Genomic DNA, 72,089 nt, shown 5'->3' on the forward strand with positions numbered 1-72,089 from the left:
GGCACCTTGATTGGTCTTCCTGGATTACATTTTGCACAAATGACACAGGCCCTGCAGAAGCTGTTGATCAGGGTTGTGATTCCAGGTGCTTCATAATATTTTTGAATGAGGGCGGCCATTAGGTCTTTTGACAGATGTGCAGGCCCATGGGCCCATTGGACAACTGCTGGGTATAAGCTTCTTGGAAGGCAAAATTTAGAATTGTTGTAGTAAATTCCGTCCTTTAGGACAGCTCCTTTCTTCTTCCATTTCTGGATTTCTTCAGGGGTAATTATAGCTTGTTGTTCTCGTAGAATTCTTAGGTCAGTAGGAAGAGTTTGTAAGGCAAAGATAGGAACTTCTTCTTCTTGACCGGACACTTCTTCATCCACTTCCTGCAAATCTCTGGCTGCTTGCTTAGCAGCCTGATCGGCCAAATGGTTGCCCTTTGCTTCATCTGAATCCAATTTCCCATGTGCCTTTACTTTCAAAACGGCCACTTCTTCAGGGAGTAGGAGGGCATCCATTAGTTCCTTGATTGCAGAGCTGTGTTTGACTGGTGTACCGGCAGTGGTAAGAAATCCTCTTGTCTTCCAAATGAGGCCGAAGTCATGTGCCACACCCAGAGCATATCTTGAATCTGTATAGATGTTGGCACGCTTTCCCTTGGAAATCTTGCATGCTGAAGTCAGGGCTTGTAATTCAGCTTCTTGCGCAGACATTGCTGGCGGTAGAGGTGATGACTTGAGAACTTCCCCTGTTGTGGTTACGGCATATCCTGTATGGTATTTTCCTTCTTCATCAGCATACCTTGAACCGTCCACAAACAGAGTAAAATCCGGATCCGGTAATGGATTCTCATGCACAGTTGGTAAGTGTACTGTTTCCATTTTCATCTGTTCGAAACAGTCATGAGGAGTTTCTGGGTCATAGTCATTTGTTATAACTAGGTCTTTAAATTCTTTTTCTAGGAAGTGGCGTGGCCATGCTTCCAGAAGGTCAGTTGTTGGGTATTTGACAATACCATTTTCCTGTAGCTGTTCTTCATCCATGGTGGCCCATAACTTTGCCATGGGCCCAAGATCATTCCATGACTTTGTCTTCAATTTGGTAACAGGAATATGTGGGATAGCAGTATCCCAATGGCGGTAGAGGTAGTTAAGTTGTTGAGGTAGTTGGACCAAGACCATGCTATTGCCTTCAGAGTCACAATAGAAATCTTGAGCAGTGAGCTTAACATCAGTCCAATGGTAGAGCTCATCTTCATAGCAAGGCTCGGGAGTAATGTCTGGTTTGTACCACATGGTACAGAAGGCGTGATCTGGGCCTTCACAGAGAGGCTTTTCACCTTCATAAAATGTCAAATGTGGATGCATGACTTTCTTGATACATCCACAAAGCAGGTAAATGTAGGTTTCATCTGTGATAAATCCATAATAGATACCCCCCTCAGGGAGTGGAAGAAGAGTGGATGGGTTAAGAACTTGACATCTTTGGATGGAAATGTTGTCAGGTAGAAGAAGATGGCACTGGAGGCGTAGGTGTCTGGCTGGAGACACGTGCTTGAGCTGGACTTGGTTGATGATGGCAGAAATGTCATGAGGGGCCAAAACAACCAGGGGGTGGCCAAGGACCAGGTCTGAGGTTCTTTCTATGAGCTCTCTTGCAGCAAAAACAGCCCTGAGACAGGAAGGAGTCCCTCTGGCCACAATGTCCAGTTGACATGAGAAATATCCAATAGGCCTCTGGCGGCCTCTTAAGTCATTAGTTTGGGTGAGAACTCCTGTTGCGTGGCCTTGTCTTTCAGAGACAAATAATTTGAAAGGTTTGGAGTAATCAGGTAGGCCCAAGGCAGGAGCAGAAGCAATGGCACGCTTAAGAGATTTGAAATTGTCCAGAGCTTCGTTGGTCAGGCCGAATGGATCTGACTTGAGTGCATCGTAGAGAGGTTGCATAAGCAGAGAGGCCTCTGGGATCCATGCTCTGCAGTAGGAAATGAGGCCTAAGAAGGCATGAAGAGATTTTGAAGTCCTTGGGGGTTGAATGTCCAGAATTGTTCTGACTCGGTCCCGAGTGAGATGTCTGGTACCTTGAGATAGGCAATGTCCAAGGAAAATCACAGAGGGTTGACAGAATTGCAGCTTGAGAAGCGAAGCTTTACATCCTTGTTCTGCCAAATAGCAAAGCAGACTAATTGAACATTTTTCAGTAGTGGGTATATCATCTCCACAGAGCAACAAATCATCCACATACTGGAGTAAAACAACTTCTGGGTGTTCAGCTTGCCATGGGTCAAGAATAGTACACATGGCTTTGGCAAATTGACTTGGAGAATTTTGTGCCCCTTGGGGCATGACAGTCCATGTATATTGTTGCATTTCATGGGTGAAAGCGAACAGGTATTGACAGGATGGATCTAGTGGAACACTGAAAAAGGCATTAGCTAGATCAATGACTGTGAAATACTTTGCAGAAGGTGGGACGCCAGAGAGCAGGGTATGGGGGTTTGGTACAAGAGGGGTGTCCAGGACAGTGGCTTCATTGACCGCACGGAGATCCTGAACCATCCTGTACTTTACTGGCTCACCTTTTAGAGTCTTCTTCTTCACAGGAAATAATGGAGTATTACATTCTGATTTACACTCCACTAAAGCACCCTTTTCCAGGAGCGCTTTGATGTGAATAGAAATGGCTGCAGCCTGTGCTGGTTTTAGAGGATATTGTGGTTTCCTTGGTAACTTAGCTCCTGGGATAAGCTTAACCACCACAGGTGGGACATTTAGATGACCTATATCCTCTGGGCCTGAGGACCATAACTTAGCAGGCACCTGAGTTTTTAACTCATCTGGGAAATTGGACCTAGGTTCTGCTGCTTGCTCATTGGGTATATCTAATTGCAGCATCAAAGGTAAGGAGCACAGGGCTGAAGTGTCAGAAATAGATAGAGGTGTAGACATTTCTACTTGTCCATCTGGAGTGAAGGTTATAGACGCCTGCAGGCGTGAAAGGACATCAGCGCCTAACAGGTTAATTGGGCATGTGGAGGAAACTACAAAACGAGCAAGTAAGCTTGTGCCAACCCGCAGAGGGGTTGTTAGAGGACTGTGTCTCGGTTGGCCATCCACTCCAACACAGGAGACATCAATACTTGACAAGAAAGATGGGTCTGGCAGGTCTTGTTCTCTGAGAACACTTCGGGCTGCGCCTGTGTCGATAAGAAATGTGGTAGGTTGGCCTTCAATGGGTAAAGTCACTGTGGCAAGTGCCCCCCCCCCCTTATCCCCTGTAAACACTGCCATGACAGGGGTTAATGACACAGGTTTGCCAATTTCCTAATCATCATCTGGTTCCTCAACAATTGGAACCGTTTTCATGGTCTTAGGGGCCGGGGCAGGCTTGGGAAACTTTTTGGGCTCCCCTGTAGGAAACTTTTTGGGCTCCCCCGGCTCCCTTTTGGGTTCTGGACAGTCACTTCTGTAGTGTCCCTTAGCCCCACAATTAAAACATGTTACGTCCTCTAACTTGACACCCTTGGTGCCAGGGGTGATGGGGGTGGCACGGGCCACCATGAGAGGAGCTGAATTGGGTCTTCTGGGGGTTTGGGCAGATTCCAAACCTCTAGCAACTAGGAGTAACGTATCTAGGGGAACAACCTTGTATTCAGGGCGTGCAGCAATGATTCCCTTGCGTATGGAATCTTTAACACCTTGGACAAACGCACCTGATAGCATTTGTGAATGAATTTTGTCAGTGAGATCAAACCCCAAATCTGTAAACATTTGATATAATCTTGCATGAAACCTTTCCACTGATTCTCCTTTGTCTTGCACAACATCAGTAAGGCCAGCAGCTTGATCTGCAAGTTTATCCTTAGCCCAATCTCTCAATTGATTGCAAAAGGTTACTCCGGAGGGATAATCAACATCACTTGTAAGCAGATCTGTACTGAGGTGGCGGGCCATGCTGGGCCAATATGCATCCCCTGCTTTAATAGCACAAATGCTCAGTAGGTCACGCCAGGCGGCGGAATAAGTCTTTTGTATCTGAACTATCCCTCGGTAAAAAGGCATAGGCTGTTTCTCTGGGTCAGGGAGAGATTTCATTAAAGCACTAGCTTGTGTGGGGTTAAAAGCGACATATTTAGGAGGGGCCTGTTCTCCCCGACCCTGATGGCCGAAGGGATCTTCAATAGAACGGTGGGCTCTCGCAGCCTCCATTGAACCCTGGGACAGTCTGTCATCCTCTTCCTCATCTAGCTCTATTATCTGGGACCTTCTGCGTGAGGGGAGCACCTGAGGAGACAGGGCCGGGGGATAGGAGGGAGCTCCGGAGGCGGGAGTTGCCATTGGGTCATAACCTTGGGACCGGTAATCACCGGGAAGCACCGGCATCAGGGGTGCTGAATAGCTGGGGGCCGCCATATTGGAGGCGGGGAAGGAAGTTGCATTGGGGTTAAGGGAAGACGTGGCGGCCATGTTGGATGTGGGCACATCCGGGGCAGACTGAACCGGACTGGGCATGACCGGAACCTGGGGAGTGACTTGGGGAAAGGGGTATGGCCAGTGAGGATAGGGGTATGGGAAGGGGTATGGCCAGGCCATTTGGGTGGGAGTTGGGGCGGAACCTGGAGTGGGCAGTGAGGTTGGGGAGGGATTAGCAGAGGGGGTGGGAAACTGGGCTGTGGTCGGGGCGGGCGAGGGAGAGGGTGGGGAAGAGTCAGTAAAGGTGCCTGAAGGAGGAGGAGCCGGAGTGGGATCAGCAAGATTGACAGTGGCAGGAGAGGAGGGGTTAGTGAACTGGGCAGATGCAGATGGGAGGGTAGGATTATCTACGGAGACAAAGTGTGAGGAAGGAATGGCAGATGAGATGTTAGCATTAGACTCAGAAGGTGGCTTGGGGATGGATGAGGATGATGGGAATGTTAGGGAAGGAGAAGGGGAAAAGTAGGATCCATCAGAATTTAGGACCGGGCAAACGGGAGAGGTGACGGGATGGGGATTGGGAGGATTAATCAGCTGGCAATCTCCCATTACTGACTGGATCTTTGGGATAGACATCCCCCGGGCGCCATTTTGGGGCGCTGGCTGAGGAAGAGCCCCAGCAACACAATTATTATGGTACACAAACATTTTCACACCCTTGTGAATTATTTCTTCTTCAACCCAACCTTCTTGCTGAATAGCCTTTGCTACTCTGTACCATGCTTCAGCTGTTTTTAATAAATCATAATTTGCAAGCTTGCCTTTCTTTTCCATCAACAATCTACGCCAACTTTCTGGTTGTAATCTACCACATGTCGGCACAGCTATTTTACAAACTTTTGCAATCTTTTCAACACCTTTAACCATCTCCTCACCCTCTCTGTCATCAACTAAATCACATGCTAACCAGCCCTTACTGGGCTTACTTAAATCCTGCCCCATGATCCCTTCTCCCCTACACCAGCGTCCCAGATATAGGGAAAGATAAGGAAAATTGAACCGGAACGTCTACAATGCTCGACTGCCACCTGAGAATCGTGGGTCTTTCTCAAGTGCGTCTTCCCAAAACGTAGACTAGTCACTGAATCCGCCTACCCGGGGTGGTAGACACGGATTGGAGCGAGGTGAGAAGTGTGTGACCAATCACTTCTCTATTAAGAGGAATGGGAGTGGATAGTACAATAGTACAGGAAGTGTAGAAAAGGTAAAGAGTAAGGGAAGGAAAATCCTTAGAGACAGATACAGGAGTTTAAATGACTCCACATTAAACAAACAAGACAACAGTACAGTTGAAATACAGTGCATGCATCACAGTTCAAATGAAATCAACAGTAATCCCTTTCCTTCTACATGTGCTTACTCCAAAGTCACCTTTCTCAACCTCGTAGTGTCCCCGCTCGGAGAATGACTTCCTCAAGTCTCACTACCAGCGGCCAAGGATAACAGCTAACACCGGTCCGAAATCCTTTCTAGCCTCCCTCGTTACAGCAGTCCACTTAAAGTGGCCACGCCACCCTCACTCCCGTAGTGCCCTTATAAAACCCACTCTATAAGTCTCACTACCACGTGATGCGGAAAACAAGCAATGCCTGCCTGAATCCCCCCAGGAAACTGAGTCCCCTGCCACAAGGCTAAGTCTCCTACCACAGTTAAAAATAATCAGTGGACCTTCAACTCAACTAGAGCCGAAGGGTCCGGGTCAGGACGTCCCCAACTCAACTAGAGCTGGATGGTCCGGGTCAGGACGTCCCCAACTCAACTAGAGCTGGATGGTCCGAAAGCGCACAGTGAAGCTAGCTGGGCTATCAAAGTGACACAAAATTGGATCACAGGAAACTATGATTCTACACAGATCCCACAATTCCACAAACTTCTTTTTCCTTACAGCCACAGCCACGAGGCTCCTAAAAGAAGTAAACAGGCAAAGAAGACCCCCAGGAACACATCCACAGGTCAACCCCCCTTTTTCCCTACAGCCACAAACACGTGGCTCCTAAAAGGAGTAAAACAGGCAACAGGACTCCAGGCAAATCCCCCGGGTCCACCCCCCCCCTTTATCCCAAAAAGGGGAAACAAATAAACATTCAGCCCGGGCAACCAAACTAGACACACCCAGGCAACAGATAGACTAAATGCAGGTAACAAATGGGTAATAAGACTCCGGGCAAGATATTACCTGTCTTTGATGTCCTCCCGGGAAGCAGTCACAGACACGTGGACGGGTCAATCAAAGGGGCCGGAACGTACCGGTGGCTCTGCAGAAGTCTCTACCGTGTATCTGGAGGTGATCAGTCTCCCTTCCTTCCCCCTGGATTCCACCGTCCACCCTTGTCTTCCTTAGGACGGCTCACCGGCCAGACATAGCCCGGAGTCCCTGTTCGGGCGCCAAAGTTGTTATGGTACTTTTTCAGTAAACCAAAATGTTTAAGTGTCTATCTGTTCCTGTCCAAATTAAAGAGAATTGAATTGCGTATATACGCTGAAGTAATTCAGTCTGACACACGGAGTTCAGGTTAAAATAACTTCGAGGAAATTTATTGGCAAGTGCAGAATCAGCGGGCGCGCAGGCCCTTTTAAGAGACATTTTCGTCATCATTGATTATCAAGATATCAGTGAATAAACATCATTAATTGGATTAATTGTTAAGTGTCTGGGTTAGTGTCCACCTATCAATATAATTAATTGGATCAAAAGCTAAGTGGTTAGTTCCGTGTCCACCCACCAAGAGGTGGTACTTTTTCGGACACGGGTGGGGGACAAGGGGTCTTGAGCGTCATTTTACTCGGTCGGTGATGTCAAATCTCGTGGTTAGGTGCAAGGTCTCTTATGAATAGAACATTTCATTACTACTGTGTTCTCATGGCCTTTAAATTATACTATGTTGCGAGTTAGGGGAAATTCAACAGTTCCTGGGTTAGTCATATCCTTATGGAGAATACAGTCCTTGTCTATTGTATTAGATGTGCTGAGAAATACTGTCATGTAATGTAGTTTTCATATGAAGAAGTCAGGTTATGAGGACAAAATGGAGGATTTGTCACAGTATCAGGTTAATACAGAGTTAGAGCAGCAATTCAATATAAATACAATAAGATTTTTTAATAATTCTACATCACTACTACCTTTTTGGTTGACACAGGTGCAGCCCGAAGTGTTCTAAGAGAACAAGACCTGCCAGATGCATCATTTCTGTCAAATATTGATGTCTCTTGTGTTGGAGTGGATGGCCAACCAAGACACAATCCCTTAACAACTCCATTACGAGTTGGCAACTACCCCAGCTTGCTTGCTCGTTTTGTGGTATCCTCCACATGTCCAATTAACCTGTTAGGCGCTGATGTCCTCTCCCGCCTGCAGGCCTCTATTACATTCACTCCAGATGGACAAGTAGAACTGTCTACCCCTCTATCTGTATCAGACACCTCAGCCTTGTGCTCCCTGCCTCTGATGCTCCATCTAGAAGAACCCCATGGGGAGGCAAAGGAACTGAGGTCCAATTTCCCGGATTCACTAAAGACAAGGGTACCTGCAAAACTATGGTCCTCAGGCCCAGAAGACATAGGCCACCTAAAAGTTCCACCTGTGGTGGTAAAGCTCATTCCAGGAGCAAAGTTACCAAGAAAACCACAATATCCTTTAAAGCCAGCACAAGCTGCAGCCATTTCAATTCAAATCAAAGCACTCTTGGAGAAGGGTGCTCTCGTGAAATGTAAATCAAAGTGTAACACTCCATTATTTCCTGTGAAGAAGAAAACTCCAAAAGGTGAACCAGAGAAGTACAGAATGGTTCAGGATCTCCGTGCTGTCAATGAAGCAACTGTCCTGGACACCCCTATTGTGCCAAACCCTCACACTCTGCTCTCTGGAGTCCCACCATCTGCAAAATACTTCACAGTCATTGATCTGGCTAATGCCTTCTTCAGTGTTCCACTGGATCCAATTTGCCAATACCTGTTTGCCTTCACCCATGAAATGCAACAGTATACATGGACTGTCATGCCCCAAGGGGCACAAAACTCTCCAAGTCAATTTGCAAAAGCCATGTGCTCCATCCTTGACCCATGGCAAGCAGACCATCCAGAAGTTGTACTACTCCAGTATGTGGATGATTTACTACTCTGTGGAGATGACATACCCACAACTGAAGAATGTTCAATTAGTCTCCTTTGCTATCTAGCAGAACAAGGATGCAAAGCTTCACTTTTCAAGCTGCAATTCTGTCAACCTACAGTAATCTTCCTTGGTCATTGCCTATCTCAAGGTACCAGACATCTCACTCGGGACCGAGTCAGAGCAGTACTGGATATTCCACCTCCAAGGACTTCAAAATCTCTACATGCCTTCTTAGGCCTCATTTCCTACTTCAGAGCATGGATCCCAGAAGCCTCTCTGCTTATGCAACCACTCTATGATGCACTCAAGTCAGACCCATTCTGCCTGACCAATGAAGCACTGGACAATTTCCATACTCTAAAACGTGCCATTGCATCTGCTCCTGCTCTGGGCCTGCCAGACTATACCAAACCCTTCAAATTATTTGTCTCTGAAAGACAAGGCCATGCTACAGGAGTCCTTACCCAAACAAATGACTTAAGAGGCCGCCAGAGGCCTATTGGATTTTTCTCCTGCCAGCTGGATATCGTGGCCAGAGGGACCCCTTCTTGCCTCAGGGCCGTTTTTGCTGCAAGAGAACTTATTGAAAGAACTGCAGACCTGGTCCTCGGCCACCCTCTGGTTGTCTTGGCCCCTCATGACATTTCTGCCATCATCAACCAAGTCCAGCTCAAGCATGTGTTTCCTGCCAGACACCTGCGTCTACAGTGTCATCTCCTGCTACCTGACAACATTACCATTCAAAGATGTCAAGTTCTTAATCCATCCACTCTTCTTCCACTCCCTGAGGGGGGTATCTACTATGGGTTTATCATGGATGAAACCTACATCTACCTTCTCGCTGGTACCATCAAGAGAATGCATCCTGATTTAACCTTTTATAAAGAACAAACACCTCTCTGTGAGGGTCCAGACTATGCCTTCTGTACCATGTGGTACAAGCCAAACATCACTCCTGAACCTTGCTATGAAGATGAGCTCTATCATTGGGTGGAGGTGAAACTCACTGCTCAGGACTTCTACTGTGACTCTGACGGCAATAGCATGGTCCTGATCCAACTACCTCCAGAACTCAATTACTTGTATCGTCATTGGGATACTGCTATTCCACATGTCCCTGTTACCAAGTTGAAAACAAAATCATGGAATGATCTTGGGCCCATGGCAAAATTGTGGGCCACCATGGATGAATCACAGCTTCAGGAAAATGGCATTGCCAAGTACCCAACAACTGACCTTCTTAAAGCATGGCCACGCCATTTCCTGGAAAATGAATTTCAAGATCTGGTCATAGTGAATGAATATGACCCAGAAACACCTCATGACTGCTTTGAACAGATGAAAATGGAAACAATACACTTACCAACTGTACATGAGAATCCATTAACAGATCCTGATCTCACTCTGTTTGTGGACGGCTCAAGGTATGCTGATGAAGAAGGAAAATACCACACAGGATATGCCGTGACCACAACAGATGAAGTCATCAAATCATCATCTCTACCACCAGCAATGTCTGCACAAGAAGCTGAATTACAAGCCCTGACTTCAGCATGCAAAATCTCCGAAGGAAAACGTGCCAACATCTATACAGATTCAAGATATGCTCTGGGTGTGGCACATGACTTCGGCCTCATTTGGAAGACAAGAGGATTTCTTACCACTGCCGGTACACCAGTCAAACACAGCTCTGCAATCAAGGAACTAATGGATGCCCTCCTACTCCCTGAAGAAGTGGCCGTCTTGAAAGTTAAGGCACACAGGAAGTTGGATACAGATGAAGCAAAGGGCAACCATTTGGCTGATCAGGCTGCTAAGCAAGCAGCAAGAAATTTGCAGGAAGTGGATGAAGAAGTGTCCGGACAAGAAGAAGTTCCTATTTTTACCTTAAAGACCCTTCCTACTGATCTAAGAATTTTGCGGGAACAGCAAGCTGCAATTACCCCCGAAGAAATCCAGAAATGGAAGAAGAAAGGAGCTGTCCTAAAGGACGGAATATACTACAACAACTTTAGATTCTGCCTCCCTAAGAATTTATATCCAGCAGTTGTCCAATGGGCACATTGACCTGCACATCTGTCAAAAGACTTAATGGCTGCCCTCATTCAGAAGTATTATGAAGCACCTGGAATCACAACATTGATCAATAGCTTCTGTAGGGCCTGTGTCATTTGCGCAAAATGCAATCCAGGAAAGCCAACCAAAGTGCCTTTGAAACACCTGGCTAAGCCCATGTACCCATTCCAGAGAATTCAAATTGATCACATACAAATGCCCAAGAGTGGGCCTCACGAGTATGCACTGGTAATAGTGGACATGTTCTCAGGCTGGCCAGAAGCCTACCCAGTGGCCAATATCACTGCCAAGACAACAGCAAAACGTCTACTTGCAGATATTGTATGTAGATTTGAACTCCCAGAAGTCATTGAAAGCGACCAGGGCCCAGCCTTTACAGCAACAGTGACTAAGGAAATTTGGACTGCTCTGGGAGTGACCCTAGCCTTTCACACCCCTTACCACCCACAAAGTAGTGGCAAAGTGGAACGCATGAACGGCACCCTAAAAGCCAGAATGTTAAAAATGTCACAAGAAACAAAGATGCCCTGGCCAGAAAGTCTGTCAATAGCTTTATTCAGCGTTAGGCACACACCTAGAGGGAAGCACTCACTATCCCCATATGAGATTCTATTTGGGACTGCACCCAGACTAGGTTGTTATTACCCGCAATAGTTGCAGCTTCAAACTGATGTTTTAGTAGACTATGTAACTGAACTTGCTAGTGCCTTGAACAAAATACATGCCCAAGTTTTCTCTTCAATTCCAGATCCCGATTTGGATACAGGTACCCACAACCTGCTTCCCGGAGATTGGGTTCTGGTCAAGAAATTTGTGCGGAAACATACCCTGGAACCAAGATTTGACGGACCATTCCAAGTTCTCCTGATCACCGCAACCTCCGTCAAATTGGCCGGCAGGCCACACTGGATCCCTGCTTCCCATTGCAAGAAGACTCCTGCCCCAGAGGAAGCAGATACCGCACAACCATGTACTTCTGGTACATTATCTCCTTAATTAGCTTAATTAAGGCCCAGCAAGTAGCCATCACCAAAGATGCCAGTGGGTACACCTTCTGGTACAATTCATCATGTACCCGTGTGGCTACTTATACTTTTGATTACTGTGACATCGTAGAATGCCCATTCCCTACATCACAGATTCAGAATATCTATAGAGATATCCCTCATTCAAAGGACCCCTATGTTTGTGTAGTTGACAAACAATGGGGGCACAATTGTAACCATTGGGGGGCGGCGGGATGGAATGCCGGGCCTGCCTGGGGTTACAAACCAAAAAGTGCCTTATCTAAAGTAGATGATCATGGTAGATCCCTTCTCCAAAGAATGACTCTGAGAAAGCCTGGAGGAGGTATACCAATGAAATTAATCCTAAATATTGAGCATCCCAGTCCAACAGATGCAGACCAGTATGTAATGGGAATGTATTGGAAAAAAGGTTCCTATAACAAGCTAGGGCATTTCTACCTTAAAGATATGTGCAACTCTTCCGAGTGGCAAGGGACCACCCATATGGTCTCAAATCCATTAAAACCACACATCCAGTCCTTTAAAGACATGATGGCCATTGCAAACCCCACCTTTGAAGATACCATGGCCGCTGAAACAGGTTTTAATGATGTTAATCTATGGTTAGAATGGATGAAATATAATGCCAACAAGCATAACAGAACCGCATGCTATGTGTGTGGCGGTGCCCGGCCTCACCTGGGCACCGTACCTTTAACCTTGCCAGTAGATATAGAAGAATGTGTTTTGAGTCTTTTTGCCTATCACTACGATTTCAATAGGTCCATTTGTAAAGCATGGACAGTAGAGTATCCTCTTATAGCCAAGGATGTCAAACCCCCAGATGGTGTTACAGTCTATAAAGGTAATTACACCTGTTATGCTAATTATGATGGAATTGGCAAATTTTTGGGTAATTTCTCAAAAGGGTATTGTGCCACCTACAGAACTGTCTCCATGAACCTTCTGCAATTCCATACTAGGTCATTGGGGGATATTTACTGGTTGTGTGGGGATTTACAGCTAAGATCCAGGATGGACAAGGAATGGTGGGGGGGGGGGTGTACTCTGGCTAAGGCCATCATGCCTATACATATTATCTCTGACACACACCCCGACACCCATGAGTCCAAACACACACCAACCAAGGTAAAGCGTGAAGCCCCAGTAAAAGGCAGTTTTGACCCTCATATTTACATTGATGCCATTGGGGTGCCTAGGGGGGTACCCAATGAATTTAAAGCAAGAGATGAAGTTGCTGCAGGATTTGAATCACTTTTCACCATAGTTACTGCAAACAAGAATTTAAATTGGATAAATTACATTTATTACAACCAACAACGCTTTGTTAATTACACCAGGGATGCCCTCCAGGGTTTAGCCGAACAGCTGCAGGCTACATCCCAAATGTCCTTGCAGAATAGAATGGCCTTAGACATGATTCTAGCTGAAAAAGGAGGTGTATGTAAAATTTTGCCCGACACCATGACATGTTGTACTTACATCCCAGAAAACACAGGCCCTAATGGTAAAGTTACTTTAGCCATAGAGAAATTGAATGAGCTCTCTGAAGAGTTAAAAAGGAATTCTGGGATAAAAGATCCCTGGGAAAGATGGTTTGGTTGGATGACAGGATGGCAAAAGGCTTTAATGCATATTGGTATAGCAATACTAATTTTTCGTTTTATCTTTGCTCTTCTCGTTTGTTGTGTCCTCCCTTGTCTGAGAAAATTCCTCCTGAAGACTGTAGACCAAGCGGCACCCACTTTCGCACATCTCACTGTTGATGACCAAGATTTCCAAGATCTCAACTCACCCTGTATACCGCTGCAAACTATCCCTTTTATTGATAAAGTGCGAGAATTCTAGGTAGGGACCAGCTTAGGGACAGCATCTGTCTGTATGGGAAAAGACTACCGTGTGGAGAAGTGGTGGGTTAGCCATCGTGGGCCACACATGGTAGTGAAGCGTTCGAGTGCCCTGCAGACGGATGAGTTAGCCTACTAGGGTCAGATGAAGGGACAGAATTGCACTTTGCAATAACACCTAGCTAGCGGCCACGGGGTTTCTGTGCCTTTGGGCTAACACGTCTTCTGATACTAACTAATAAAGTTTATCTTTTAGAATCTAACATTTCATAGGGGGGACTGATGTAGAATTATTAAAAATCTTTATTGAACCTGTATTGAATTATTGTACTAACTCCATTTTAATCTCACATAACCTCACATTATGACAGACCCTCCATTTTGTCCACATTACATGACAGAATTTCCTAACAGCATTTAGTATAATGAATAGAGACTGTATTTTCTATAAAGACATGACTAACCCCGGAATTGCTGAATCTCCTGCAAATTGCAACATAGTATAATCTGAAGGCCATGAGAACGCCGGCCTAATGAAATGTTCTATTCATAAAAGAACCTTGCACCTGACCACGAGACTGACATCACTAACTACGCAAAATGACGCCCAAGCCCCCCTTTCCACCGAGTAAGCCTCGTGCTGGGAAAGATGGCGCTTGAGCCATCCGTCCACACCCGTGTCCAGAACAATACCACCTCTCGGTGGGAGGACACCTAGCTAACCACTTAGTTTTTGAACCAATTAATCATATTGATGGGTGGACATTGACACAGTCACTTAACAAGTAATCCAATTAATGATGTTTATTTACTGATATCTTGATAATCAATGATGATGCAAATTCACCCTTATAAGGGCCTGCGAGCCCGCTTTTTCTTCAGATGCTAATAAATTTCCTCGAAGTTATTTTAACCTGAACTCCGTGTGTCAGTCTGAATTTACTTCTGCGTATACGCAATTTATTAATCTCAGATTTGGACAGGAACAGATAGACATTTAAACATATTTGTTTATTTCTAAATTAATCTACATCACTATCGGTTGGATTAGTTTCTGTCCTTGCCAGGCTCCCTGGTATATACCTGGGACAGGGCCGTAGATTCACAAGGCAATGAATGAGCTTGAACTGTGGTCTGGTCATTGTGAAGCCTCTGGGTGGGTATCATTGCTGTGGATGGTGGGAGCAGTGGTTCCATACTCTACTCTCATTCCATACTCTACTCTCATGGAGGGGACAGCACCAGGACAGTGGACCCAGTGGTCAGAAAATACATTTCTAAGGAAAGAATACTGGCAAAGACTGAGAGATTGACAGGGGGTTAAACTGTACTATCATATTGGTCAAGGTATCATTATGAGGTAATTCTGTTAGCATAACTCATCATTTATGTCTAGACTACCAAAAGGACTATTCTGTATTTCCTGTTTTCTCCGAATTAATAAACAACAATTGAACACAAAGGGATACTCTAAGCACCAAAACAATTTTAGCTAATGAACCAGTTTTATTGTTTATCATGCCCCTGCAGTCTCAATGCTGAATTCTCGATTTAGGAGTGTTTATGCAGCCCTAACACACTTTCCCTGGCAGAAACTCACACAGCCTGCAAAAAACATTTTCAGTCTTAATAAGTTGTTAACTTGCTTTCGAAGCTTTTATCTGCTGCTCTGTAAATCGAACTTTAATATCGAACAGGGGCTTCTGCAGGATCTAGAAGGCTAATAACAGAGCAGGAGTTAAGACATACTAAATTAAACTGACTGTGCTATAAGTTATAAGCTAGGAAGTTTAAACATTATATCTCTCTTTGCAGGAAGTGTTTAGGACGGCTGTGTAGGTCACATGCAGGGAGGTGTGACTATGGCTGTATACACAAAGTGATTTAACTCCTAAATGGCAGTGAATTGAGCAGTGAGCTTGCAGGGGCATGATCTATACACCAAAACTGCTTCATTAACCTAAAGTTGTTTTGGTGGCTACTGAGACCCTAAAAGCAAATTTAAATTTTAGACATAATTAGATAAATTGGAAATATCCTTTTAAATCGGCTATATTGTGAGTCTGGCTCGTATGACATAACATATGAAGTTCACTTTAAATAGTTCACAGTTCACACTGTATCAAATAACCCTATCAGTCCCTTTGGGGTTACTGTAACACATCACAGGCCTGCATGGAAGGGAATGCTGAGTGCGCATGCGCGATATTGAACCCGCCCCTTGTGGTTTTCTGCGCATGTGCAACATGTTTACACTGCGCATGCACCATAGTGCGGGGTGGGTGGACCTTTTCTCTCGTGGCGCATGCGCACTTCGGCGGCCCCGGGCTCCAGCCGCATGCGCAGTGCGGCGGGCCCGGGCTCCAAGCGCATGCGCAGTGCGGCGGTCTCGGGCTCCAAGCGCATGCGCAGTGCCCGCTCCGTGTCTCCTCGGCCTGGCGCGCACTTTCCTCGTTTCTGTGTGTGTGGATTCAATGAACGGGCGGCGGTTAACCTGACACTGAGGCCCGGCTTCCACACCCTCCGCTAGAGACAGGTAAACCGAGCTCCTTAACGGAGGAGTCAGACCTCGAGTCCCGGCCTAGCTAATATATATCGCGACAAGGCTTATATACCGGCAATACACCGTGACAGAGGCAGGCCTACTCCCCTCCCTTATACAGCCAGGGGGAGAGATAGACCTCCAGTAATATACAGACAGAGACACAGACAGTCCCCTCCAGTATAAAGCCATGGGGGGAGAGAGATACAGACAGTCCCCTCCAGTATAAAGCCATGGGGGGAGAGAGATACAGACAGTCCCCTCCAGTATAAAGCCATGGGGGGAGAGAGATACAGACAGTCCCCTCCAGTATAAAGCCATGGGGAGAGAGATACAGACAGTCCCCTCCAGTATAAGGCCATGGGGAGAGAGATACAGACAGTCCCCTCCAGTATAAAGCCATGGGGAGAGAGAGACACAGACAGTCCCCTCCAGTATAAAGCCATGGGGGGAGAGAGATACAGACAGTCCCCTCCAGTATAAAGCCATGGGGAGAGAGAGACACAGACAGTCCCCTCCAGTATAAAGCCATGGGGAGAGAAACAGACAGTCCCCTCCAGTATAAAGCCATGGGGGGGAGAAACAGACAGTCCCCTCCAGTATAAAGCCATGGGGAGAGAAACAGACAGTCCCCTCCAGTATAAAGCCATGGGGGGAGAGAGATACAGACAGTCCCCTCCAGTATAAAGCCATGGGGAGAGAAACACAGTCCCCTCCAGTATAAAGCCATGGGGGGAGAGATCCAGACAGTCCCCTCCAGTATAAAGCCATGGGGGGAGAGATCCAGACAGTCCCCTCCAGTATAAAGCCATGGGGGGAGAGATCCAGACAGTCCCCTCCAGTATAAAGCCATGGGGGGAGAGATCCAGACAGTACCCTCCAGTATAAAGCCATGGGGGGAGAGATCCAGACAGTCCCCTCCAGTATAAAGCCATGGGGGAGAGATCCAGACAGTCCCCTCCAGTATAAAGCCATGGGGGGAGAGATCCAGACAGTCCCCTCCAGTATAAAGCCGTGGGGAGAGATACAGACAGTCCCCTCCAGTATAAAGCCATGGGGGGAGAGAGATACAGACAGTCCCCTCCAGTATAAAGCCATGGGGGGAGAGAGATACAGACAGTCCCCTCCAGTATAAAGCCATGCGGGGAGAGAGATACAGACAGTCCCCTCCAGTATAAAGCCATGCGGGGAGAGAGATACAGACAGTCCCCTCCAGTATAAAGCCATGAGGGGAGAGAGATACAGACAGGCCCCTCCAGTATAAAGCCATGGGGGGAGAGAGATACAGACAGTCCCCTCCAGTATAAAGCCATGAGGGGAGAGAGATACAGACAGTCCCCTCCAGTATAAAGCCATGAGGGGAGAGAGATACAGACAGTCCCCTCCAGTATAAAGGCATGGGGGGAGAGATACAGACAGCCCCCCCCCCAGTACAAAGCCATGGGGGGGAGAGATACAGACAGTCCCTTCCTGTATAAAGCCATGGGGAGAGAGATACAGACAGTCCCCTCCAGTATAAAGCCATGGGGAGAGAGATACAGACAGTCCCCTCTAGTATAAAGCCATGGGGAGAGAGATACAGACAGTCCCCTCCAGTATAAAGCCATGGGGAGAGAGATACAGACAGTCCCCTCCAGTATAAAGCCATGGGGAGAGAGATACAGACAGTCCCCTCCAGTATAAAGCCATGGGGAGAGAGATACAGACAGTCCCCTCCAGTATAAAGCCATGGGGAGAGAGATACAGACAGTCCCCTCCAGTATAAAGCCATGGGGAGAGAGATACAGACAGTCCCCTCCAGTATAAAGCCATGGGGAGAGAGATACAGACAGTCCCCTCCAGTATAAAGCCATGGGGAGAGAGATACAGACAGCCCCCTCCAGTATAAAGCCATGGGAGGGAGATACAGACAGCCCCCTCCAGTATAAAGCCATGGGGGGAGAGATACAGACAGTCCCCTCCAGTATAAAGCCATGGGGGGAGAGATACAGACAGTCCCCTCCAGTATAAAGCCATGGGGGGAGAGATACAGACAGTCCCCTCCAGTATAAAGCCATGGGGGGAGAGATACAGACAGTCCCCTCCAGTATAAAGCCATGGGGGGAGAGATACAGACAGTCCCCTCCAGTATAAAGCCATGGGGAGAGAGATACAGACAGCCCCCTCCAGTATAAAGCCATGGGGAGAGAGATACAGACAGTCCCATCCAGTATAAAGCCATGGTGAGAGAGATGCAGACAGTCCCCTCCAGTATAAAGCCATGGGGAGAGAGATACAGACAGCCCCCTCCAGTATAAAGCCATGGGGGGAGAGATACAGACAGTCCCCTCCAGTATAAAGCCATGGGGGGAGAGATACAGACAGTCCCCTCCAGTATAAAGCCATGGGGGGAGAGATACAGACAGTCCCCTCCAGTATAAAGCCATGGGGAGAGAGATACAGACAGCCCCCTCCAGTATAAAGCCATGGGGAGAGAGATACAGACAGTCCCATCCAGTATAAAGCCATGGTGAGAGAGATGCAGACAGTCCCCTCCAGTATAAAGCCATGGGGAGAGAGACACAGACAGTCCCCCTCCCCTCCCCCCTCCCCAGTATAAAGCCATTGCAAGAGAGATACAGACAGGCCCCTCCAGTATAAAGCCATGGGGAGAGAGATACAGACAGTCCCCTCCAGTATAAAGCCATGGGGAGAGCGATACAGACAGTCCCCTCCAGTATAAAGCCATGGGGAGAGAAACAGACAGTCCCCTCCAGTATAAAGCCATGGGGAGAGAGATACAGACAGTCCCTTCCCGTATAAAGCCATGGGGAGAGAGATACAAACAGTCCCCTCCCGTATAAAGCCATGGGGAGAGAGATACAAACAGTCCCCTCCCGTATAAAGCCATGGGGAGAGAGATATAGACAGTCCCCCCCCCCCCCCGTATAAAGCCATGGGGAGAGAGATACAGACAGTCCCCTCCAGTATAAAGCCATGGGGAGAGAGATACAGACAGTCCCCTCCAGTATAAAGCCATGGGGAGAGAGATACAGACAGTCCCCTCCAGTATAAAGCCATGGGGGGAGAGATACAGACAGTCCCCTCCAGTATAAAGCCATGGGGGGAGAGATACAGACAGTCCCCTCCAGTATAAAGCCATGGGGGGAGAGATACAGACAGTCCCCTCCAGTATAAAGCCATGGGGAGAGAGATACAGACAGCCCCCTCCAGTATAAAGCCATGGGGAGAGAGATACAGACAGTCCCATCCAGTATAAAGCCATGGGGAGAGAGACACAGACAGTCCCCCCCCCCCCCCCCAGTATAAAGCCATGGCAAGAGAGATACAGACAGGCCCCTCCAGTATAAAGCCATGGGGAGAGAGATACAGACAGTCCCCTCCAGTATAAAGCCATGGGGAGAGCGATACAGACAGTCCCCTCCAGTATAAAGCCATGGGGAGAGAAACAGACAGTCCCCTCCAGTATAAAGCCATGGGGAGAGAGATACAGACAGTCCCTTCCCGTATAAAGCCATGGGGAGAGAGATACAAACAGTCCCCTCCCGTATAAAGCCATGGGGAGAGAGATACAAACAGTCCCCTCCCATATAAAGCCATGGGGAGAGAGATACAGACAGTCCCCTCCCGTATAAAGCCATGGGGAGAGAGATACAGACAGTCCCCCCCCCCCCCGTATGAAGCCATGGGGAGAGAGATACAGACAGTCCCCTCCAGTATAAAGCCATGGGGAGAGAGATACAGACAGTCCCCTCTAGTATAAAGCCATGGGGAGAGAGATACAGACAGTCCCCTCCCGTATAAAGCCATGGGGAGAGAGATACAGACAGTCCCCTCCCGTATAAAGCCATGGGGAGAGAGATACAAACAGTCCCCTCCCGTATAAAGCCATGGGGAGAGAGATACAGACAGTCCCCCCCCCCCGTATGAAGCCATGGGGAGAGAGATACAGACAGTCCCCTCCAGTATAAAGCCATGGGGAGAGAGATACAGACAGTCCCCTCTAGTATAAAGCCATGGGGAGAGAGATACAGACAGTCCCCTCTAGTATAAAGCCATGGGGAGAGAGATACAGACAGTCCCCTCTAGTATAAAGCCATGGGGAGAGAGATACAGACAGTCCCCTCTAGTATAAAGCCATGGGGAGAGAGATGCAAACAGTCCCTTCCCGTATAAAGCCATGGGGAGAGAGATACAGACAGTCCCCTCTAGTATAAAGCCATGGGGAGAGAGATGCAAACAGTCCCCTCCCGTATAAAGCCATGGGGAGAGAGATACAGACAGTCCCCTCCAGTATAAAGCCATGAGGGGAGAGATACAGACAGTCCCCTCCAGTATAAAGCCATGGGGGGAAGAGATACAGACAGTCCCCTCCAGTATAAAGCCATGGGGAGAGAGATACAGACAGTCCCCTCCAGTATAAAGCCATGGGGAGAGAGATACAGACAGTCCCCTCCAGTATAAAGCCATGGGGAGAGAGATACAGACAGTCCCCTCCAGTATAAAGCCATGCGAAGAGAGATACAGACAGTCCCCTCCAGTATAAAGCCATGCGAAGAGAGATACAGACAGTCCCCTCCAGTATGAAGCCATGGGGAGAGAGAGACAGGCAGTCCCCTCCAATATAAAGCCATGGGGAGAGAGAGACACACAGTCCCCTCCAGTATAAAGCCATGCGAAGAGAGATACAGACAGTCCCCTCCAGTATAAAGCCATGGGGAGAGAGATACAGACAGTCCCCTCCAGTATAAAGCCATGGGGAGAGAGATACAGACAGTCCCCTCCAGTATAAAGCCATGGGGGGAAGAGACACAGACAGTCCCCTCCAGTATAAAGCCATGGGGGGAGAGACACAGACAGTCCCCTCCAGTTTAAAGCCATGCGAAGAGAGATACAGACAGTCCCCTCCAGTATAAAGCCATGCGAAGAGAGATACAGACAGTCCCCTCCAGTATAAAGCCATGGGGAGAGAGATACAGACAGTCCCCTCCAGTATAAAGCCATGGGGGGAGAGACACAGACAGTCCCCTCCAGTATAAAGCCATGGGGGGAGAGACACAGACAGTCCCCTCCAGTATAAAGCCATGGGGGGAAGAGACACAGACAGTCCCCTCCAGTATAAAGCCATGGGGGGAGAGACACAGACAGTCCCCTCCAGTATAAAGCCATGCGAAGAGAGATACAGACAGTCCCCTCCAGTATAAAGCCATGCGAAGAGAGATACAGACAGTCCCCTCCAGTATAAAGCCATGGGGAGAGAGATACAGACAGTCCCCTCCAGTATAAAGCCATGGGGGGAGAGACACAGACAGTCCCCTCCAGTATAAAGCCATGGGGGGAGAGACACAGACAGTCCCCTCCAGTATAAGGCCATGGGGGGAGAGATACAGACAGTCCCCTCCAGTATAAAGCCATGGGGAGAGAGAGACACAGACAGTCCCCTCCAGTATAAAGCCATGGGGGGAGAGACACACAGTCCCCTCCAGTATATAGCCATGGGTGGAGAGAGACACAGACAGGCCCCTCCAGAATAAAGCCGTGGGGAGAGAGATACAGACAGGCCCCTCCAGAATAAAGCCGTGGGGAGAGAGATACAGACAGGCCCCTCCAGTATAAAGCCATGGAGAGAGAGATACAGACAGGCCCCTCCAGTATAAAGCCATGGAGAGAGATACACAGACGGCCCCTCCAGTATAAAGCCATGGGGAGAAATACACAGACAGGCCCCACTAGTATAAAGCCATGGGGAGAAATACACAGACAGGCCCCACTAGTATAAAGCCATGGGGAGAGAGATACAGACTGTCCCCTGCAGTATAAAGCGATGGGGGGAGAGACACAGACAGACCTCTCCAGTATACAGCAAGGGTGAGAGAGACAGCCAGCCTCACCCTATACATCCAGGGGCAGAGAGAGACAGGCACCAGCCTCCAGTGATATACCACCATGGGGACACACACAGGCCCTTAGTAAATAGCCAGGGCGGAAAGACAGCCTTCCCCTCAGTATACCACCATTGGGAGAGACACACAGGCCCTAGTATACAGCCAGAGGGAGAGAGACAGACAGGTTTCCAGTATCCAACCAAAGAGAGATACAGACCTCCAGTATCTGACCAGAGAGACAGACACACAGACAGGCCTTCAGTATGCAGAGATACACACATATGCCTGTAGTATCCAGTTTCCCTTTCTGCTTAATCCTAATTCTGCATTTATGTTATCTAGACCGAATTCAGTGGCTGACAGTATAAACTAACTCTCCTCAGCCAATTAATTAAGTGCTAACAGGGATAACGTTTATATTGCTTAGATTGAATGGAAACCCATGTGTGTGAGTGCCTCTGCTAGCTACGGCTGTGGGATTTGACAAATGATGACGGCTAAAGCTCTGTCATTTGACAAACTAGACTTTGCCCATTAGACATAGTAGTCGCTACTTTACCTAAAATCTTTTGATTTCATATAAAATTAAGCCCTGCACTCAAACTCCTACTATACCTGGTTGGCAGCAATGACTATAGTGTACATACAAAAGAAACCAGTTACCTGTGCAATATTCTAAATCCATATGCACATTTCCTAGTGCTTGGAAAACAACGTTGTCACTTAACATCACTTACCTGATTTCATGTTCAGTCTATGATGCTTTCCTGTGGGGTTTTGGGTGGCGCTGGATGTTCTCTTGCATAGCGTGAGGATATCCATCAGTTAGGCGACCATAATTTGCCTAACCACCCGGAAGTATCTCTAGCGACTGTTTGGCAGACATCCACTGAAAGGTGGGGGTTAATCCTCCATGGTAATTATTGTAGATTCTCAAAACCGGCAATAATTAAATTATCAGGGATAATGCATTTGGGACCCTGCACCTGGACCACTGCAATGAGCTGAAGTGGCGTGAGTGCCTATTGTGTCCCTGTAAATATCTGCAGGATATTTAGTATGATTCCAATGGCCACTAAAATGTAAGCTCACCTTCCACGTCAAGGCAAAACCTCTTATGTGAGTCCTACACTAACAATATATCTTGCTTCTTTAAGCTAGAAGGCACAATCCCTGAGACAGATAGGGGTCTTTTTCTAAAGCTCTACACGCTTATTCAAGCTCCAATTACTCCTGGGTGGCAGCAATGACTATATTACACATCCATCACTGCTTACACTTGAATGTCCACTGTAGTGATACTAAAAAAACATCCAGTTATTTCAGTGTGCATAGGGATTTGGGGTAGTGCGCAGGTAACTTTATTTATTTTAATCTTTTGGTTTTGTTGCAATTTCAATAGGAGCACTTCCTAAAGATTTTCTTACACATGAATACACACGGAATTACAGAGAATGTTTAAAGCAACACTCCAAACACTTTAGGACTGCTGTAGTGATTATCGTGCCATAGTTTCCTCACAGGGTGTGTAGTCAAAGTGCGAACAGTTTGTCAACTTAGCTAGGGTTTGCTGATCATCTCCTCATCTGGAGCCAGAAACTCCAGATCAGTGCAGTTGCTGGGCACAGGAGGAGATGACTGAGAGAACCCAGGTCGTGAAACCATGTGCAGAACCTAGAAAACATCCTAACGCTCAGATACCGCCATTTGTTTAGATTTGGTATTAGTGCACCTTTCTTAATTTCACCAAAGTACCTCTCTTCCTCTACCATAGAACAGTCTGTGTGAAGGGAGAGTCTATACAGTTTGTGCCATGGCAACAGAGGAGAAGAAGCCCGAGACGGAATCATCTAAATCACAATCAACCCCTTCATCATCCACAAATCAGAGCAAGGTTTGTTCTATTCTGCCTCCACCATTCATACAGCATTGATTAAGAACACTGACTTATATGCCCCATCTTCTACCCAGAAGCTTTACGTTAAACACGAGTTCAGTGAAAGCCGACCTTTGCTACTTTAGTTGTATTAATGGCAGAACATTGACATTAACTACAGTTCAAAACTGGCTAATTATCATTAGATCTGCGTTTCACAGCTGACATTGCAAAGATAAACATTTATTGTCCAGACTTTAGAGCAGTGTTTCTTAAAGGCAAACTTTTTTTTTCTTCTTTTTCTTTATCCCCTTAAGGACACATGACATGTCATGATTCCCTTTTTTCCCAGAAGTTTGGTCTTTAAGGGGTTAAAAGGACTCTCCAGTGCCAGGAAAACATATTAGTTTTCCTGGCACTGCAGGACTCTGCAGTGCCACTCTCCCTCCCACTCACCATCCCATGTTGCTGAAGGGGTTAAAACCCCTTCAGTGACTTACCGGAGTCCAGCGCCGATGTCCCTCGGCGCTGGGTCAGGCTCCGCCTACTCTCCTTCCCCGTCAGCTAATGACCTTCGCACGCGCATTAGACCTCCCCATAGGAAAGCATTATTCAATGCTTTCCCATAGGGATTTCGGCAACGCTGGAGGTCCTCGCATAGCGTGAGGACGTCCAGTATCGTTTAAAACACTTTTCGTGTTATAAGAACATAGACAGCCACTAGAAGAGGACTTAACGCTGCAAAGTAATTATTGCAGTTCATAAAAACTGCAAAAATTAAATTTGCAGGGTTAAGGTTGGTGGGAGTTGACTGTGTTAATATTTGGAACCCCTGGAAATGGCTAAGACGTTTCAGGTTTTGGGTTTGCTTCTCCCTGTATTTTAACCCGGCCCATAGCTGAGCCACAGCACCCCTCTTACTGCTGTTTCTCCCAGATGCTGAATCTTATTCGGTTTAAGTTTGTTTATTCTTTGTCTTGCATTTACTTCTGTAACAGACTGTGTTTTTTTTTTCCTTTCATCTTAGCCTGTGCCTGTAAAACCGAATTATGCTCTAAAGTTCACTTTAGCAGGACACACCAAGGCAGTGTCATCTGTAAAATTCAGCCCAAATGGAGAGTGGCTTGCCAGTTCTTGTAAGTATTGACCGTATAGTAAGTAAGTCAGTATAGATCTTCTGATTGCCACATTTCTTATTTAAAAATCATCAGGATGAAAGTCTTTGATAGACTGAAATGTTGATGTAATGTTACTGTATTCATATGAAATATTTGAACTTGCTTGAAAAGTCTAGTGAGAGCTGTCCTTCGTGACAAATATCTATATATATATATATATATATATATATATTATTACATTTTGTTTATCAGAACACTTGCTGTTATCAGGGACAATGACCTCAGTTAATCCAGTGCTTCCACATAGGCAAGCATTGAGGGCCACTGCGCATGCACAGCAATTGTTGTGCCCCAGCTGTCAGTATCTCTTCATAGAGATGAATTAGCTCAGTGCACCATTATGAGGATTGCTTCAAAGTTTGCAGGACTGTAACAGGAAGAGCTTCTAGTGGCCATTTGCAAATCTGAGAATTGTGAAGAATTCCAAATATTTTGCCAATTCTCTAGCATTTCCCTGTTTAGTGAATGAATCAAGTTGACTAGTAGATTGTTTGCTTGATCATTTAAACTGCTCCTATATTTAAAAAAAAACAAAAAAAACTCTAGTAACAAAATTTGGTGCAGTATTGGCTTGATACATATGACTTAATACAAGTAAACTTAAAGGAGGATGTGGGAACTTTGTATCTTTAAATGTCATTTGTGTGTGTGTGTGTGTGTGTGTGTGTGTATATATATATATATATATATATATATATTGATGGTTTATTTAATTTTTTTCAAAGCTGCTGATAAGTTAATAAAGATATGGGGAGCGTATGACGGCAAGTTTGAGAAGACAATATCTGGACACAAGCTGGTAAGAAATTCAAATAATTCTAAAACGCACTTCCTTCAACCCCTTCTGTTGTAAATTTTGTGAAATTCTTGAAAGTCAATGGGATGCATACAATTCTTAAAGGTATTTAAAGTCTTACATTTTAACTTAACGTTTACAGAAAGTTTATAATTTTGTGCCTTTAAATAGCAAGACAATTGTTGTGCACAGAAGGTGGAAGAAGTTTCTATTTGTATCTATACAAGAATAGCTTTGCGGTCTTCAGTCCTAATACCAAACCCTACATTCAGCTATTCATTACACTATTTTATTAACTATAGAAGTTATATATTTTGATTCAAATAGACATTGTGCGTTACCTGATATTTTTTCTGACTGATGTAACCTGTCTATTGGTTGTGACATTATAACATATTTGGCATGTTGTATATCCTGTCAATATTAAAGAACTATATACGAAAACTATTTAAAACTGTATATGATTAATTAAATAAAAAAACATGTTTTGGGGATTTACCTTTACTGTGTAAAAATAATTGCCATATGTCACACCCCATTGGTTGTAGGTTATTGGTTTCATTAGCCTTGGAAGCAGCGGAAGTCATTTGTAATTTATTTTTATATTGGAACAGTACTTCTCCAGAGACTTTGTGTACCCCCACTTTTTCTGTTCCAAACTAGAAGTTAGTTTAAGACAGACATGTTAGTGATGAAGGCTTTACCCTATACCAAGTAACAAAGTTCTGATAATGTAAAATAGTCTCATATTCATTTTCAAATATGTTTTAAATCATTTACAATGTAAACTAAAGGCACACGTTAAGGGTGGTTTGTGTAAATACATAAAGCATTCTAAAATAATAATGTTCTCTTAATATATTTGGAACATTGATCCATCAGTGAATGCAGTTGTATATTTTTTTTTTCTTTTTGTCTGTCTTAGGGTATATCCGATGTCGCTTGGTCCTCTGACTCCAATCTCCTTGTATCTGCCTCGGATGATAAAACTCTAAAAATCTGGGATGTTAGCTCGGTGAGTTTCTTGTTTTGGTTAGTCCTTGCTGGGAATTTCCAAATTTACACATTAGGAAAATTCTCCAAATCTTTCTGGTTCTGTTTGGCTATTTTAGTGTTAAGTTTGAAATTCTCTTTCAATTTCCAACAATTCTCACTCTTGTGAATGGGTCCCTCTTAGTGTTTCTCAAGCCCATTCATTGTAATACACTAAAGTGCAAATTATTGGGGATTCAAAGCTAGTTTCACATTTTAGGCCAGAATAACTGAATTGGCTATTTTAAACCTATATTTTTAAATTCACTTTGAATTCCCAACAATTCACACTTCAGTGCATAACCTTGTTTGTGTCTGGAATCCCCCGCTTAGGAAATGAAAGGAACACTGTGAGCTTATCATTTCTAAGTGCCAGTTAAATTGCAGTGCGTTTATCTGCTTAGAGATACGGGAGTACCTTTGTATTCACTGTGCAGTCAATGTATTTAATAAATAAAAAACAAATAGGTGGAATCGGCAGGTAAAACGTGCAAACTTCTGTTGGAGGCAGTAATCCTAGGTAAAACCCAGGTATACTATAGAAAATATTGAAATATACTGCACTCATCATGCGTGTGTGCACGTCATACACATGCTCAGTGTTTTTCTTCATGTGCATCTTGTATAAAAGCCACTGATTGTCTGACAGCTACGACTTTCTGCTGCTTGATGTAAACATCAACAAAGATTAAAATGAATTGATTTTCCTTCTTGTTGGTGTTCTTAACATATATAGACCTTGTAGATCCAATTGTCACAGACATGTATTAACTGATAGTTTATTTTCTCTTTCCGCACCAGCGCAATAAAGGTTAGACTGGTGCCATTCTGTTTGTGAGACCGAAAGTCTGCTCTCTCTTTTTTCCTTCTATTCATCTGTGAAACCACCACATCTTTTAAAAAGTAGCAAATGTGGTTTCATATATAGAGATTTCACTAGAAACTTTTAGTTCCTGTGTATTTTTCTACTAACAGTGTTTTTGTTGTTGTTTTTTTTCCCTCTCAGGGAAAATGTTTGAAGACTTTGAAGGGGCACAGTAACTATGTCTTTTGCTGCAACTTTAACCCACAGTCCAATCTCATTGTGTCAGGATCTGTAAGTATGCCAGCTACTAATTTAACCAACTTTTTGTTCTATGTTTATATTATAATTTGCTTCAAGAAAAGAATTATGTTGTCTTACTAGTTACTATTTACAACTGTGAGGGTTTGGCGCTGTGCTGAATATTCCCCATGATTCCCGTCTACAGTTACTTGCTGAGCTTTGTGTTCTCCACATCAGCCTTTAAATTGCTTAATGTACCTTAACTTTTGTTGTCATTGTTCTTCCTTTAAGCCATAAATAACCGTCCAAATGAAAATAGTAGAAATGGCCACTCACGTTTAATAGATCTCGATATAAGATCAAATTGATTCAGCAGATGATGGCGCAATCCCTGCGTATACACTACCTCCCTTCCAGGTGTACTATATAAAGAGAAAAACCGAGACACCGGAGAAATCTTACAGTGAAGTATCTCAGTCACAATAGCAAAAATAACAAGAAAAAATGGCCACTCACGTATATAAAGAGCTTGCTGTGAGCTCAAATAATTCAGCATAAATTGGTACAATCCCTGCTAGAGGATATGTTGCTGATTGGATATCTTTAGTGAAGACAGGTACATACAAACACCAATATAGTGCTCCCTGCATTAAGTACAGTGGATCAGGAGACAAATACTGCTTTCAATATTTATAGCAGTGTCTTGTTAAAGATCTAAAGTGTAGGTGATACCATCTCTACCAAGGTAATATAGGAAATCAGAGGTTCCAGCGGTGTCAGCCAATAACCTCCATTATATAGTAAAAACAAGTTACCTGCGCTCTCTCCTTAATCCCTATGTATTTTTAAACAAATGGAGTTTTTTTTAGTTACCTCCAATGGCCATGAGAAGATGAGCCCACCTGCCAACGTCAAGGCAGATCACCCTAGGAGGTGGAAAGGGGTATTTTTTATATACACCCCTATATATTATTAACCCTTAATAGGGAACACATGGGATGGGCGGCTGCATTGTAACAAGGCTGAGTGATAAAAAAAATGGATACAAATGCAGAAAGACAAGTCCTGCGCTCACTCCCATCACTGGGCGGCAGCAATGACTAGTAAAAACCAAAGAAAAACAAGTTACCTGCGCTCTCTCCTTTATCCCTACTACTTCCCAGTATCCGATGGATCTCCATTGCTCTGGGGGAAAACTAAATTGCGAACGGTTTTATTATGGTTAGCTGCTTGAGACCTGGTGAACACGGGTTTCCTGTTTGGGATCTACTAACATGGCATGTGGTCCATTTATGCAACGTGACTCAGAACTTGACTAAAAGACAAGTTATTAACAAGACACTTTATTACCTGTCGGGGAAGGATTCTATATCTAGTTATTTAATTTCTATCCCATCTGCCTTTTTCATCCCCTCCTGTTGAAATTGCAGTCCTGTTTACATGTATTTTATTTTTTCAGTTTGATGAAAGTGTGAGAATATGGGATGTGAAGACAGGGAAGTGCCTGAAGACCTTGCCTGCTCATTCTGACCCCGTGTCTGCTGTAAGCGAATTTCTTCATTCTTTTCTTTGAATGTCCAAGAGATAAGCATTTTAATTAAATAAATGTGGGAAAATCAATATTTCAGATGAAGCAGAGACCACTTAATAAAATATTTAATATCACCTATATCTTGTGTGAAAGGAGCACTATATACAGCTTTGTATTTGTAAAACAAAGGCTCAAAGTTCCCATTGAGGAGTGAAATATTAAACCCTAGCAAGTAGAAAATAAGCCCTGGTAATTGTGCCACGAACCCTTCAGACTTGCAGTGGCGAGTAACTTTTATGGCCTGGATAGTTGTGTTAAGCCCTGCCGAACTCTATGGTGGGCCTGTTCCTAGTTATGTACAGGCGAACCCCCCCTCTCTCCCAGTTTGCAGTACAAATTTCCGGGGCTGCATGAGATTAGTGGGGGTTGTACACCCTGTCTGTTGTCTTCATTCAATGTTGCTGTTATTAATTTTGTCCCTCTCCTTTTGCTGATATAATCTAAGCGGCTTTAAGTCCTAGTGCTACACAAAGATTGTGGAACCTCGCAATTCCAAATCACATCACTTAGTGCTATAGAAGATTTGAAAATATTAGCCTGTTAAAATAACAGAATACGTACATGTGTATCTATAATATCATCCCCTAGAGTACCTATTTGTAGATAGGCATCCATCCCCCACTACTTGTTTTTGTTCCTCAGAATGAATCTTTGTGTTGGGCGTAACATTCCAATTCATTCTTCACACTACCCCCTAGGCCCCTGTATTTTGGTCTCTATTTTGGTGTAATGTTCCAACTGACAATTACCAGTGGGAGCATAGAGGTTATCAGATTTCTAGTGTCTGGAGATTTATTTATTTGTATTCCTACACTCCTGCTGGGGACACATGAGGTGTAATCATCATCTGTCGTATTAATTTCTGCCCCTCCCTTCCAGGTGCATTTCAATCGTGACGGTTCCCTCATTGTATCGAGTAGCTACGATGGTCTGTGGTAAGTGATGGCGGCAGTATCACAGACCTTTTTTTTTTTTTTAACCTTATATGCCACAATTGTAAAAAGGCTAAATAATACACCATAAGGTGTCAGTGGTTTAGTTGTTCTTCTCTTGATTAGTTTCTTAACCAATGTACGTACAAGTATACCCCATAGCCATCATTTGACTATCTATACCAGGGATGTCGAACATGCGGCCCCCCAGATGTTGCTGAACTACAACTCCCATGATTCCCTGGCTATCTGTTTAATTGAAAGAATCATGGGAGTTGTAGTTCAGCAACATCTGGGGGGCCGCATGTTCGACATCCCTGATCTATACAAATCATTAAATACAGTATTCGATATAGATATCTATCATACATTTGCGTGTAAGTTATGGAACTTCTTCAACTTTTTGTCTCATAATTGCTTTTGCATATTGGGCATTAAAAAGGTGCTTACCTGTACAACTTATTTATGGGCAGCCAATCCGAATACAGCATTCACATTGTAAGTCAGTTTTTTAATCACTCATATATTTTTGGATTTCTTTTTTTTTTTTTCAGCTTCTCTCGTGTTAAGTGAGTTCAATGAAAGCAGTGCTGCCCAATTTAAGCACTTTTCACCTTTTTATGCCACTATATATATACATATTTATGATTCTTGAACCTTGTGGAAAGTCGCTTTTCTCTTTATTCCTGAACAGGGCATATTACCATTCTGGATCTTCCTGGATATGTAGCTGGCCAATTGCCCTTTGGAACTTTTTTATTTTCTGTTAATGTGCTATCTTTCCTGAAGATCATAGGAAGAATGTTTTGCATGTGTTTTCACTATGTAGTGTTACCTTTGGGGGTTATAACTTACATGTACTATTGATAGTGTTTCTGTAAGTCTCATACTGTAAACCTTTTTTAAATCCTAGCCGAATCTGGGACACGGCCTCGGGACAGTGCTTGAAAACGCTGATCGGTAAGACGTGTTTTTTTGTGGGGGATTATTCTTTTCCCCACCTCCTCTAATTTTTGATTATTTTCAGAATTATTTTTCAGAAAAAATAAAATTTCAAGAGTCATTTATTACAATCTGGCCTGATAGAAATTGCCATAAGAACAAATGCTTTAGAGTTTGTTCTCTAAATCTGTAGTTGAGTTGGCCCATGATAAGACCGTGACATCTAGGAATATTTAGGTATCACACTTTTTAGTTTAACTTCATAGGAATGTGGGCTGGAGAGGGGTTAATGGGACTTAATGTAACGTTTCCACAATAGTATATTTTCTCCCACCTCCTTCCCTAATGCTACGGATGAACAGTGAAAATACAGCTATTAGCACTTACATGATTACAAAAATATAATTCATTCAACCAGCAGCCATTTAAGTCAAACCATTCAATGCAGAATTCTCAATTCTCTCTCCGTGATGGCAGTGGTTGGTGAGAGGGTGAGAGAACGGTATGCATCTTCTGTGCCCGGCTATTGTCAGAAAGTGTAAATCAAAGCAAACTTTTTAATGTTTATTTCTAGATGATGATAACCCCCCAGTATCGTTCGTGAAGTTCTCTCCGAATGGAAAATACATTCTAGCAGCAACATTAGACAAGTAGGTATACGATAATAATAAATATATACCAATGTGGTAAATTTATTCTATAGACTTCTCCGATTTTAGTTGTGCACAGAACTTACCAGATCTCTATAATCAATAATGCTACTGTTGTACAGTCTATTTAATCATAAAACAGCTATTGCCCAGATTTCTCAAATTGATTTTGAGAGTTAATATTTTATTTATTTTCTGTTTCAGCACACTTAAATTATGGGACTACAGCAAAGGGAAGGTATGTTAGTTTTCGTGTGTGTAAATATATATATTTAAACATTGTCTAATGTTTTATTAAGGGCTTTCCTTCTCCCATATGTCTGTTTCTGTTTTGTTTGGGTGCTTTGCTTCCCATTTATCTAATTAGCGCCTCTGCAGAATCCAGCAAATATGCCTTGTATGTAGCTAGTAAACAGCATCTGTTATGCTGGTAACTCAGGCACATGGCTGTGTTCCCAGTGCATCTGTCAGGAAAATAAGCCACGGCTATCTCTTTAAATGTAACGTATTGTAACCTTTATTTTTTTTAATTTTCACCAGGAAACGTTTATTTCAATATACATGGGCCATAAAAATGCAATTTTGTATTTTGTATTTTTTTTTTTTTTTTTTTATTCCTTCCTATTTTTTCCATGTGGTATTATTTTAAATGTTACCTGACATAAGGTGTATGTAAAACAGCAGTGCATTGTTTTTAGTGAAAGCAAGTGTGCGGCAGGTTACCTGTTTATTCTATGCAGACGTGGTTTTGAGTAGTGCTCAATAAAATGCCCTCCCCATCTTTTCTATTTGATCAAATGCCAATTTTAAACTCTGTCTTGTAAGATATTTATATAAGCAATATGAGTACTTGGTTTTGGATCATGTCTGCTTGATTTGGAATAAAACTATTTGTCTGAGGAAATGAATATCTAACATAATGGAAACATTTCTGCAAATCGTTATATTTTAGAGTAACACAGTTTACGGTGTTTTATAAAAGCGAACCAAGCCAAGTCGCGTAACTGTAAAACATTTAAAAAAACAAAAAAAACAAACCACAAATACCCTGAGTTTAAACAAGACAAAGGCACTGAAATGTCCATGCACTTCAAAAAAAAAATGTCCATCCCTCCACTTTAAAGATCAACCCACATCAAACTATACTGTGATAAAGCAGAATCTGCTGGACAAAATGTTAAAAGAAAAACTCTGGTATTTTTTAATTATCAGCAGATAAGATTTGCTCATTTTAGCATATTATTGAGTACAAATAAAAACATTCACCAGCCCATGTTACATCCTCATATCTGCTTCACTCTATGCTTGTCTTTAGTAGCATTGCTTGTTGTTATATTTGCCTCAGTGCTCAAAAGGGCAAATGCTGCCCTGTGCGCCTGCTCCTATTGTCTGCAAGTCTCTAGCATGTGCTGGGGGGAACAGACACCTACAGTTCCAGAAGGCAACCACAGTTGAGGGTTTGTAGTTATAGAGAAGCAGGAAAATGCAGCTGACCTGTAGGCTGCGGTTTTACCATTGTGTTTGTGTGAAACTTTTTCAGGTTGTCTTAGTTAATAATAATTTTTTATTTTGTCTTTCCAGTGCCTGAAAACGTACACGTGCCACAAGAATGAAAAGTACTGCATATTTGCAAACTTCTCTGTAACCGGTGGCAAGGTGCGTATCGCCCTCACTGTGTTGGCTATAAATCCAAAACCGCTTCATATTGTATTGTGTTGACACAGGCACTAAAGCTACAGACGCAAGGGCAATTTACCTTCATCGTGGCTCCCTGTCAATCATCGTCATAAAGGATTCCCTTTTCTGCCAATGAATGTTGATATTCGTAGAGGAGAAAGTGTAACAGTGTTTCTATACTCCTTTGCATTTTGTGCCTCGAATGTGCCTGAGCTGGAATGTTCTTTGCTAAATCTTTAATCATTTAAAGAAAAAAACGGCATCACCTGTAAAAAAAAAAAAAAAATCTGTAAACGCGTTTTAGGTTATTTTCAGTGTTGTGGCATCTTTGCTTAACTGGCTGTACTATCCTGATCACTGTGCTTAGTATACGTTCAGCATGGAGTATGACATTTGATTATGCAGAGTGCACTGATGCATTCTGGGTATCAGGCGGTTAATATGAGACCTTATTAGAGTATGCTTCTATTTTTGTTCTTTAATATTACGCTGCAGGCATGCAATTGTCTGACTCGGTTCACTGCAGCAGCCATTGACACTGTGCAGGCTCCTTTCAGTCGCATTTTGTCTTTTACTTATTTCAAATAACCATTGCAGTTGATTCTATAGCTCCACACTATAGCAAGTTAGGAGACACTATTAGTCAGCACGATGGTGTTTGCACTAGATACTTTTATAAAGCCGTTCAAACTTTAAAAATAAACACATACATTTTAATAGGCTATTTTTTACAGTCTTCACTGCTTTTTATGCAGGAGACTTTTAATAAGCAGTATATTAATACAAGCAGCTCTATAATATTTTGCTACAATAGGGAACTTTAGAGACGTGGTATTCAGGATATAATCATTTGCCATCATGATGGGAAAACTGTTATGACTTTCCATTCCAAGTGCTTTGCCATACCAAGGAACACAATTATGCTGCAAGGGAAATTGGTACCCCCTGGGTACCATACTCTATACCAGGCATTGGCAACCTTCGGCACTTCAGATGTTTTGGACTACACCTCCCATGATGCTTTGCCAGCATAATGAGTGTAAGAGCATTATGGGGGATGTAGTCCACAACACCTGGAGTGCCGAAGATTGCCTATCCCTGCTCTGTCATGGGTAGGCAACATTTAGCATTCCAGATGTTGTGGACTACATCTTATTTAACCCCTTAACACCGCTGGGTATTCAATGCTGTCCTGCAAAATCCGGGCAGTACTCCTGGTCTGCCGTACGGTTTCAAAGCAACATAACCAATTTGGCAAATTTCAATGTGCAAAAACTAGACAGTGGAAAGCCTTTTATTTGATCCTGTAACTTTGTAAAACACCATAAAATCTGGACACAGGGGGTACTGTTGTACACGTAAGACTTTACTGAACACAAATGAGTTTTTTAGAGCAATACAATATATAATGCTGATAATATCATCAGGCAGTTTATTTTTGAAAACTGCAAAAATCAAATCTGAACGCTAACTTTGGCCAGTGTGTTTTTACTAAGTGGCTACTGAGAAAGACTGAACATATCCAATTTTGAATACCCTGGGTTCTCTACTTTTTCAAACAGTATGCCTTCATGTGGGTATATCTCATTCCTGGGCTGTTATAAGGTCTCAAAGGCAACATAACCAATCTGGCAAATTTTAATGTGTAATAACTTGGAAAGGGGGAAATCCTATATTTGACTCTGTAACTTTCCAAAACATTGGGGGTACTGTTGTACTCTTGAGACATTGTGGTACACAAATATATGTATTTTATTGCAGTAAATGCTAACAGTATTATGACATTCACAGTTAAAATGATGTGCAGAACTAAGAAAATATACCTTTTTAATTTCTCACACTTTTTTAGATTTTATTCATATTAAATTTTTTCCTATCTAAATACTTGATGTGAAATGAAAGCCCTATTTCTCCTGAACAAAATGATATATAATAACAGTGGGTGCATTATAATGAAAGGTGAATTACGTTTCAACAGACATATAGCTCAAATTCTATTTTTTCTTTTTAATTTTTTTTTATCAGAATGTGTACAGTTTCCTCCGTCCTTAAAGGGTTAATGCTGGCAAAGCTATCCTTTTTTTAACATTGTGTCTAGCTGCTTTATTTATCTTGAAGTGCTTACACAGTATATAAATACAGTTTGCTGAATATTTGTTACACTAACTATTTTCTGTTACCACTATAAAGTTGATACATTTACTTTCTGGCAACAGTTTCAGTAGTGGCAACAATCTACCAAGTTGGTGTGTATATTGGATCAGTTTTTTACTTGTGTTGTATATTTATATTTTGTTGTGGTAATAAAAAAAGATTACATAGCTTTGTTAAAAACATAACACTTGTTAATTTTTGAGAATGAATGTCAGATGCAAATAAATAATCATTTTCTCGCTTTTTAGTGGATTGTTTCTGGGTCTGAAGATAACTTGGTGTACATCTGGAACCTGCAAACAAAGGAGATTGTTCAGAAATTACAGGGGCATACAGGTAATGTAACCCAGACCATTAAAGGAATGCTCAAATGGAAAACCAAAAAGCAATTAACAGTTTAGTAGATGAAATTCAAACATGCATTGCATCTAATAATACATATTTTTTATTGGAGGGTTATCTAAAAACAGCTTGCAATTATCTCCACTGAGCTAACCAAACCAGGAAGTTACAAGATTAGCTGTGTCTGACAGGTTGAAACTTTTTTTTTTTTTTTTAAAGGGGAGCAAAGCTTTAATGTAACATAATGTAATAATCTACTATATTCTGGGAGAAAATAGCGATTTAGATGCCAGACATAATATTCCTGCTTTGTAAAGAGTATTAATGGCAGTTTTTCCTCTCCTTTTTAATATTCCATTAACAATACACTTATTGTTTTAAAAGCAGCCAAATGCTGAAACGGTTTGTTCCATTTTTATCTTCAAAGGGACATTTACTACATCATAACCAAATCTACTTCTTACAGAGGATATAGTGCATGGGGATCGTGGTTACTGTATAATTCAACAACAATTTGTTCAAATCACCTGAACTGTATGCTACCCCACCTACTCCACAAACTCGTATAGCTTATTATGACTCATAAATGTCTTCTATTAAGTGCTTATTGAGCATAAAGGAACTTCTCACCAATCCGACTCCTTGGCTAACAACAGAATTGACGATCTCTGCCAATCACAGTGCTTACCCATAGGAAAGCTTTGGATTAACGGAGATAGTCAATTCTGATGATCTTCGCCAAGGAGGCGGGGGGCAGAGACAAGCACCGCCCCGACCAGTCAACATCCCCTCATAGAGATGCATTAAACCAATGCAGAGCGTAGAGACGCTGAACGTTAGTGCTGCACAGTCCCAGGAAGCGCCTCCAGTGGCCACTAGAGATGACCCTTGGTTGTAATGTAAACTCTGGTTTTCCTCTGAAAAGACACGGTTTACAACAAAAAGGCTGCAGAGACTGACTATACTCACCAGAACAACTACATTAACCTGTAGTTTTTTCTGAAGGCTGTAGCATCCCTTTAAGGAGATTGTATCAACTGTTTCCTATGAGAGCTGTAAAACATCTGCAAAAAATTAGACTGGCAACCATACCCTTAGCTAATGGCTCTCTTAGGCTTACAGTTTTCAGTATATCTCTACACAAAAATGTACACCCTATGCTAAAACTCCCACTACTATTGGGCAGCAGAAGTGTCTGTAACATTCGTCATCCCAAATACATAAAACAAAAAAAGTCCCCTATGCACTTTCCCAAATCCCATTTGCCTATTTAAAGGGACACTGCAGGCACCAAGACCACTTCAGCTCATTGAAGTGGTCTGGGTGCTGTGTCCCTTTTGCACCTACATTCCAAGGAAACTACAATGTTTACATTGCAGCTCTAAGTCTGCTCTCAGTGGCTGCCTACCCGACAGCCACTGTGGGCACTTCCGAAATCGTAATCGACTTTTGGTCCATTCTCTGACGCTAGGTGTCTAAAATTGTTGATTTTCTGAATATTATATTTAATACAAATTGTTTTCTTTGCTAATTTTTTTTTTCCCCAAAACTTTTCAGATGTCGTCATTTCAACTGCCTGTCATCCAACAGAGAATATCATTGCCTCTGCAGCTCTAGAAAACGATAAGACCATCAAATTGTGGAAGAGCGACTGCTAGAGCGACTGCTAGAGCTTGTTTTTTTTGTTTTTTGTTTTTTATTTGAGCTCTGTTTGCAGACTGTATTCACAGGAGAACATTCCTCGCGGAAGACGGTGTAATTCTGCAAAAGCGGAGATCCATCAACCTTGAGCCCCATTGAATTTTTCTGTGGGAGGGAGACATTTTATCAAAACTGAGTTTTATCTGAAAATAACCAAATTAGACTGTAACAAGGAGATTTAGAAACAACTCATTTTTTTCTTGTTTTGGTTTTTTGTTTACACGCTTATTTCACCCGTGATTATCTTGTGTTTGGGGTTTTGTTTTGAGGGGTTTTTCTTTCTAAAGTGTCCCTACAAAACATGCGCCAAAGTCAGTCTGGGGTGGCTTTTTAACCCTTAAGTAAGTAGTTCCTCGGTCCAAAGAAATTGACTAGTTCTGCAGGAGGCTAAAAAATACTGTTCTGGTTGTTTTCTGTTTAAGAACTTTTCCAAATTCCTGTGTTTTTTGTTTGCCCTACCACATAAAATGCCAACTCCAAAATCTGGAGGAAGGGGCTCCCCTGACATTTAAATTGCTGTAGCCTGCCTTTCACGTTGTTGATGGGCGTTTTAATCCATTGCAGCCTTAGCAACAGAATTGACTTGGTTTTTTTTGCAAGCCCTTTTCCCTAAAATAATACCAAGTAGTCTTCAAGCAGTTCAGTGTTCTCCTTCTGTGGTGTAATCACACTACATTTCAACAGTTTGTGACCAAATGAGGCTGCTAATATTTTTTCTTTTTTTTTTCAAAAATCATTTTTAGGTTCTACCATTGTATAGCTACATACATTTCTTGCTATGTATTAACCAGAAGCCACCGCAAAGCAATTTTTGTAATGGTTTTGTAACATTTTAGAGTTGACTGTCGCACAGTTTTGCTCAGATGCTTAGCCCCAAAAGTGCAAGAGGTTCTTACAACTGGAATTTCTGGTGGCACTAAATGGGTTTAAATATATTTACTTTTGTCTTTGTTCTCTGCCTCCTTTAAAATTGTTTTATTTTCCCCCCCCATTTTTTGGGGGTGTGGAGTGGGAGGGGCGGATATTGGGAGTGCAGTATGGTGACGTTTGCAGCCCATTGTAAAATTTCATTGTAAAAAGCAATTGCTGTTTTTGTATTTTGGAAATTCATAGTAATGTATTGCTCATGGCATGTCTCTTGAGACTTGTTTTTTTTTGTTTTTTTTTTATATATATATATTTTTCCCGCATTTAATTTTATCTTTGTTTTTGGACAGAAAACAGAACCATTAGCTGTAATAAAGAGCTCTGAGGGTTTTTACGTGAATAGGCAGTGTTAATTTGACATTCTGTACTGCTTTAATTTAAGACATTACAAACCATTCTTTCGCACCTTGTGTCTGCCCTGTCAGTTCTAGTATTTTTACTTCAGCAAAGTAAATAAGTAAAAGTATATTCCCAGGCAACACAGGGCTTGCATTACTAGATGTGTGTAAGCAAAACTGTCACCATTGCAAATATTTACACAGCACCACCAATACTTAAAGAAATACGCTGGGCACCAAAACAACTTCATTTCAATTAAGTTGTTTTGGTGTCAGGAGCCCTTGTGCGCCATCTTTCCCTTTTGGGTGTAAACTGCTTATGAACCGTTTTTTAAAGCCATATCTGTCTACGCTGCCCTCCCCCCTTGGTTTCCGGTGATGTCTTTAACAAGGAAGGCTCGGAGAGTGTGCTTCTGAGAGTGTTAGCCAATGCTTTCAGCCTACCACTAACTTTGTATTCACAAAACACCTAGAAGGGTGTGTGATGGACAGGGAGCGACCACTGAGCGTCTTGACCTTTCAGCGGCACTGCCAGAAATCTGATAGCAGGGCAGGGGTGGTTTTCAGAACTATATAGTTCAGTTGTTCATAAATAGAGCTTATATCTTTCAAAATTCTCAGTAGTTTACATATTTTAATTTACTAGTCTGTCATGCAGTGCCAGGGCATGCTATGCAAATATCGTTGATTCTCATAGCACTATTTAAAGTATGCATGAGAGTGGCCCCCAGGTAATTTTTATTCATTCATTGTTTACAGGGGTGATGGAATGGAGAACTGTCACTACCAATCATTCATATTTTTTTTTTTTTTTTTAACACGACACTTGTCAGCTCCATTACTGTTTTTCACAAACAAAACACCACATTTTTGTTAAAAGAACCTGTAATAACACGACTGCTGGTTTCTGTAAAGTGACCAAGGCTTGGCGAAAACCTGCCCATGCTAAACCTGTTACCAGGCCGTTTGGTGACTGAATGCAGGGCATATAAATTTAAAGGGACATTATTGTCACCAGAACCACTACAGCTTAATGTAGTTCTGGTGTCTCTATCCTGTACTGGCAGGCTCAACACTAAATGCTACCAGAGAAAAGGCATTGTTTACATTGCTGGCTAGTTATACCTCTATTGGCAGTCACTCAGATGGCCGCAATAGATATGCTTCCAAGTTCAGTGCTGCACTGTGTAGGTGCTGAATGTTACCTGTAGACACACATTGATTTAGTACATCTCTAGGAGGACATGCTGTTGGTGCAGCGTAGAATTTTGTCACACATGCTCAATAGCCTCCCAATGCTTTCCTATTGGAAGCATTGGATTGGCTGAGATCTGAAATCATTTTCATAACTTACAAGGTAGTGGCAGTTCTGCTTAAATGATTATTCCAAGACTCATTTATTTAAAGTGGCCATGGTGCCTGGAATCTTCTCTTTGGAACGCAGCACATTCAGAGTTTAACACCATTGCTACTGGATGTGTAACTTCAAGCTGGCAGTGTCATTAACCCTGGGCTGGATAAATTTGCTTGCAATCTAGGAGCTAGGTTATTTTTGGGGTTTATAATTCTTAAAGGGACATTATAGTAACCACTACAGCTTAAGATAGTGTCTAGTGTCCCTGTGCCTGGTGCGCAATAGCCTCTCTCCTTTCCGATGGGAAAGCTTTGACTTGGCTGAGTAGGCGGGAATAGCCGGCATGGCGTGGGGGAAAAAAGGTGAGTAAAAACACCTTTCCCATGCGATCAGAGGGAAACCGGTCCCCTAAGCAGACACACTCACTGACAGACATGCACACACTCACCGATTTGACACACTAACAGACATATAGATGCACACACATTCTCTCACAAATTTATTTTAATTTAAGTCCACCTACCCTCCCTTCCTTAAGGAGAACTGGAGTGAATCCTTTCCTTGAGGTCCAGCGTGGCTGCTGAAATCTTCAAGCTCTTCTTGCTCTGCTCCCTCGCATGCCAGGGCCAGAGTGACGTCATATTCCAGCATCACTGCAGGGCGCACAAGGGAGCTGAGCCAGATTACTGCTCCCTCACCGCTGACATGGCACCTGGCTGGGATAGGGCGAGCCCTGCAGTAGCCAGCCTGGTACAAGAGTTCTGGAATGGCTAATGTCAATTCAGGACATATTGCTCTGCACATAATTGTATTTGTTGGCTGGTGGGGTTGATTTCTGCAACTCTTGTAATGCTGCCCCATTACCAGGATCTGAACCTGGATACTCCTGGCATTATAAGCACTGTAGTGGTTATGGTGCATGGAGTAATCTTTGAAAATCCTTTCCCAAAATATCCAAATGCAGGGGGCAGTGGTTTTTATTTTAACACCCTCTCTCCGTCGTGTGTATAACTCTTGCAATTGTTAAGAAATAGTTTTTTTTTTATTTTTGTTTTTAAAGAATTAATCTTAAAGCCTTTCTTCTTGATTGAACATTAAGGCCTTGGCAGTCATTGGCTCAATAGCATTATTTTTTTTTTTTTTTGTCAATCTTTCTTTTATTAAGGCATGTAGAATGGGGTACAGAAGAGAAATTGGGGGAAACATTCAAGAGGTTTACAGCATAGGGTTGATACAACAATCAGCGATATCAGAGTACGTTTCCAGAATTGCGATGCCTCATTTTTTAATTTTTGATGTTAATCTGTAGTTTGTAAATACAGGCTATGGACCGTAAGATCCGGTTAGTAACTAGCTAAATCATTATAATAATCAGACCTCAGGTGACTCAAGGTTAGACAGTATACTCACAATTAAAAGAAACACAAGAGTCAGAACAGATACAGGCACAAGACGGGTAGCGATATTGATATTGTATTACTGCTGGACCCAATGGTGAGGTGCACGAGTGTCTGAAGGTAATGTCTGTGTAGCATGAACAGAGTATAACCATAAACAGTGCCCATCTAGGTAAACTATCAAAATAGGGAGTCAGTAGGCTATGTAACATCGTAGACACTCATTAGATGATTAAATTGTCAGGCTAAAACATTCAAGAGTACTGCAAGTTAGACAACAATCTGGATACTCATCAGTAGGAAGAACAATTTGCAAGGAGACAACTATGTTAAACGAGCATACAGTGGAGGCTGTACTCAGGGCTAACCATATATGGCTGTGTGAATTCACTAGGAGCCTACATGTACAATTCACTGGGCATATGAGCGGTGCATATATAGGGATTAAAATACAATAATAACGTAAAGTTATACTAGTAGGCAACGCGGTAAGTATAGCTACAAGCAAGAGTCCAGCAAGGGGAGTCCATGTGGGGCAGTCAGGCCAGGCCACGGCAGCCGTTGGCTCAGAGTGGTGGTGGTTGGACTGGCAGTTAGTGGGGCCTGTTCAGCCTATACCTCTGCTTACATCGGCATCGGTTGTCTTTCTCAGGGAGTTCAGGCTTGAATTTTTGCTGGTATATAGGCCATTGTGACTGCATAGCTGTGGTGGTGTGGCCACAGTCCAGGCCGCCGTGCGGCAGTGATAAAGAATGAGAGTCAGCCTACTCCTGTAGTCGGCATTGGTAGGGTACATGTCGTAAGGTCCCAGGTGTCGGAGCGGTCAGCATCGGGCGAGGACCCCCTCCAGCCCCAGGCCCATTTTGAGGGTGGCATCTTCTGACCACTGGCTCTGTGAGGTCGAGGCAATCCCATTATGGGTGCAGTTGGTGCCGGATCTTTTTCGCCGCCAGCGGCGGGCAGTCCTCCTGCAGGGTGGTCGATGCTGTGGAGGTAATTCCCTCCCGGCACCCGGCCTGGGTGGGCAGCTTGCTTGCGCGGTTATCTTGTGGGTAGTTGCCGTGCCCGGAGTGGGACGCCTCTTCCCCGCGCTTCTCGCTCCAGACTTGAAGCCTGGCCGTACTTGCGGAGTTACCTTTCTCCGTACGCCGTAAGATTGGGTCAGCCTGTTCTCCGCCGGCTGGGGTGGCTTGCTAGCCTTCGACACTTGGAGCCTCTGTTCCAGTTTGTTCCAAAATCTGGCAAAGGCTGCGTCTATGCGCAGGTGAATGTCGCCTTGATCCCCCATTGCAGATAAGCGGTTTGGACTGTGAGGGTTTCTTACCGCCGCCATTTTGGGTATGCCTTGCGTTAGGCTGCCTGAAGTGGAGGCGCTGTGTTGAGCTACCGGAGGCCATGGAGGTGTTCTTGTGAGGCCTTCGGGGACCGGGATAACTCCCACCGGTCCAGAGGGGGGGGTGACAGGGCCAGTGAGGCAATCCATCCGTGAGCTGCACCAGACACTCTGCAATCGAGCGAGACGGCGGCCGTCCGCCTCGCCCCTCGCTTCAGTAGGCCGCAAGCCCCGGGTGTACTATCTCCCCGCTGGGGCGCACCTCGGTCGGATCCGAGGTCTGCAAGTTAGGCAGTGGGTCGTCGTGTGTCAGCTGGCAGGTTTTCCAGTAAAGTTAGGCAGGTTTTCCGCGTAATTAAAGCTGGTTAGGTGAGAACAGGCAGGAGCTCCTCTGACTTGCGACCGACCAGCATGGCGGTCCTGCCCCGCCCCCAATAGCATTATTTTAAGCAGTGCCTTTGCTTACCCCAGTAGCTTGAAAAGGGACACAAACATAAGAATATTGACAGAATTTTACTATTACTGTATGTATAGTTGTTTTAAGTTTTGCATGAATCCTTTTACCTTAACATCTCTAGTACTTCAGTCAGCCATTATGCATCAGATGGAGCCTCTGTCCTGGACTTGCACTGTTTCGGAGTTGAATATATCTGCAGATTCATTGGCAGAAGCTAGATATTTATGAAGATTTTATTTTGCCATCATTGTAATTGTTACTAATTTTATGTGCTCGCCATCCTCTAGAAGAAAAAAAGTAACTTTTTGGGCAAATAACACGGCAGTGAAGGCCACGAAATAGTAATTGTATGTGTACAGGAATGGTTTATAACCACCACCTGAACTCTGGCTCCCTGATGTCCAGCCATCAACTGCTGTTATGTTCAGACCTGGCAGTGCACAGCGGCACCAATTGAAAACCCCATTCATGCTGATTGTTAATGCTGATAGCCTAGCGCAGTGGTGTCCAAACCTGTCCTCAAGGCACACCTACCAGTCCAGGATTTAGGGATTACCCAGTTGTGTCTAAGAGGTTTTTAGAATAAAAAAAGAGAGAGAGAGAGAATCTCTAAATCATGGACTGGTAGGTGTGCCTTGAGGACTGGTTTGGAAATCACTGGCCTAGAAGAATATATTTGAATTGTGTATAAATCCCTTTCAGCTGCGTTGAATGCATCAAATGCCTGCCAGTCTATGGACGAACAAACAGCTTAATCCTCCTTGCTGGTCATCAATTGATCACTTTTGTCCAGTTAGTTGGTTCTCATAGAGAAGCTCTGCAGACATGTCGTGTTTGTAGCAATTGCGCCAATCAATGCTTTTCTGAGAAGCATTGGGGGACATTTTGTATGAAAAGTAGTCTAAAGTATTGAAAGTGGGCCAGTCGTCATGAAACCCATAGAACCAGCAGGCACATTGTTCTGGGGATTCTCCCAATTTTCCATGTGCCGCTTTTTAGAACAGTCACTTTTTGTACCAAACTACCATTGATTGAATCCAATGCTTCACACAGAAAAGTTTGCATCTGCAAACATGAATCTACTCTAGTCTGAAGTCCCTAGTGTATGAAATACTTTTGGCACTTGAAGTGTACTTTTAACTGCTAAACTCCTGGAAAAAGCACAGCCTGAAATTTAGAGGGAGACTCCCAGTACCATGACCACCACAGCTTATTGTCAAGGTTACAGTGCAGTGAGGCTAAAGGTGAAGGCCCTCCGGTAAAAAACATTATTTTTTATTTTTAAACAGATTGATTACAATTTTGGGTTTGTCTACTACAAGTAGAGACCTCCAGTGTAATACCGTGACAGTGTGCACAAAACAAAAAACACTGTCTACCTAAAGAGTCAAGATACGAACAAAGTGTAACTTTACAACTAAGAGGGCACTAACCGTCAATTAAAAATAGATATGAGGGTAGGTTCCTTTTTAACAACAAAACTCATAAATGTAATCGTTGCACAAATGTTATAAGAATACACATTTATTAAGATTAAAACCGAAGTAGCCACTAAATCAATATTTTGATAAGAGCACGGTATCGTACACCATCTAAAAAGCATTGAAATAAACTTGCTGCGCGTGAGTGAAATAAAACTAACTGGAAACGAAGTAACATGTAGTGTTGCAAATGGCCGGCAACAAAAAGATGTAAACTAGGCTGGTAGATATTAGACATCAGATGACAAGCTGGAGTGCCACAGTGAGTGAATGTAACAATGTTCTTATAGCAGTCCACAGGATAGTAAGTAGGTGGAACGGTGCAGTCTAAAGAGTAACTCGATACCTTAAGGCAGGATAAAGCTTAGATATCGGTGAATATAATCGTATCCAACTCTGTGGTGAGGGAGTACAGTCACCCAAGGCCTGTTTTCTTTGTCACAAATAAATAAATATACATATTTTTCTTACACATTATTCAAAATCATTTGTAAAATGCGTTGGTATCTCGAACACCTTTTTGCTGTATGAAAGAATGGCTAATATAACTTGTCAAGCTGTTTACGAATTGTTGGACAACTCACCTGGGGTCCATATTAAACAACAATATACAAAAAGTGTACCCCCATAATGGAATTCCAAAAATGGATCTGCCTGCTAATTTAAAATTTAATTTTGGTATCTTTATTAGACTTATGTACAGAATTATGAAAGAAGAAAATAAAAACTGTGATTGTGAAACAAATCCTGTGAAAACATGAGGGCAAAGGATGCCTACAGGAAATCATTATTAATGAGACGGCTATAAGGGATGGAATACGCTCAGAGGATTAAAGGGACGTTATAGGCACCCTGACCACTTCAGCTCATTGAACGGGTCTGGGTGCAGTGTCCCTGTCAAAACCCTGTAATGCTAGTTACTGCAGTTATTGAGAAGCTGCAATAATTACCTTGCATGGTTAACGCCAGGGGCGTACCTAGAGCATTTGGCACCCGGGGCGGACCCTGAGTGTGGCACCCCCCCCCCTCCCCATAATAAAAATGTAAGAAAACACCCACATTTTTTTCAATGTTTTCAATAATATTTATTGCACAAATTTGTAAACTGCTTGTAGCATTTGTAAAATGCGCCAGTTTTGTAGAAGGGGGAAGACCAGTGCTTTTGTAGAAAGGGGCTGGTGAGAACTGCCCTGCTCCTTTCTACAAAGCCCCTTGTCTCGCCCTTCATATAAAAACCCTGCACCCCGATCACATAAATTTCATACACTCCCTACACATAAAAACCCTGCACCCCGATCACATAAATTTCATTCACTCCCTACACATAAAAATCCTGCACACCCCTTAATAAAAAACCCTGCACACCCCCTTAATAAAAAACAAAAACGTGCACAACCCCTCTTAATAACAAAAAACCTGCACACCCCCCTTATAAAAACCCTGCACACCCCTTAACAAAAAAACAAAAATCTGCAGTGCACATCCTCCCTTAATAAATAGAATACTGCAACCCCCTTAATAAAAAAAAACCTGCACCCCCATTATTTAAACCTCCCCCTTTAATTCTTTAATCCACAGCCCCCTTTAATTAATCCACACCCCCCTTAATTAATACACCCCCCTTAATTAATCCACAACCCCCTTAATTAATACACCCCCATTAATTAATCCACAACCCCCTTAATTAATCCACAACCCCCATTAATTAATCCACACACCCCTTAATACACCCCCCTTAATTAATACACCCCCCTTAATAAATCCTCACTGCCCCTTAATTAATACACCCCCTTTAATTAATCCACACACCCCTTAATTAATACAGCCCCCTTAATTAATCCACACCCCCTTAAAACACCCCCTTAATTAATCCTCACTGCCTTAAATACACCCCCCTTAATTAATCCTCACTCCCCCTTAATTAATACAGCCCCCTTAATTAATCCACACACCCCTTAATTAATACACCCCCTTAATTAATCCTCACTCCCCCCTTAATTAATACACCCTCCTTAATTAATCCACACCCCCCTTAATTAATACAACCCCCTTAATTAATCCACCACCCTTAAAACACCCCCTTAATTAATCTTCACCCCCTTAATTAATACACCCCCCATAATTAATCCTCACTCCCCCTTAATTAATACACCCCCTTAATTAATCCTCACTCCCCCCTTAATTAATACACCCCCCTTAATTAATCCACACCCCCCTTAATTAATACACCCCCCTTAATTAATCCTCACTCCCCCCTTAATTAATACAGCCCCCTTAATTAATCCACACCGCCCTTAATTAATCCACCCCCTTAATTAATCCTCACTCCCCCCTTAATTAATCCACACCCCCTTAAAACACCCCCTTAATTAATCCTCACTGCCTTAAATACACCCCCCTTAATTAATCCTCACTCCCCCTTAATTAATACAGCCCCCTTAATTAATCCACACCCCCCTTAATTAATACACCCCCTTAATTAATCCTCACTCCCCCCTTAATTAATACACCCCCCTTAATTAATCCACACCCCCCTTAATTAATACACCCCCCTTAATTAATCCTCACTCCCCCCTTAATTAATACAGCCCCCTTAATTAATCCACACCGCCCTTAATTAATCCACCCCCTTAATTAATCCTCACTCCCCCCTTAATTAATCCACACCCCCTTAAAACACCCCCTTAATTAATCCTCACTGCCTTAAATACACCCCCCTTAATTAATCCTCACTCCCCCTTAATTAATACACCCCCCTTAATTAATCCACACCCCCCTTAATTAATACACCCCCCTTAATTAATCCTCACTCCCCCCTTAATTAATACAGCCCCCTTAATTAATCCACACCGCCCTTAATTAATCCACCCCCTTAATTAATCCTCACTCCCCCCTTAATTAATCCACACCCCCTTAAAACACCCCCTTAATTAATCCTCACTGCCTTAAATACACCCCCCTTAATTAATCCTCACTCCCCCTTAATTAATACAGCCCCCTTAATTAATCCACACACCCCTTAATTAAGACACCCCCTTAATTAATCCTCACTCCCCCCTTAATTAATACACCCTCCTTAATTAATCCACACCCCCCTTAATTAATACAACCCCCTTAATTAATCCACCACCCTTAAAACACCCCCTTAATTAATCTTCACCCCTTAATTAATACACCCCCCATAATTAATCCTCACTCCCCCTTAATTAATACAGCCCCCTTAATTAATCCACACCCCCCTTAATTAATACACCCCCTTAATTAATCCTCACTCCCCCCTTAATTAATACACCCCCCTTAATTAATCCACACCCCCCTTAATTAATACACCCCCCTTAATTAATCCTCACTCCCCCCTTAATTAATACAGCCCCCTTAATTAATCCACACCGCCCTTAATTAATCCACCCCCTTAATTAATCCTCACTCCCCCCTTAATTAATACGCCCCCCTTAATTAATCCACACCCCCTTTAATTTATACACCCCCCCTTAATTAATACACCCCTTTAATTAATCCACACCCCCTTAATTAATACACCCCCTTAATTAATACACCCCCCTAAATTAATACAGCCCCCTTAATTAATCCTCACTCCCCCCTTAATTAATACACCCCCCTTAATTAATCCTCACTCCCCCCTTAATTAATACAGCCCCCTTAATTAACCCACACTCCCTTAATTAATACACCCCCTTAATTAATCCATACCCCTCATAATACCCCCTTAATTAATCCTCACTCCCCCTTAATTAATACAGCCCCCTTAATTAATTCACACCCCCCTTAATACACCCCCTTAATTAATCCTCACTCCTTTAATTAAACCTCCCTCCCCTTTAATTCTTTAATGGCCATTATCCACCCCCCCCCCCTTTAATTAATTTAGCCACATCACAAAAAATGACTACTTACATTTTGATGATGCCTTGACCGACTGGGTGCCTCACCGCCCGGATATTGGATCCTTCCGCTGGATAGTTCCGTGAAGGCGGGCTGACGGCGCTGCGCACGACGTCATCACGTTGCGCGACGCCGCGGCCCACAACACTCCTCCCCCTTCTCATCCTGGAAGTAAGTCCTGCCGGGCCGCAAAGGTGCTGCGGCTGTGCGCAGCCGCCGCAGCGTAATGATGGGGGGTGACACATGACACTGGGCGTCATGGCACCCCCCTAGTCAGTGGCACCCGGGGCGGGCCGCCCCCCCCGCCCCCCCCTTAGTACGCCACTGGTTAACGCCACCCTTTACTGGCTGTCTACCAGACATCCACTAGACTAGAGAACGGCTGGGTATTTAGGCGACGTTTGGTTGCCTAACTAACGCTGGACATCCTCACGCTATGCATGAGGACATACAGCGTCATGTAATATCCCATAGGAAAGCATTATACAATGCTTGTCTATGGGGCTGCCCTAATGCGCTTGCTGCGCATTGGCTGAAGGGAAAGGAGGAGCCAAAGCGGAGCTTGGTTAAGTGCCAAGGGACATTGGTGCTGGATTCAGGTAAGTGATAGGGTGGTTGTGCGCTGTATGGGGGGCGGAGAGTGTGCAAACGCTGGGGGCACTTTAGGGAGCAATAGTGCTAGGAATACTATTTTGTATTCCTAGCCTATAGTTTCCCTTTAATGTTAGAAAGTCACCCTTCCTATCATGAGCCAGAAGTCAGGCTTAAATAGCTGGATACATTATGAAACATAGTCACTATAGACGAGGTGTTTCCCCAGTCATACAGGTATCAGGTCCACTTGGTACGCCGGTATAGCAAAGCTCCGGTCATACTGCCCATACTCAAAAATGAGAGAGAGAGAGAGAAAAAAAAAAAGAATGAATAGCAGGGCCGGCCCCACACCAAAACATCACCCACCAAAACACAGTGGATGCAGAGAAAGTGTGTATAATGGATGCATAGAGTGTGCAGTGGATGAAACGTGTGCTGGGGTTGTAGTTTGCATGTATGTATGTGTGTGAGATGGAGATGCAGTGTGTCTATGTATGCGCTGGGGATGTTGTGTGTATGTGCTCTGGGGAAGAAGTGTGTGCCGGGGATGCTGTGTGTGTGTGTGTATGCTGGGGATGCTGTGTGTTTGTATGCTGGGGATGTAGTGTGTGTCTGCGTGTGTGCCAGCCCACAACACTGCTTGCCACAAACTATGTAACTAAAGTAACCACTGAAGTTCCGGCCGGCATGTCAGAGCGCCGAATCTTCAGTGACAAAATGATACCCGTTCAAACCCAACTCCGCTTCCCTCTCCCGATGATTCTGGTTTTTATTTTTTTACAATTTTGGGTGGCCTCCCAGCACATCCTGGCAGAGGGGCTGATTGGAGAAGGTGAAGAACCTTCCCTAATTGCTATTAGCTATTGACAGAGGCAGCAAAATTGTGACCCTGTCAGAGTGCCGCCTGGAGCCATGGTCCAATCGGGACCTATGGACAGGCCGCCCTTTTGGGTGACAGTGTGGAAGAAGTGACAGTTTATGGGAGGGTGACAGTGTGTGGGGGCTGACAGATTGTGTGCGGGATGACAGTGTGAGGGAGGATGATGGTGGGAGGGGGTGATGGTAAGGGGGGATGATGGTGGGAGGGAGGAGGTGATGGTGGGAGGGAGGAGGTGATGGTGGGCAGGGCCGGACTGGGGATACAAAGCAGCCCTGGAAAAAAAATCTATGCCAGCCCCATAAGTCATTGCGCCATATATTGTTGCATGTAATATGTAAGGCTATGTCTTGCCACCCTAGATGATTGATTTTATATATATATATATATATATATATTGCTTTTTCCAATATAAAATATTGGTCCTTTCAGAGTAAATTTTTTAATTATACAGTAAGCATACTCACATGCAGACACAGACAATCTCACTGACACAAGCTGATTGATACACAGCCTCAAAGACAAACAATCTCACTGATATACATAAGGTCACTGACATAGAAACACAAGCTCACTCAGTAGCAGGCATGCACACACACACACACACAAGCAAGCCCACTCACTAGCAGACGCGCGCACACACACACAGCTTAATGTATTGGCTCTGGTGTCTATAGCCTGTCCCTGCAAGCTTTTTTAATGTAAACACCGACTCTTTAGAGGTGTTTACATTGCTTCCTAGTGACAGTCAGTGTGGATTGGCTGAGATCATCAAGCTTGATGATCTCAGCCATAAAGGCGGGGCCAGTCGAGGGGAGACCAGCACGATGTGGGGGGAAAAAAAGGTGAGTAAAAACACACATATACACACACATACCATGACAGACACACACCATGACACAGACAGACCGTGACACTGACACACACACCATGACAGAGACACACCTTAAAAAAGACACACACACATACCATAACACAGACAGACCGTGACACACAGACACACACATTACATGACACAGACAGACACACACACCATGACACACAGACACACACACACCACGACACAGAGAGACCGTGACAGACACACACACACTGTGATACAGACAGACACACACACAATGACACAGACACACATTGCATGACACAGACAGACACACCATGACACACATTATTGCTACCTATGGGGTCCAGTGGGCGACCGGCCAAGGGATTGTGCAGGCGGGCGCCAGGCGGCATGCTGATTGCAGGGATTGTGTGAGCGGGAGAAATTTGGACACATTGAATGGGAGAGCGGGAGAAATTTGGACTCATGGAAAGGGAGAGATGGAGAAATTTGGACATATGGAAAGAGAGAGCGGGATAAATTTGACACGTGGAGGGGTAGAGGGAGGAATTGGACACATGAGAAGAATTGGACACATGGAGGGGGTAGAGGGCAGAATTGGACACATGGAGGGGGTAGAGGGCAGAATAGAACACATGGAGGGGGTAGAGGGCAGAATAGAACACATGGAGGGGGTAGAGGGCAGAATTGGACACATGGAGGGGGTAGAGGGAGGAATTGGACACATGGAGGGGTTAGAGGGAGGAATTGGACACATGGAGGGGGTAAAGGGAGGAATTGGACACATGGAGGGGGTAGAGGGAGGAATTGGACACATGGAGGGGGTAGAGGGAGGAATTGGACACATGGAGGGGGTAGAGGGAGGAATTGGACACATTGAGGGGGTAAAGGGAGGAATTGGACACATGGAGGGGGTAAAGGGAGGAATTGGACACATGGAGGGGGTAGAGGGAGGAATTGGACACATGGAGGGGGTAGAGGGAGGAATTGGACACATGCAGGGGGTAGAGGGAGGAATTGGACACATGGAGGGGGTAGAGGGAGGAATTGGACACATGGAGGGGGTAGAGGGAGGAATTGGACACATGGAGGGGGTAGAGGGAGGAATTGGACACATGGAGGGGGTAGAGGGAGGAATTGGACACATGGAGGGGGTAGAGGGAGGAATTGGACACATGGAGGGGGTAAAGGGAGGAATTGGACACATGGAGGGGGTAGAGGGAGGCATCCAGATAAAAACATTTTTATATAAAGACTCTTCCCTTTTTCACCATTATGACTTAATCAGCCGATTGCATTTGTCCACCCTCTATCCCTGCGGTTGGTTACAGATACTTCAATTTTTTCCAATATTTTAGACATGGCGCAGTTGTGCCGCGCTGAGCAGGAGGAGAGCCACACTAATCCAGTAAATGTTAGAGTGCATAATGAGGTGTTTGTGTGTGTCCCATGGCACTGCCCCCTGTACAGCATTTATTAGGTGGTTAACTGGCACATGACTCACACATTATTGTTACCTATGGGGTCCAGTGGGCAACCGGCCAAGAGATTGTGCAGGCGGGCGCCGGGCGGCATGCTGATTGCAGGGCAGGCGGCTAGTGGCACGAATAGGGAGCTGTTCTGTCTCTGCTCCCTGGCGCGCCGCTTAATGAGACTGGGGCCAGAATATGACGTCATATTCCGGCCCCGGTCTCATTAAGCGGCGCGCTGGGGTGGGGGAGCAGAGACAGAACAGCCAGCACCCCCTGCGGCCGCCAGAAGAGCTTCCTCTGCGGCCGCAGGTCAGCCAGCTGCCTGCCCGGCCCCAGGTGCCGACGGCCCACCGGGAAATTTCCCGGTATCCCGGTGGGCCAGTCCGGCCCTGATGGTGGGAGGGAGGAGGGGGTGATGGGGGTGATGGTGAGAGGGAGAAGGGGGTGATGGTGAGAGGGAGGAGGGGTTGATGGTGAGAGGGAGGAGGGGTTGATGGTGAGAGGGAGGGGGGTGATGGTGAGAGGGAGAAGGGGGTGATGGTGAGAGGGAGAAGGGGGTGATGGTGAGAGGGAGGAGGGTGACGGTGAGAGGGAGAGGGGGGTGATGGTGTGAGGGGGGGTTGTGGTTTGAGGGGGTAATGGTGTGAGGGGGAGGGGGGGCGATGGTGAGATTGAGATGGGGTGATGGTGAGAGGGAGAGGGAAGTGATGGTATGGGGGGATGATGGTGAGAGGGAGGGGGTAATGTTGTGAGGGAGGGGGGCTGTGGTGTGAGGGGGGTAATGGTGTGAGGGGGAGGGGGGTGATGGTGAGATTGAGGGGGGGTGATGGGGAGAGGGTGGTTAAGGTGATGGTGTGAGGGACGGGGGATGATAAGGAGAGTGGGGGGGAACTACAAAAATTTTTTATTCCCTGGTGGTCCAGTTTGGGCTGGCTGGTGGTAAGGTGGCCATTATATCCGGTCTGCAGCTCCACAGAGCTGCAGACCATGTATCTTGCAAGACCCGTCAGTGTTGCCATGCTAACCCGCAGCAATGCTCTGATTGGCCAGTTCTTGCGAGACACATGGTCTGCAGCTTTGCACATTGCGGAGTTGCAGACCGGTGTCTGCGATTGCTGGCCGGGCAGACAGGAGGGGCCTCGCACCCTGCGGCATACTGAGCAAGCCACCGGGCCCCCTCCTAGTGTCGGGTCCTCAGTCACTGACCTAACACAGTCTGCCCTAAGGCAGTTTAGGTGGCCGCGAGGCCTTAGGCGGCTGCCTAAACTGCCTAATTAGAGAGCCGCCTCGGCCCCAGAGGAATCTCTCTGAGGAGAAATTCCTTATTTTTTTCATTCTATGTTATGTTTCTAGGGTTCGTGCCAAGAGTGAGTGGGTACCACTCATACTGACCACCTCTGTTGGGAATATTTCTCATACAGGGGATCTTAGTCATTTCTTCTATTGCGCTCTGTATAGGAGCTTTAGCCCTCCAAGAGGCTGTGGTTGGTGCACGGAAGACCCACGGCAAGTTGTTCATAAATGGTTTGACTGCTTACACAGGAAGTGTGCAAGGGTACCATAACCACTACAATGCGGCATAGAGGTTATGGTGTTTGGAATTACCCCGCAGACAGTGCCATTGCCATTTAACTGCTGACCCCCCTATCCCGCCCGTGATGTCTATCTCTTCGTATTCTCCAATTACACTGTATTCCAGTAGCTGCCCAGTGACATTGTCTCTATGGCTGAGCACGTCTGTCACGGTATCAGGGTTACTTACTAAGGTGAGAATTCAACGTGAATAGCCAAAAATCGGAGCAGCCAATCTGAAAGTGTAGCTGACTTAGAAATGTTTTCTGTTTTTGGCTATTTTGAGATTAAATTGGAAATTGACTTTAAATTCTCACTTTAGTGGATAATGCTGTAAATATAGAATATATAGGTACATATATAAAGGGAGGCAATGCTTTCCTATGGCGAAGGACTAATGTGCGCACTGCGCAGGCCGCGCATGAGGTTCCCCCTCGGTGTTAACGTCAGAGGAGACAAAGACAGCCCAGAGGGACCTCAGCGCAGGAATAAGAAGCGTGTAAAATGGGTTTTTAAAGATTTATGTTCCAAAAACTAAAGTGTCCCTTTAACCCCAATTGAAGGCTAAAACTCTCTTCAAAAAACATGGTTAGAGATGCCACGAAGTAAGTGGCAGTGCCTTAACCGTATATGTGTTGTAAAGGCCACTAGGACCTCTTCCATCCTTGTCAAGGGGAGTGCTAACCTTCTCTCCTTTCATACAACACAAAGTCAATGGGACACATCAGCTCTATATATGTCTTCTATATCCAATATATGTTTACATTGTAGTGAGCACACAACCTTTACTACATGATAACGTAGGCATTCACTAAATTAGTTTATATTGTCAGCTTGTATGTCCTATGCTTTTATTTGTTTACTTTCCAACCGAAAACACAGATAAATGCCAAATTCTCACATTTTTAAAACAGATTTAATTTATGCACAAGCTCGACCAATCACATTACAGGGGGCGGGGCGTACGACCGTTGACGTAATGGCTGAGCATCCGCATTTGACGAGCAGGTCTCGTTTACCTCAAAATCCCGCAAACTCGATCTTTTTGATGGAAGTAAACGAACACGAGCCTCGCAAAACGCACGTTTTTCACGTTTGACGCAAACAGGGGCCATCTTGTGAGTGGCGCAATGCGTGACCGTTAGTGTGGGTGAAACGGTCCCTCCATTTTGTGAATGGCATAGTCACAAAGAGGCTCTAGTGTGACCTCTAGTGCCTGAAGTTGGAAATCACAGGCAAAACACTGGATAATGAATACATTATATTTATTATGAATTTAATGTATAACTACTCACTATGTGCATGATATCAGTGATGGTTATCTACTATACTACCTGGATGTTTTATGGGCTAAAGACTGGCTTAACATTATTTAGAGTGAATTTCACAAACTAGCCATTGGGGTATGCTTTATTTTTCATTAAAAGATACTATTGCCTGATAATATATTATTCATATCATGTTTCTACAAAAAAAAAACCTCCCACTCCCTCTGGCATGTAAGCTCAGGTCATCTACCCCTCTGTTCCTGTGCGTCAATTTGTCAGGTTACAATTACCTGTCTGTTAGTCCACCCATTGTACAGCGCTACGGAATTTCCTGGCGGTATATAAATAATAAAATAATACTAATTACAAACATAATTTAAAAGAGTTTTGTAACATGACACCTATCATTGACACTAATATATATAATACATAATATATTGGCCTTCATTAACTACGTCTGGTAATCATTGGGGGCTGACCCAGAGTCAGATTTAAAACTCAGGGGCCTGTAGACACATTGTTCTAAAGCCCCCATCTCCATCCAAAATATCCAGTTACTTGTTGTCAAAATGTGGCTTATTTTGTGTTTGTGCGCACAGTACAGACGATTTAAAATACTGTGTAAGTGGGGAGCTTAGTCCTTAACGTCTGATTGAGTAGGTGGTAATCCAAGAGGACTTTTGATAAGGAGGTTGGATGGTTGACTAAGAGGTTTGCTGGGAGGCTAGCAGTATGGCGGATTTGCTAAGGGAAAGATGGCAAGCTAGTTCAGAATGTGGGACTGGCTAGAAAGAAGAGAGTAGCTAGGAGGTGGAGAATGATGGTGTCTAGAGTGGATCAGAAGAGAAAGGATGATGGATGACTAGGAGAAAGTCACTTTGGCCAGGAGAGAGGATGGGTGGTTCGAAGAGGTGGATCATGTCTTGATGACATGTAGGAAGGCTTGGGAAGAGATGGAAGGTGTTTGCCAGATGTGGATGTTGGCGTGTAGGGAGGCAGGCTACCTTTAGACAGGTAACTAGAAGAAAGTTGGTAAGGAGAGTAGGAGGGTGGTCAGATAGGAGGAGAGAGACAGGACATAGTAATAGAAGACTGGTAGATGTGAGTGGGTAACGGGTAGTGGGTGCACTTTGGGGTAACGAGTTGAAGAGGCTTTGACTTCATGTCCTTACATAATTATTCTGGAGTGAGAACGAAGAGGCCCACAGGCTTCATGTTCAGCTGAGGACCTACCGGGCCTGGTGAAGTATCTTGATCCAGTTTAAAATTTGTCTCTCTGGTTACCCTAGAAGAATCCAATGGGAATCCAACCTCCTAGTCATGGGGGAGGGTATTGTTATTAACCTTGCTTTGCCTGGTGAAGGCACCTCATACAACACCCATGCAGGAGCTGTCAAAAGGTTCATGACCATTTGTGCAAACAGCAAATGGTCTATAATGTCCCCTTGTTTCTAACAGAAGACATGACTTAAGCCTAGACACTAAGACATCTACCAACCATCTAATGACTGGTCATGCTTGCGTAGATGCGTTAAAGTAACTTATTGTCCAAAATATTTAGACAGCATTAAATCGAGGCAGGGGTGGCCTTAAACCAACATTAATTTATCCAAATTGACTTGTGGATATGATATTCACTAGCTGCTCTAGAACATCTTAGGGCATTGGTCTGTCGCTCAGCATTCTGCTTCCCACAATCATGCTTTATCATGTGTTACAATGGGTATCACGGCCTAAGTTGGCATTTCCTTCTTCAGTCTGGCAGCGAGTGGGGTTAAAATATCAGGATGGCTATAGTTATCCTCAGCGTACTGATATCTCTCTCTCTTTCCTCCGGAGCTTATAGACTGGCCGCATTTAGCTTCAGAGAATTAGAGGCTAATGCAAATCTTTTGCAGGGATAACTGAATACTGCAGCAGATTAAAAATTGGCTTAAGGCAGAAGGCAATGGATCTTTGTGCACAGTTGCAAAACCGTAAGAAGGATTTGCAAGTGGAGATCTTCTTAAAGTACAGCATCATTTAGCAGCACTTTGTTATGGAATACAATATGAAGATTCTCTATATAGTTAATGAACACTACCGAGGTTTATCGGTTACACTGTAGTCTGTATATCCAATCCGTTTAATGGGCATCTTACAAATTATTTACACTCATTTGTAGGGGGTGTATAAGACATAAGACACATTTACACCCCCATTAAAACTAATAAGAGTAGCCTATGGCTGCCATTCAAAGTTTAACCATAAGCACTCCCACTATATAATTGCCGCAGACCGCGAAGACTGATATCGAGAGGGTGAGCGAGGTCAACAGGCGTGTATGTCTTTGACTATATCCACATCATGGACAATATGGCTGCCTGCAAACGGAACATGTCACATTGTTGCGAATGATTGCCCAGAAAAGTAGCCAATCAGGGCTACGCATGCACGAGGTGCCCAAGTGCTGCTGTAACGCTCGTCTATGGGCTTAAATGCCCTGTACTGCGTTGTAAGTGCTTGTACTTTCCCTCTGTCCTCTCAACACCAGGTAACAAAGGCAATCTCTCTGGTGACGAGGATGACGAAGGGAAAACCATGTGACTTGAGAGGTCTGTTACCATCCAAGATTGGGCAACTGAACAGATAAAACAGAATTAAAATGTGGCTCTAGCTGCTGGGTAAACCTGCTATTTGTTATTTGCCTGCAGCCTGAAGTCATTCTTCTGAAACTTAAAATAGCAGGAGGTGTGTTTGGATATCTTTAGCAGAATACTGCAATCAGAAGGTCGTAAAACTATATACCGGTAGATTTCTTTAAATTCCTTTACTGGTTTAGCCTACACTACGTCTACCATCACTAACGTTCAGTGACGTATGTGGAGTGTTTTACGTTACATTCATGTTTTCCACAATCTACTTTAATATTATATTCTCTTTTTCCATTTTATTTTCCTTTATTTGGGAAATGTCCCTCCGATCGAATACTTATTGAAACGTATACATCACTTTTACATAGATTTTACAAGGTCTGCTTTTCATGCAAAATTACTCAAAGGATTGAAATCGGCATCGGTTAGTTTTAACAAACTGCAGGACGTTCTCATTTTTTTCGTAATCTGCTGTTATTTAAATAAGAGAAAATGAATACGAATCAAACAGTAATCAGAATTATTCACTAATGTGTTTAGTCAGGAATTCATGGTGAATTCCAGTAAATTTCAAATTTCAGGCCCAAATTCTGAAAGTGGAAATATTTCTCAAGTTAGACTTTTTTGGCCTTTGAATTTAAATTCCCTTAGAATCATTTAGTGAATAGTTCTGTTTCATCTTCATTTAATGTTGAGTGATTAGGCCAATTTATCATTGATACGTATGCAAATAAAATGTCTTAAGGCTACACTAACACCGTTGCCAGAATATATATATATATTTTTTTTATAAATGTGCGTCTCCTTTTACTGAATAGACCGTCTTCTCACCCTGGTTCAACCTCATTGCTAGATCCGTGCAGACAAATGTATAGTATGATTAAATAAAAAAAAGAGACAGTTGGAGGGGATTACATCATCTGAGTAAATATTACTGTGAAAGCCGCAAGGACATACAAATGAAAAAAAAAATACTTCAACTTAAAACCAAACCCTCCTTAATCTCCGTGAACCAAGAGAGAGATTGATTGAGTCTTAAATCTTCATTAGACGATGGACTCTGTATTCATTGCAATACACAGGGCTTATTACTTGGGTGTCTACGTGAACATCAGACCAGGATAGATCGGAATTGTCCACCCTTCAAAACCAGGGCTTTTATTGACTATCTCGTCTCCCCATTGATAGTGTTGATAGTGCTCATAACTCCAGGAAGTGCTATTGCTGGATTCTAATATTTTTTGTTAGCCCAAATGGATTTCCCCCTTTACTTTGCTTCTAACATTTATTTTTGGCTTCTAAATATTTCCTGGATTCTACAAATAGCTCTCGGCCACTGATTTCTTGCAATCGGAGCTGTGGTGAGTGACGTCTGCAGAATCAGAACTATTTTTTTATTTTTTAATTTCCCGATACAAAGACTGACTTTTCGAACACCTGTTTACCATTTTCAGATTCGATATCTGAAATATATATTTATAAGCGGAAAATAAAAACCTGGAAATAAAACACAATGAGAAGTGTAAATAGGAAGGAATGAAAAAATGTATTTTTCTAAAGATTACATTCTCTCTGTAGACATAATCCACATGTCTTTCTAAGAAGGTTTATTTGACCTTCACGCAAATCCTGATTTGGCTGAATGATGAACACAATGCTATGCAGAGAAAGGGACAAAAGCTGGTTGTCTTCAGAATAGCAACCTTTTCCCCCAGATATTAATAAATAAATAAACACATGGGACCCTCTCTGTCTACATCTATCATCTTGCTTTGCTTGTCTGCAGTCTTCTCCTCCGGGCTAGGTAAGTAACCAATTTGAAATTGTAACTTACAAGGATGCTCACTGTTAATAATTTGCTTGTTTGTGTACTTGAAGTCAGGAGAATCGTATAGAATGAAAATTACAAAATGTTATCTTCAAAGGATTTTTTTTGTAGTGTGAGAGGTCTGACGTAGTCAGATTTGTTCAGTATTGTAGGAAGGTTTATATAAAACATATTTATTGTAGAAATGTTAATGTTTGTTCTTTCATAAACTTACCTCCGAGAAATGGAAAAACTAATGTGTTTATTTGCAGAGACGTTGAAAGCCTGGTTTCCATTAAAATAGTAGTTTTTAAAACGTCACTCATAAAGAGTGAGTTTAACCCCTTAAGAACACATGACATGTGTGACATGTCATGATTCCCTTTTATTCCAGAAGTTTGGTCCTTAAGGGGTTAATATGTAGCGAGTGACAAAGCTGACACTAAACATGGAATTGTCAGAAATGAACCCAGAAATAGCAAATTTTGAGTTACAATAGATGAGTCTAAAAAATAGCTGAATTAGAGATTTTTTTCCCCAAGTCCAGCTATTGTGTAAAATTTACAATTCTCTGATGAATTGTCTGCTAATTCTCGATTCACTAAATAACCGTGATCATGTTTAATATGTTGTGTGTTGATACATTGCACACCGTTTGGCTACTGATATTGAAAGTCTCTGCTGTGCGGACGCTGATTATGTTTGACATAGTTATGGCGAATTGCAAAATTCATTAGATGGACGAACGGATGCATAGATCGACCGTCAGACAGGCAGATGGATGGATGAACAGATGGACAGATGACCAAGCTGTGACTATAAATGAGTTGAAAAATTCCTCTGAAACAGCATTCGTAGCCTGAATTTTGCCATTATAGTTCTCTACAAACTGATTTACAACTGAATTAGAGGAATTGAATCGGTTGAGAAAATATGAAAACTTCGGCTAATGAAAAGTACCGCCATGTAATCAAGTGGAGCAATCTGCAGTAACAGTTTATTGGTTTCCATGGTGATTGCTCTAGTTTGACATTATTTGCTCCACTTTTTTATTAGCCACACTCTCATAAATGTCCCACAGTGTTTTAAGATGAATGGTGTTTAAAATACTCAATATCCAAGAATATATCGTATGTATATTTTATTTGATGAGTTAAATATGAACGTGTCACTGTGATATGGATCAGAATCGCTCATTTTCAAATAACCCAAAATCTCTCTCTTCTAGTCTCAGGTCTGCAGTGTTACGGGTGCAATATCATAGCCAGTGCAAAGTATATCGACATGGGCTGCACCAACCCAGAAGTCATCACTTGTTCTCAAACACATAAAGGGTTCAAGCAAAGATTTTGTATTAAAACCGAAAGCGGTAAGTATAACTGGAATAAACGGTCTAATCACTGGCAGTGCTAAGTATTAAAGAGAATTTTAAGGCAACAACTACTGGGCAAGAAAATATCCAACAGCTCATCACATAAAATAAATAAATACAGAAATTGTATCTGAAAGAGAATGGATGTGGATAGAAACTTTCATTCGTTTGTAAAAATGCTTTTTAATTATTTATTTTAACTACCGGTAATATATTTTCTATTCTGCATGAATGCGTTTTTTGTTTTTTATATACAAACCTATGGACACCATACACAGGGCAGTTTCACTGCAGATGTAGTAGATATTGTGGATTTGTCGCAAAGGGAGGATATCTTTTTATGTATTATTTAATGCTTTATCTTGAATGCTGAATTGCGTTGGGGTGCATCTCCAACAAAATATCTTTACCTTATCTCCACCCTTTATCTCTCTCCACCCTTTATCTCTTTCCACCCTTTGTTCCTTAACGTTTACTGTCCCCATTAGGACCTCCGGATATAAATAATTACGGTGTTTTCATTTCTAGTGGTGTTGGGGATACTTCTAACAAGTGGTTGTGCGACTTCACGCCATTGCCAACAACAGGAGTTGCCCGGAGTTCGGATACATTGCTGTGACACAGATCTTTGTAACAACAGTCCACGTCTTGCTCTTCACAGCATCCTGTACTTCTGTGTCTTCTTCTGGACTATGTATGGTCTCCTGCTTTGAGGACTAATCCACTGGCCCACTTAGCAGACATTGGACTTGTGAATCAAACTGTGACTGCAAAGACATTTACTATGGGCCGCATATCCCAGGTACATTGGACTGATAAATGGGATCTAGGGATATATAAATGGATGACATCTGCTATTAATACCCTGCTTTCCAATAGTGGAGTGAAGACCAACCATATTTAAAAGGACATTGCAAAATATGAACTCTTGTGGAAGACTTTACGCCTATCGAGTCATCAAGTCCGAAAATACTGGTGGTTGTACATTTTTTTTATTTAATTCATTTTACTCTTTGTTTATTAGACAAAACTCATTCAAGGCTGGGAGAGTATCTTAAACACCTTTAAAACCACTTTTATCCAGCTACCGACACATTAGAAATTAAACTCCTTAGCTACGTTAGCGGGTTTGGGAATGTTGGCTACTGAGCTTGATGGGAGTGATTACAATTTTAACCCATAAGGCACACCGACGTTCCAGTTTTATCAATTCTGTTCCATAAGAGATACCACCAAGACATGGACATTGTTGTGACCTGAAGACCAGACTGGTACCCACTATAGCTGTTTTTAGAATATTGAGGATATTGATCCTGTACATTTTGGCTGTTATGGGAATGTTAGGTAATGTGTTCTCTGGAGGCTGTGAGTATAAATGCTCTGGGGATGTTGGATAATGTACTTCCTACATGTTATCGAGAGATCAGAGAGTCTATTCTAGTTATGCTATGGGGATGTTGGACAGTGCGGTCCATAGATGTTAAGCAGATGTTGGTTAATAGGATCAACTACTTTGGGAATATTGGATTTTGTATAACATACTTTCTATTGTCATTCCCAAACACCACATTCCTAACTGTAGTGTCCCACTATGTACGGAATTGTTTGTTTGCTCATTCCGTTCGTCTTTGAGACCATCTCATCCATTCTGGTTTAGATCCTTTGTAGACATTGTTTAAGAAGTCCCTCAAAACCCATATTTTCAGGATTGCTTTCGGCCTCCAAGAGTAACTTTTCTCAAACGTTCCTCTTGCTCTCTCCTAAAGGACCACACTTCATTCTCACATCCAGTTCTGCTACTTTCCCACCATGTTTGTTCCCACCACCTATTGTGTTTTTATACCGCACCTCCTATAGACTGTAAGCTCGTTTGAGCAGGGTCCTCAGCTACCTACAACAATATAATTGCCGCAGACTGCAAAGACTGATATCGAGAGGGTGAGTGAGGTCAACAGGAGTGTATGTCTGTGACTATATCAGCATCATGGACAATATGGCTGCCTGCAAAGGGAACGTGTCACATTGTTGCGAATGATTGCCCAGAAAAGTAGCCAATCAGGTCTGCGCATGCACCAGGTGTCCAAGTGCATTTTGTTATTTTTCTCATTTGGTAAATTCCCCTCTTATTGTGAAGCGCTGCGGAATAAGCTGGCACTATATAAATACCAATAATAATAATAATAATGAGCATTCTTCTTCGTAAAATGCCGAAGAGTCAGATTTAATGATAACTGGAAATACTGTCTTTATGAATCAATCACTGAATTCTGAGCAGATTGACGCCATAAAATTGGCAAATTTTCCATTTTTTTTCTCATTCTTTTCAGTAGAGCCATTTTGTTCTGTCACTTTGAGCTTCCACGAACGTGCCACATGAAAAACAGAAGGTCTAACTGTGTGTTCTTGTTTATCTGTCTGTTCTATCTGGTTGTCTCTTTGCAATGTGCAGAAATTCCATGACTGAGGTTTTTTTTTTTGTTATAAGACTTCTAGTGAAGATAGGTAATTGTCTGCAGTCACGCTAATGGCCGAGTAAAATTACTGCTTTTAATGTAATTGCCCAGCGAAATGGGTTGCCTTTTGTTGAAGTGACCTAGCGGAAGGCTATTTTGTCTTGTTTAACGGACTGAACGAGAGGAAAGTGAGACGTATCACAGCAGTTAAAGTATGAATAGGATTATTGAAAAAAATCAATAATAAAACATTATCCCAAACTTACAAAGAAAACTGAGCCCTAAAGTACCTTTTTTTCCCTCGAAAGCCTACAGCGAATTGTATCATCATTAGAGAATGTCCTCACTCTGCCACCAGGAGGCTCTGCTCTGTCAAGTGATTCTTATTGAAGTTAAAATCCGTGCGTGTTTTAGTGTGGCTCTCTGCGTGTAGTGGAGCTCTGTGTCCACACACCCATTATTACTAATTGACATCTTTTAATGTAGCTAGAATATAAAAGCCATATTTTACATAAACAGTCAGCCTCTCACAGATACATGTATTTGAGGTTGAATGTGTGTGATAAGTGGCTTTCTAAGCAATAAAAAAAAAAAAAAAAGAAAAAAGCAAGCTGCTTGTGGAGTTTTATGTTTGTTGGGATGACACCTGTGTGGATGTAATTTGAGGCCTTGGGTGTTGCATGCATGTGCGGTGGCCATTGCATTAGGTGAGAGGGCTGTTTGTGGTGTAATGTGTGTGTGTATATGTTGGCCATAGTATGTGTGTGAGGGTAGTTGCTGCAGTGTGTTTGGGGATAAGGTTAGTATTGTGAGGAAGAGGAAAAGAGGCTGTAGTGTGTGTGGGGATAGTGGATGTAGTGTGGGGGACAAGGCCTGTAGTGTGTGTTTAGGGGATAGGTTGTTTACTGTGTTTGTGTTGTTTTTTCATTGTCTGTACGTGTTTAAGTTAGTGTTCTTGTGTGTGTGTACAATGTCAGTATATGTGCATGTGTTTGTTCCTGTGTGTATGTAATGTCAGTATGTGTGTATGCTGTTGCTCCTGTGTGTGCAGTGTCAGTATGTGTGTATGTTGTTGTTCCTGTGTGTGCAATGTCAGTATATGTGCAAGTGATTGTAACTATGAGTACAATGTCAGTATGTGTGTATGTTGTTCCTGTGTGTGTGCAATGTCAGTATGTGTGTAAGTGGTTGTTCCTATGAGTACAATGTCAGTATATGTGTATGTTGTTGTTTCTGTGTGTGTCTGCAATGTCATTATGTGTGTATGTTGTTGTCCACGTCTGCAATGTCAGTATGTATGTATGTTTTGTTCCTGTGTGTGTGTGTGTGTGTGTAATGTAAGGGAGATAATACTTTATTGCTGTGGAGCTCTTTTATACACTCATACACACTATACACTACTGTGAGTTGTATTGCTGTGGAGCTCTGGGATACACTCAAACACTGGACATTACTGATGTTGATGGCGTTATGCTATCTATATGATTAGAAAAGACGCAAGGCACAAAAAAGCACACAAAAAACCTTTAAAATACATTTAACCGAGGGGCGTGGCCGGACCGTGCATGAGAGCAGACGTGTAGTCTCAGAGCTCCGTGCCCTCGGCCTATACTAACAGCTAACAAAGCCTGCAAAAGAGCCCTCAATGGTCCGAACAAAGAGGCACCTGCTCCTGGGTACCCCTCACACCGGTTCCCCGAGGAACAGTAGAGGTACCTTAGACGATTTCGTGTCCACCCCGTCGGACTCTCGCTCCGCCGGGCCTACTGCAAAGATGGCGTCGGCTTCCCCTGATGCAGAAAGCGCGGGAGCCCCCTCCGAAGACGGAGACCAGACAGATGCGCTGACACTGATCCGGCAAGAACTCTCCCGGATCTCGTCCAGCATGCTCACTAAAGCAGACTCTACCGGGATGCTGAAAGAGTTCCGCGCAGCTATGCGAGAAGAGATCGCCTCCATGCGCACCGAGCTGATGGCAGTGGAGGTGAGGGTGGAGGCCCTTGAGACGGAAGCGGAGGCGAGCCGGTCCCAACACAGGTCTGCTGAGGTTGCCACCACAAGACAGGGGAACCTCTTACTTACACTGAGACGGCAGGTTGAGGACTTAGAGAACCGGAGCCGCCGCCAGAACATCCGCATCCGCGGCCTACCTGAACCGGACTCAACCCCGCTGTCTGAGAAGGTACAAGCCCTGTTCAGGCAGATCCTAGGCCGCAACTGCCCAGAGACTATCCAATTCGACCGGATCCACAGAGCCCTGGGCCCCCCGAGGCAAGATGGGAAACCCAGGGATGTGCTATGCTGCCTACACGCCTATAGCCTGAAAGACGCATTAATGGCGGCCACCAGGGGCTCAGACACCATATTGTTCCAGGGCGCAAACGTGGCGCTATTCCAGGACCTCTCCGGCCTGACCTTGGACGCTAGGAGAGCACTTCGGCCCATAACGGCTATACTACGGGAGAAAAATGTGCCCTACCGCTGGGGCTTCCCGTTCAGCCTGCAGATTCGACAGGGCAATACCTGGCTGCACATCCGATGGCCGGACGATGTGGCCCCCACACTGCGTGCGCTACACATCCCCTTCGTACGCACCCGTAACTGGCTTCTGGAGACACCACTGGCACCCAACCGAAGGCAAGATACGGGCAGCCCACCGCCGGACACGCGGAGAGTGAGAGACTCCCCTGCTCGGATGCTTGGAGGCCCGGCGGGATCTGAGGAGTGACCTCCTACTAGAGCCCAGAAGAGGACTACTACTGAGGTACCTGGGGTGGGCATCGCGGTTGACCATAGTGGGCAATAGTCAGTAGGTTGGGAGGTGGGACTGAACCTCGGACACTGGCCTAAGGTGACTCTGCTGCTGCCCCCCCCCCCCCGTGCTGATCTGCATCACCATGAACTTGGGACGCTATCCAGTAACTAAGCTCACCCCCCCCCCCCATTGATCCCTTTGGGTTAGCGTATTTATCAAGCGTTAGCCCCTCCCTGGGATTTGGGTGGGGGACTGGTTTCCAGACAACACCACCCGGATGGGACTCGGGTGAACTGGCTAAACGACCTAACTTGGATGTTGCTTTTGGGGTGGCTTGGTCAGGGGAAGTGAATGAGAGTAAGAGGTAGCAATGGGATCAGGAACATAAGGTGTGCTTCGAAGCCCGGGGGGTTGGGGTTTGAGGATTGGTCAGTTAGCCGTGAGTTAGGCCCCCTGCCCTGTAAAGTGTCAACCGAACCCAGATTAGTACCTAGACCTTAGTCCTAGTTTTGCTCAAATCAGAACGTCCGAGGGCCGGACGTTGTAGTTTACGACACACTAATTTTTTCTTCACACTGTACCACATTTACACTGAATGTACTGAGTATACCTGTACGGTTTCTGTGTACGACCCCGAGGACAGACTGCGGGTTACAGACGGGAGGACCGCGGGCGACTGAGTTACTTAAAGGGATTGGGGACTCAGACCTGTCGGACGCCTTCCACACAGTCAAGTCCAATCACTTTTGATAGCGGTTAATCCGCTATTTCCTGACCTCCCTTCCTACCTCACGGACCCCCCCCCTTCTTCCCCCCCCCCAGACAGATTTCCTACCCTTCCCCCCCCCCCTCCCCTGACTGCATTCCTCCCTCCCTCCCCACTCTCTGAACCTCCCCCCCTCCCCCCCCTTGTCGGCTATGGCGGGGAGCCCGGGCGGGGGTTTCGGCCCGGCCCCCCTGCGCCTCTGGACCAACAATGTGAGGGGCCTGAACACCCCGGAAAGGAGGTCTCATTTGCTCCGGTCCCTGTGGACGGCTCGGGCCTCTATAGCGTTCCTCCAGGAGACCCACTTTAAGGGTGCTGCTCCCCCCCCCCTGGGGGACTCGAGGTTCCCAACTGGGTATTTCGCAAACCACCAGTCAGCGAAGAGAGCAGGTGTGGCAATTCTTTTCGCCCAACACATCCCGTTCTGCTGCCTGGATACGAAAATAGATCCGAACGGGCGCTACTTATTTTTAAAGGGTACAATTGCCGATAAGAAATATACGCTGGCTACGATCTACGCCCCGAACTCGGGACAACACCGATTTCTCTCAAAGACCCTCCAACTCCTGGACCAGTTCCGAGATGGACTACTCATTGTAGCTGGGGACACCAATGTCCCATTAGACCCACGTCTCGACACCTCTAGAGGTTGCAGCTCGCACTCCGGTCTTTGTATCCGGACGGTCGGGAAGGCCCTGCGAGATTCGGGCTTGGCTGACGCCTGGAGAGTGCTCCATCCTGAAGACAAAGACTACTCGTTTTACTCACAGGTCCACCACGGTCACTGCCGCCTGGACTATATCCTGATTGCTCAGGAATACCTGCACCTCCTTCTGACCTGCGACATCCAGACGACAATTTGGTCAGACCATGCCCCGGTTCTAGCCACGCTGCGCTCACCCTTGTTTAAACCAAGTGACAGACAATGGAGACTGAATGAACAGGTGCTTGGGGATTCAGTTGTGTGCACAGACACGAGAGAGGTCATTCGGCGCTACTTCCTAGAGAACCCGGCTACGGACACCTCTCCACAAGTTCGATGGGAAGCTCACAAATGTGTCCTCCGCGGCCACTTTATTAAGACCTGCACAAGACGCAAACGGGAACAAAATCACGCACTGAAGGACCTACACAAACATACAGCGCAGCTGGAAATAGTACACAGAGCCGAACCGACTGAAGACAATCTCCGCCCCCTGCTAGAGGCGAGGAGGAACCTACGTTCCCTCTTGTCCCGGAACCTGACGCACACACTCCGCAAATCCCGGAGATTCTTCTATGAGAACTCAAACAAATGCGGTCGCCTGTTGGCCCGCATGCTCCGCAAGAAACGGAGGCAATCCCGCATTACTCTCCTGCAAAAGGCTAATTCGCCCCCCGAGCGGAGGCCACAAGCCATTATGAAAGAATTTGGAGAGTTCTATGCGAAACTGTACAACCTACCGAAGGAGGTAGGAGCGGAGGCAAAACTACGGAGACGTGCCGACATTCAAGAATACCTGGAACAACATCTCACCCAGAAACTCACGCAGACCCAAGCCGAGGACCTAGACGCCCCCATCACCCTAGAGGAGCTCAAAGGAGCCCTTAAGGCGGCAAAAGCAAACAAGGCCCCGGGCCCCGACGGCTTCCCGGTGGGATATCTGCGGACATTTGAGGAGCTGCTCATGCCCGAACTACTGACAAGCCTTAATTCGTTGCTGGATGGTGGGAGGTTCCCGGAGGACACTTTGATGGCCACAGTAGCGGTGGTCCCCAAAGAGGGTAAGGACCCCACGTCCTGCGCCAGCTATCGACCTATCTCCCTCCTTAATGCGGACCTTAAGCTTTTCACGAAGATCCTGGCCCGCCGTGTGGGGGAGGTTGCAGCAGATCTGGTGCACCCGGACTAAACAGGTTTCATCCCAGGACGCGAGGCGAAAGATAATACGACCAGAGCCCTCAATATCATCCATTCCGCTAAAACCACCTCCCGAGGGGGCCTCCTGCTCTCCACCGACGCCGAGAAGGCTTTTGACAGAGTCGACTGGCAATTCATGGAAGAAACCCTCCAGGCTATGGGTTTCGGCCCCAACATCCGATCATGGATAGCAGCCCTATATACGTCCCCGAAGGCCCGCCTGCGGATTAACGGAGCACTATCCCCTGCTTTCCCCATCAGCAACGGCACGCGGCAGGGGTGCCCCCTGTCCCCCCTCCTGTTTGCCCTCACGCTAGAGCCCTTTCTGGCGGCGGTCAGACGGGATGGGGGTATTACGGGAATAAAAGTAGCCAAAACGGAACACAAAGTGGCCGCTTATGCGGATGACTTGCTCTTCTTTATCGGCAATCCGATAGTCACGCTTCCCAACCTGCTACGGTCCTTTCAAACGTATGGAGCACTCTCCAACCTGCGCCTGAATACAGAGAAATCCGAGGCTCTGCCCTTGGAGCTCCCCCCCGGCCTAACAACCCACCTGAGAGCTAACTTCCCATTTCGTTGGTGCACGCAACGCATTAAATACCTCGGCATCTGGCTGATGAGTGATCTAGCAAAGATGTACACAGAAAACTTCCTTCCCCTCCTACGGACTCTAGCCGCGGACATGAAAAGATGGGGGGGATCCTGTATATCATGGTTCGGGAGGATAAACGCGGTGAAGATGAACCTCCTACCGCGCCTCCTATACTTGTTTCAGACGATCCCCATCAAAATCCCCAAAACCTTCTTCAACGAGATGTCCACGGCCATCAACCGCTTCGTCTGGGCTTCGGGAGTAGCCAGACTCCGATACACGCACCTGATTAGACCAAAACGCCAGGGTGGGGTGGCACTTCCCTCGATTCAAATATACTACCAGGCAGCTCACCTCCTCAGGGTGATAGAATGGCACGTGCCGGACACTGATAAACAATGGGTTAGTCTAGAGCGAGCTGCTTCCAAGGAGCGCTTGCCCTGGATTACCTGGTTACCAAAACCCGCACAGACTAAAGAAATCCGGTCTCACCCACTCATTGGAGCTACCCTACAGATCTGGGCGACTCTACGGTACAAGCTCGACCTCACCACCAACCCTAACCCGCTGACCCCAGTGATCTATAATCCAGAGATTGCAGGCGGTTTGGCCCCCGGGGACATCATCGGCATGGGTAACCCGAACGCCCCATGTCTTGGCGACTGGTGTGCAGACACACGTCTGAAACCTTTCGAGACACTAACCTCCTCAACACCTCCAACGGGGCTAGCCCGTTTCCGATACCAACAGATCCGACACTACCACAGCTCCCTCCAGGGAAAGCAACTACTATTCAGGAAAAAGACGGGCTTTGAGACCCTCTGTACGGAGGGACGACATCTTCCACGGGGTATCTCCACGCTGTACTCCATGATATTACAGGCTACCAGGCTCCCCCCTGCGAGATACCAATCTAAATGGGAACAAGTCACGGGGACTACCCTCTCTGAAATGGAATGGGAGAAAATACACGTCCTCGCCCATCAGGGTACGACCTGTGCGAAGCTTCAAGAAACCAATTACAAGCTCATGACGAACTGGTATCGGACCCCCCATAGGCTTTTCCAGATGGGGTTGCTGCCATCGGCTAGGTGCTGGAGATGTGGAGCGGACGATGGCACGGACCTACACATCTGGTGGTTTTGCCCCCCCATCGAGGCATTCTGGCGACAAGTACACGAGAAACTACGCGAGATCCTTGACTCCGACATACCACTGCAACCCCTACCGATGCTACTCCACCACTCCACGATGCCCCTTGGAGCCTACAAGAGATCTCTTACGCGACACTTCCTAAACGCAGCCAAGAGCCTAATTCCCACCCGCTGGAAATCCACAACAACCCCCACCATAGCTAACTGGATGGAAGCAGTAGAAGAGATATACAGTATGGAGAGCCTCACAGCTGACCTACAGGGGACGGCGGAAAAGTGCGCCCGGCTTTGGGCCCCCTGGATCGAATACATGGCTCGCGTACCGGCGGGTTCCCGGAGACGTGGGGCCGAATAGACGGGAGTGTGGGTGGACTCGGATTGTTGGGCTATGAGCCGGGGTGGCGCTGGCGGACCCTCCTCCTGGTTTCCTCCCTGCTGCTGCCGACCCTCTCTCCCCCCCCCCCGTAATCCCTCCCCATCTGCCCTATACTACCTTGCCCATGCAACAGTCCCCCCACTGTATGGCCCTCTGACCTAGCTATGGTTACGGATGTAACATACTGTATATAGACGACGAATTTACCCGCCTTCACTTGAGTTGTATGGATCGAGGTGCCTACCCACACCATCGGGCACCTAATTGACGTTGACGAGTCCGGACAAGGGACCCATGACCACTCAGACTTACCCCCGACCTGTTTCTCTCTCCCTCCCCCCCCCCCTCCCCCCCCCCCATAGGGGGACAGACAGAGACCGACTAGGGACAATATAGTTGCGCAGTTGCGCCTGTTCAGGGCATCTCCAATTAGGGATTCAGTAGGGTGACAGTTCCAACATTGACCTAAGCGATTAGTCAACCAAGCTAACATACACCTGGGCTTAAGTTTGAAATTATGTAATAAAGCTGAGTTGGGTGGCATATAAGACCTATCAGGCAATCCCTGTGTTATAAGCACGACCCCCTAAGTT

The 72,089-nt window shown here is 44.6% G+C and overlaps 1 protein-coding gene and 1 non-coding gene across 3 annotated transcripts; one reads left to right on the forward strand and one right to left on the reverse strand.

The window, feature by feature from the left end:
* Window positions 1-15,919: 15,919 nt before the first annotated feature.
* WDR5 (WD repeat domain 5) lies at window positions 15,920-39,200 on the forward strand. 2 transcript variants are annotated; one of them, XM_063432842.1, is made up of 14 exons: window positions 15,920-16,061; window positions 23,727-23,846; window positions 24,856-24,964; window positions 25,732-25,805; window positions 26,728-26,817; window positions 27,841-27,930; window positions 29,339-29,422; window positions 30,350-30,405; window positions 31,316-31,362; window positions 31,919-31,994; window positions 32,199-32,232; window positions 33,576-33,650; window positions 36,074-36,161; window positions 37,725-39,200. In XM_063432842.1, the coding sequence occupies exons 2-14, from the start codon at window positions 23,766-23,768 to the stop codon at window positions 37,823-37,825; spliced, it is 1,005 nt and encodes a 334-aa protein (XP_063288912.1). In that variant the 5' UTR covers window positions 15,920-16,061; window positions 23,727-23,765; the 3' UTR covers window positions 37,826-39,200. The 2 variants fall into 2 exon arrangements, with proteins under 2 accessions (XP_063288912.1, XP_063288911.1); XM_063432841.1 differs by having other exon boundaries at window positions 23,732-23,846.
* A 15,794-nt stretch (window positions 39,201-54,994) lies between these two features.
* LOC134573818 (U6atac minor spliceosomal RNA) lies at window positions 54,995-55,124 on the reverse strand. The gene has a single exon (XR_010085376.1). It is a non-coding gene; the product is annotated as a U6atac minor spliceosomal RNA (small nuclear RNA).
* Window positions 55,125-72,089: the final 16,965 nt, after the last annotated feature.

This window comes from Pelobates fuscus, chromosome 9 (assembly GCF_036172605.1).
Source record: "Pelobates fuscus isolate aPelFus1 chromosome 9, aPelFus1.pri, whole genome shotgun sequence".
In the NCBI taxonomy this organism is placed as follows: domain Eukaryota; kingdom Metazoa; phylum Chordata; class Amphibia; order Anura; family Pelobatidae; genus Pelobates; species Pelobates fuscus.

Excerpts from the sequence above, each read along its gene's own strand:
- WDR5 (XM_063432842.1), top strand. The coding sequence starts at position 23,766 with ATGGCAACAGAGGAGAAGAAGCCCGAGACGGAATCATCTAAATCACAA. Across the intron at positions 31,363-31,918 it reads GTGCTTGAAAACGCTGATCG|ATGATGATAACCCCCCAGTA; the intron begins GTAAGACGTGTT and ends GTTTATTTCTAG. Across the intron at positions 33,651-36,073 it reads TCTCTGTAACCGGTGGCAAG|TGGATTGTTTCTGGGTCTGA; the intron begins GTGCGTATCGCC and ends CTCGCTTTTTAG.